At 37.0% G+C, this 72,089-nt stretch overlaps 1 protein-coding gene across 1 annotated transcript; it reads right to left on the bottom strand.

Moving 5' to 3' along the window:
- Positions 1-20,374: 20,374 nt before the first annotated feature.
- LOC149141301 (uncharacterized) lies at positions 20,375-66,480 on the bottom strand. The gene is made up of 2 exons (XM_089451207.1): positions 65,940-66,480; positions 20,375-20,422 (listed from the first exon to the last, which is right to left on the bottom strand). The coding sequence occupies exons 1-2, from the start codon at positions 66,447-66,449 to the stop codon at positions 20,375-20,377; spliced, it is 558 nt and encodes a 185-aa protein (XP_089307333.1). The 5' UTR covers positions 66,450-66,480.
- Positions 66,481-72,089: the final 5,609 nt, after the last annotated feature.

Genomic DNA, 72,089 nt, shown 5'->3' with positions numbered 1-72,089 from the left:
ATTTTTTTTTCCATGTGCTATGAATAACACAATATTTTTGATGTCATACCTAATTGTTGGGCATACACCTTGGGAATGCCTGTTATGGCAAGTGTATCAAATTCAACCTTAGTTTTCACCCTCACTTACAACCTTTGTCTCCATGGGCCAGTGATAACCATAAATTTCTAACACCATAATAGTGGTTGCGCATGCACCTCAAGAATGGCCAATGATGGCCAATTTATCAATGACAACATCCAAAATAAGTGAGTCTTTTCTCAATGCATATTGAAGGTGATGATCAAGAACACTAAGAGAGATTAATGAATCATAACCTTCTCTCTCTCTCTCAAAATCCTTTTGTTAAACCTTTCTTCCAATACATCTTTGTAATAAAAATAATGTCTATTTTTAGGGAATACCCTTTTTCATATCTCCTAATATTGATAAAGTCCCCACCCTACATCCCCACTCCACAATACCTAAAATATAGTTTATTTTCACAATTTTAAAATCCCCTTTATGAATGTGATAAGATATTAGTTAACTAGGTGAATCCCCCTTGACATACTCTACCTCACTCTGGGTTCGAAACTTTGATCTATTACAAGGAAAAACACACACACACACATATATACATATCAAAACTATTTAAGATTTTTTTAAATATTTTTATTGAATATTTAAATAATATTTATTTGTTAATATATTGAACATTTAATTGATATTCATTTGATTTCTACTTGATTCCGCTTATAGGCATGTTTATTTTGGAATCATACTTCCAAAATTTTAATTTAATTGTCGATGTGGCTTAATTTCTTACCTTCTTAAGGTCCGATAAACTATATTGGTCTTAGTGGATATTAATCATCATTATCATCATAGATTTAACCTCCAAGGAATATTCTAGAACATTCTTAAGCAGATCAAAGGTTGAGATTTATCTCAAAATTAGTTAGGCCCTTTATGTCCTTTTAATTAAATTGATTTAAAAAAAAAAAACATTTGACATCTTTTTTGTTAGGTGAAAATTTTATTGCCTTTAGGAACAAGAGTATACAAGAGAATTTGAAAATACTCAAGTTAGTCTCTCACTAGGGAGACTTTACCAAATCCAAAGATTGACTCTTTGCAAGGAGGAGACACTCATTCGAGTACTAGGAGATCCAAAAGTAAACATAGCAAAACAAATACACTATCCAAAACATCTTTGTAGAATAGAGTCTACAACATAAGGAGCAAAAGACATAGGCATGGTCAATAATGAGGCAAAGTGATTTAAGTTAGAACTTGCAACCTCGATGGGCTCCTTAGAGCCTTCAAATGTTTTCCCAGTCGAAGGGGGAATGCCAAGATGTTGTTCGATTCTTTCCATTCTCTGATCCAAGTCCCTCAAATGCCAGTGTAGGTGCTACAAGGAGTAGAGAATATCAATTCAGTGCTCATGTTTGTCTAGGAGAGTGTGGCCCAAAAGGAATTCCATCTACTAATAAAGATCCATTGTTTGCATGTACTAGTTTAAACGGCCTCTCGTGTGGCTTGTGTTTGGAATCCAAGTGGCCCATTTGGAAAGGATCTTCGTGTCAGAGAGGGGTTGTCACTGCATACAAGCTTCTAATTTTGCATGTGTGAGTTGATCCTAGATATGACCTAGCATGAGCTCACAATAGCACGATGGAAAGTCCTCTAGTAGGTGGTGCATACGGGTGTTGCCCCTATGGGCCCACTCCTAGTAGAACATGACACCCCTCCAAACTCGCGGCCTTTGACAAGGAATGAGGGATAAGAATGAGGAGCATAAGTATACTGGAAACAACCACAAACGACAAAGAAAGATAAGAGGACAAGGAAGAAGCCACATCAGGCCACATCAGGTAGGGGCTAAGCCTGGTAAAACCATTGCCTTAGTCACCTTTGAATAGGAAATGGAAAAGGTGCCACATAAGGGAAGGGGGATAAGGATGCAACCACACTAAGAAGACAACCACCCAAAGACAAAAATAGGGAAACTTATAGTTAATGGAAGGTACAACCATGACTTGAAATGGAAAAGGCTAGGCAACGACGAAGAAAGGAGGCACACAATACACAACGAGAGGTACCAAACATGCCATCGCGACAGGAGGTTAGGAAAGACAACCAAAAACAATCATGATAGAGAGAAAAGGGACTAGAGGGGAAGGCCCAAGGATGGAAGAAGATTGTCGGGAGGCTGAAAGAAAGCGACGATGAACTAGCCCTAAAAAAAATGACCTGTACAGACACTTGGACCACAATAGATAAAAGTTACAAAGTAACAATTCATTACTAGCTTTGAGACAACACTGCCATACAGGGATTGAAATAGCTTCATCGATATGATGGAATTCTTTCCTTGCCAACAAAATTTTGGCTATGAAAAGCACAACCTAGTATGACTGGGTATCCCACCATCGAGATTCCATTTGAACCCCGACATTGTCTAGGTTAATTCAACCCTGTAGTTTCCTCTCCGCCAGGACCAATTCTGCTAAAAGGCGAATGATGATCGCCATGATTAAAAGCTTGACACACATCACCTCCACATGCGTGAGGCTCTAATAATTACCCAAAATCAATGTTGAACAACTCGACACTATTACCCAACTCTGCTTGGAATGATAGGGCTTAATGGCCATTTTTCTACCATAGTTCATGAACAATAAAACATTTTTAGGGGTGTGCTGCCATGTCCCCCAATCCATTGGCCAAGTGGGATAACAACAACCCACACCCCCCCCCACATAAGTCACTCAATCTGGGTGTGAGTAGTCCTTCTGCACCAGTTGCCAGCAAGTTTCCTTAAGCAGGGATTCTGGCATAAGGTTCCACGTGGATGATATAGGTGGATATGATTCTAAACACCCATAATTCACTAATAGGTCAGCGATTTTATTACAAACATGCATTGGAATCAACACAAGAATGCCGGAAATGAGAGAAGAGACTTGTTCAAAGAGACATTCCAATCTCTAGCTCGAGGAAACCTTATGCAATTGGTCGTCATTTTGAAGTTTCCTTATCATGCTTACAACAACTTGAAAATACCCTTCTACCAAGATCTTGCTGAGGCCAAGTGACTAAACACACTCCAACCCCATAAAGAGAGCCATTAATTCTGCAACATTGTTTCTAATATTTCCCATTGTTCTAGAGTATAAACAAAAGTAGACCTGCCTAATCTTTGATAGCACCCCCATATCCCTTAGGTCTGGGGTTACCTTTCAAAGTGCCATCAAAATTCAATTTTAGGGAGGTAGGCGGAGGGGGGAGGTAGGAAGACATACTAGAGGGAGGGGTAGTAGAGAGGGAAGGGGAGGACAATTAAGGAGAGGACTTGGGGAACCAGGATTGCAAGGGTCGAGCTTCACTACCAAAAATTTTCCAGTCTTGAGGGTACTAGTTAAGAGTAAGAATAGATTCCTTAATTTGGCAAGTGATATAATTCCAGATAGAGTCCAAATGGATAAAATATCCCTTAAATATTCTTCTATTGTGTTCTTTCCATATACCCAAAAGGAGGAAGCCAAGGCGGAGGGTCCAAATGCAGTTTAGGATTGGATTGGAAAAAACCTAATTTCTCCAACCAACTATAGTTTTGAAATTATGGAGGGATCCCAATCAGTTTGCAAAAAAAACTCAGCGAGTTTATTCCATAAGCTCCCAAGGAAAGTGCAATGATTATACAGGTGCTCTGGATTCTCAAAATGAAGATGGCAAAGAGAACACCTTGAGGGTCCTTGGTAATTGAATTTCTGAATATTCTCCCAACTTAGCGGCTTATGCTAAAGAAGCAACCAAAGAAAGATAGAGATTTTTGGCCATACATTTTTTTTCCGAATCTTTACCCAAACTTCTTCTTTTTGTAGATCTTTACGTCCTGCCTGTAAATGATAGGTTTCTCTAATGGAAAAGGTGTCCTTTGAGTAAATGATACCTAAAGTAGTTTATCCTCATGGTTTGAATAGGGGATACATCTCTTCTACATATTGCCCTAAAAAGCTTTCCATAATTCCCCTTCTAGTCTGGGGTGACAGGTCTCTATAGGGATCCAATGCCACCAATGTGAATTGGGGTCTTCCTCTGCCCAGTAATCTGCGATAGTTGGTCTCCCTTCAGCTATCATATGTTGACTTAATTGTTCTAGTTCTATGTGGTCTCCCAATCTTGGTAGTTGTTGCCATTAGTTAGCCCAGAACAGGGCAAAGCGCCCATTTTTTACCTCCTAGAAGCAATGCTTTTGGATCAGACTCATCGTTTTTTTTCCATTGTCTAAATCGATGATTTGGGTGCCATGATATCAAGTCAAATTAAATTTTTTTGAGAGGTTTGTGGAGCGTACTTACAATTCCATATTCCTTTCCATAGGTCCAATCCCCTTTGGAGCCAACACCACCATAGTTTCACTCCCAATACCGTAGCCATTATTTCTGAATCATGCAATCCCAATTCTTCCTTTAGCTTTTGTCTGCAAAGTTTATCCGATGCTACTAGAAACCATTTCTTTCCAAGCGTGAGCCACCCTAGACGAAGGATCTTTATATCCTACCTAATTCCTTTATAATGGAAGATGGATCCATCATTGTTGAGCATAAATAATCTGGAAACACCTGTAGTACTGATTTGAGAAGAACCAATCTTCTTTCAATATTAAGAGTTTGGAATGTCCAACTGTAACATCCCTTGGTTAATATTTTCCCATTGTAAATAATTGTAAAGAATTAAAAGGCTGAGATAAAGGGACACAAATTCCAAATTGCTTGAAGAAGGAGATTGCTTGGGGGATGGGTTGATTTAAATATCAATCCTGGTTGGCTGAGTGGTTTTAAATGGGTTGATTGTGCCATAAAGTAAATGAAATAGGAAAAGATAGGTCTAGGTGTCCTTTAACTCCAACAATAAGCAAGAAAATGAAAAAAACTTAAAGGCAACATTGGTTGCGTTGTCCTAGGTGGTTGAATGGCATTGAGCTAGGAAGAAGGAAGATAATTAGTCTATTTAATATGGCTCACACTCCCATGTGCATACGCCTACAGATATGCAACAGAGGAAGATGATGACTCTCATTCTCTCATGTGGGGACGAGAGGTATGGAAGAGAACACACAGAGAAGAGTGTTGCGAAAAATTCCTCCAAGGGTAGGGGTGAGAACCCAGAGAGCACAGAGAAGGAAGCGATCAAAGTTTGCAATAATCTAGCTTTAGAGAGATTAATCCAACTAAAGAACCCTCACAAAGGTTTTCTAGATGAAATAATTATAAAGAGCAGTGGCTTGCCTATAGGCTGAAGAACCCACTGGAAGCTTGTGGATTGATGAACCTACTAGATTGGGAAGAGACACTCAGGTGCTTGTGAGGGCTGATGAACCACTAGGAGTTGCCTTGGGGATAAAGATCTGGTGCTTGAATCACTGATGAACCACCTGGACAGGTGATCTCTTTACCCATGAATAACTGATCCACTGATGAACCTTCCTTAATGTGGAGACTTCTCTTGACACTGATTTGAAGCTCTCCATACTATCTTATCCTGGCGTGGATGTTGATTTGTATAAAGAATCAAAAGGGACCAAGTGGAAGCTTGTATAGCTGGTGGATGAAGGGAAATTGACCTTGGAACATCCTGTTTCAAATGTTTATATTGGTTGAAGTTCCCCTCAAAATCACTCCACCCCAAGCAAAGGAATTTGGCTCGGGGGTGACAACAACAAGTAACGTGGTTGTAGTTTGTCTATGGTTGGGTGGAGAATTAGAGTTTCACTCTCAGTTGCCAGATATTTTATAAGATGTGTATACTCTTGTGTCTCTATGTATGAATTCTTCATAATTTTGCTTATTGTGTTGAATCAATGACATGTAAATACTGAGAAATGTTGTGTATTGCATGAATGATGAATGTCATTATCTTATGTATAAGTTTTAAAGGAATGGCTTGTTTCCTATGAGTTTTTGGGCTTGAAATTGGAGTGAGTTGCTGGATTTGGGAAGGATGAGTAATATCTGTTTATGACCAATTATTTGCATTTGAACTATTTGAAATCCCGGGCCACAGTTAGAAAGGTAGCATCAAGGGCCTTTAGAATGGATCGAAATTGTTTGGTTCCTCAACGGCTTGCCAAACTTCATTCCCAATGATGGACCAATATGTTTGGAAAAATTATATAGTGAGCCCATTCGGTCTAGGAGATTTATTACTCAACATTACTTTGACCATAACTTATACTTCAAGGTTATATTTCTAAGCAGGGATTCATTCTGTTACGGTGTTATCATTGCTAGAATGTTTTTGAGAATGTGTTGGATCGCCCTAGATCTATCATTGTTGGTTTAGGTAGAATATATTGGAAGAAACAAGACAACTCCTCTGAGATCTCCTGACGAGTCTCTAGTTTCTGTCCTTTTCGATTATTCAATGAAGATATCATATTATGGTGCTTGTTCTGGAGCATTTAATTGTGGAAGAAGGTTGCATTCCCCCCTCTTTGAGCCATCTAATTTGATATTTATGTTTCCATAAGATATGTTTCCCCTTCCTTTGTTCCTCCAATTCATTTAATGTTGTTGCCTCTTCCTTAATTAAATCCTTGGACTTTCTTGTTCTAATTTACTTCTTTCCTCCGAGATATTCCCATATTTATCCTTATTCTAGCCTTTGACTATGCATTTTATGTGTCTAAGTTTCTTTTGGAGGATGAACATTGCAGACCTTGTCATACCTGCTAGTCCTCCCCACCATTGTTGAATGTTCATTTGGGAGTCTAGGTGCCACATCCAAAATTTCTTAAAGTGAAATGGTCGATTCCCCAACCTTGCTTTCATATCTATGTTGAGGCAAATGGGCTAGTGATATGAGCCATGGCATGGGAGGATTGCGACTTCTAAAAATATCCCAACTCATGATGTCTTTAGAGATTAGAAAATGATCCAACTTGGAAGCACTCTGTTTTCGCCCTCCATGTCAATTATTCCATGTATAAATTCCATTCTTTGTATTTATATCTATGAGATTCTATTAATCTATTTTTTCCTTAAATAGGGAAAATTATGCTTCCAATCGTCTAATTCCACCCCATTTCTCATCCAAATATTTGATGAGGTTAAAATCACCACCGATAATCCAGGGAGAAGGGGTGAAATCTTACAGACACAAGCAATAATATCTAGGAACAAGGGTATATCTTGCAGCATAGTTGGGCCAAGACATTCAATAGATGGAAAGAATCTCCTAAACCAATTAGCTAGAACTGTATGGTGAGATCATATTGATAACCCTGAGACCTTGGTCATTCCAGACGATCGCTAGGCCTCCTGACTATCCTTGCACATCTATTGCAATTGCTTGACACCTTTTTCCCCATTTGATGATTAAATTATTCAGAACGTCACTGGAAATATTTGTTTCTTGGATCATCATTATTGAAATATTTTCTAAATACCATTTATTTTTTAGAAGCCTCTGCTTACCCTTGCAATTTAGGCCTCCCACATTCCAAGAGATTATTTTCATGATTGAGGTTTGTTGGTGCCACGGAAGGCTTATAGAATTACCCTTACTCTCCTAGAATTCACCAAAGTGCCTCCTGACTCATCTAAGAGTTATAGATTACTCTTACATCCACGTCTCTCTTAATCTCGTTGGGGTTTACTTCAATTTTTTGAAGAATGCATTTGGACCCCAAGTGGCCCAATACTTGTAGCCCCTAAATTTGAATTTGAAGTTGCATGGTGGTATTTAAGATAGATGTGTCCCAAGAGACGAACCTAATGTTCTGGGAGGGTAAAATGATCTTGGTATTTCCAGGCTTTGGCTGATTTGGGTAGGTTAAGGGAGTCGAGGTCCATATCCTCAACTTGGTCTAGACCTTGATAGGGCCCTTCCGACATTGTAGGAAGGACTACTGATGATAGAGGCGAGGGTTTAATGAACTTAGGGGGAGTCTAGGCAGAGTCTGGAAGGTTCACATGTAGATTCAACAAAGGAACAAAGTTGGAGGATGGTGGAATAATGGACGAAGAAGGGACCAAGTCCTTCATTTCAACTTCTGACACTGACTAAGCTTGAGGAGAGAATGAATCTTCTAGAGAGGCAAGTTACTCATATTGGTTCATGGTAACACTCTTTGGCTCTGAAGACTTCAACTGCGACTGTTGAGACTTAAGGTTACAACGCTTATGGTCCACCGAAGTGAAGCCATCATTATCCTAGCCTGAGGATGGATTTGGACTTTCTTTTGCAACTAACAAAGGGTAATTTCGGTATAAATGACCATATTCATGGAATCATCGACATCTGAATAGAATATGCTCGTAATCAAGAGTCCACTTCCATAATTTTTCTTGGTAATATATATCTATAGATTCCGAGAGAGGTTCAAATATGTTCATATAAATGCAAATTTTGGAATAACATATGTGCCTTTCTTGCTTGGTTGCTTTAGAAAATTTCACAAAATGTCTGAGGGCATTCCTGATTCCAACAAGCGTTTCTTCATCCCAAAACTCCCTTGGTGGTGAGCACATCCATAACCAAATATGTGTTGTTATGAAGTCCTCCTTATTCAGCACAAAGTGCTTTGTCTAGAATCCTGAATAGAGAGTCTGATTGAATTGAAAGAATACGGTTCATTCTCGAAAACCCTATTTTATAACTCCAGGTTACAAAAAATGATAGTAAAAAAACCTTTATTTCCTAATTTGAGCTTGATTTTGCCTTTAGGTTTCCATTTATTTTGCACCCATTGGGAGAGAGATTTCTCTAATGGCCATATACTTAGAAACTTCCCAATTAGTGCATGGTCCTTACGAATTGTATGTATTTTCCAATTTGATCTGAGCGAACTTCAAATTTAGGATCTATTGCCGCTTTAGGCAAACAACTCCCGGACCATCGTTTACTAGACTGTGTCGAAGCCTGCTACAAGTTTTGAGGTTCTTCATCATATTTTAGCCCCGTAGAGTTGGGGATAGAGGTCGTATGCCAATCTAGATTATTTCCTCCTAAGACAATCCTACTATAGGAGGTAGGCTTGCTCCCTCCACTGGCCTTAACCATAGGAACAACAAAGGGAGAAAAATGAACGTTTCTATAGTTAGGGCTTGAAGAAAATTTAATTAGGGTTTTGTAGACCCATTAACTATCAAATTGTTGCTAGCAAAAAGATAAAATAGTATCTGTAATTTTAATTAAATTTATTAATTTAAAAAATATCATATGAACATGATTTATGGTTTTTGGGGCATGTGGTATTAATAATTTATGATATTGTAACAAAGTCTATTTACATATTAAGAACCTCTATGGTAAAGCGTGGGTGAATATCCATGGTTAAGAATCTCGTTACATGTTTTTTAAATGTATATATGTTTAGCTCATATATTAATTCTTTCTGTAATTAATACTCTTAATAATTTAAAATTAAATTATAATTTAGTTAATTTTTATGATTTGTTTTAACCTTGGCAATCTGATATGTATTATGATAACCATTTAATTTATATACATGTCTAGTATTTATTCATTCAATAACTATTTACAATCAATATGTCATTACGCCGAGATGTGCTCTCCAGCCCATTATGGTAGAGATGTTCTAATGTAATGTTTTGTTTAACATTTTAACTTGGTCAAATTACAACAAACTAAAACTATAAATAAAATAAATTAAAAAACATAAAACTAATAATTAAACCAACCTAGATCCATCTAACTTTGAATCTACCAAGCACCGAGAGCGATCAAATCTTTTTCCACTAAAGAGGATTGTATCTCAAGAGTGATCCTTTTCAACGCTTGGTAGATCCAAATATAAGATGGATCTAAACTGATTTATTTGTGATTTGTTTAATATATATTTAACTTTATTCTTTTTATTCTTCCTAGATATTCAAGTTAGTAGGGTTGAATCCCACTTTAGCTCTCTTATATATGAGAATATGAAATTATATTATATAAGAATAGGTAGGTTCATTTGCTCTATATCGATTATTCCATTATTGGAAGAAAAAAAACGACTTTCACTTTGAGGGGAATGAAATAGTGTCCTGAAAGGTCTTACCAAGCGGGTTGGGATAACCTACACAAATTTTGGTATTTTTAAGATGATGGGAATAATGTAATATTTAATGTATAGGATGGAAAGTAGTAAGCCAATAATTAACTTACTACATAATGCATATGTTTACATGAATTGACCTCCTCAACCTTAACCCACAAACTGTACCATAGTTTGTGAGCAAACTTTTATTGCAACCATTGCATTACATGTAGACACTTGATCGAGAAGGTTTAGGATAAACAAGGAGGGGAGGTCTTTTTCTACTTTGTTGACTTCATGAAAGCTTTTGATACAATACATATAAGAAAATTGTGGAGTAGAATGGAAGAATTGGAAATTCCAAAACAATACAGGGTTATCTTCCATAGATTGTATGACCAAGTCTAGGCCAAAAATTGAACCAAGCAAGGATTTTCAGAATGTTTTGGAAGTGATATTAGGGTCAAACAGGGATGTCCATTATCCCTTACTTTACTTAGGATATGCATTTTCAAATTAGAGGAGTGAACATAAAAGTTTGGTGGTGGGGGGGTTTACTTGACCAATTATGTTATAAAGTTGCTTCCTTATGTTGATGATATTATTTTAATGGAAAAAAACAACTCAAGATTTGAAGGAACACTTAAAATCTCTAGAACTATTTTGTCATGAGGTGGGGATGCAATTGAACACTAGCAAAACTAGGGTCGTGGTTTTTACCTTTGAATAGAAAGAAGGTTCATAAGGAATTAGTTCTTGAAGGCAACACCTTAGAGGTGGTTAACGAATATAAGTACCTTGAACTTGATTTCCACAACAAACTTAGTTGAGAAATATGTAGAGAAAAAATAATACAAGGGGAATAAAGAGCTCTATACTCATTGTAAAATAGATGCAAAAGAGTTGAGCTATGAGACTGGAAGACTAAGAAGACTCTTTTTGGGCTTCTAGTGGTTCTAGTGGTACTATACGGATATGAAGTATGGAGTAGCAACCGTTGGTAAAGAAAGTGGAGACAAATAGAGAGATTACAAAAACATTTAAACACAAATAGCCTCAAGTTTAAATCAACTATTACATATGAGATTGTATTGGTAGAAGCCCAGGCTTTCCCCGTTGAAGCATCGACTATGTTTCGGTTGTTAAGTTACATAAGAATATTATATAACATGGAGACTCATTGCTGGTAAAAGATGGTCGCTGAAGAGAAATTAACAAGAAGGAAGAGCACGTGGATGAAACAAAACATCAAATGGATGAATAAGTATGATATTAGCATAAGTCAATGCCCAAATAACAAAAGGGACATAAAAAAGTATGTGTGAGGAAAATTCAAAGAAGGCACGTGGAAAGGGCCAATTGGGGGGAAAATGATACTATATCAAACATTTAAATCCTACTTATGACCATGGGAGCTTCACTAAAGGAACAATACCATACCACATGCATTCATATTGGGGGATATACATTGAGAAAAAAATGACATAATATATTGAGTATATAATAGGGTGTAAAGGGTTTTTATATTGCTAGCAGGTATAAAAAGTGGAGCTCAAAGTTAATGAAAAAATATGAAGTGGTATAAAAATTGTTAATGAAAAAATGGATACCTACAATATCTAGTGAAAGTAGGGTTTTTTAAATTGGGAAGGTAAATTGGGTTTGTATTAGTAGGGGGTTAAATACTGTGATTTTTAGAGGTATTTTCCAATATGTAGTCAAAATAAGGGTATTGTTTAGTATGCCATGAATGCATGAAGTTCATTGAGTGAAGCCCCCGTACTTATAACCATATGCAAAAGACCTACATAGGAATGGAAATAAAATGGAAAGCAAAAATGTTAATCAACCATATAAGAACTAATTCATAACAACTTAGATTTGAAACTTAAAGATGGATGATACCTAAAGAGGAGTGGGTAGACATAAGGTGTTGTTATTGCACTCAAGAAGTGGTAGAGACATAATGACATTACATCATGAAATGGTCAACTTACAAGGATATCTAGATCAATTATATTGAGGCACTAAAAGTGAAGAAAAGAAGATAATAGGAGATACAGATTTCCTAATCAAGATACATAGTAGAAGATCCAAGATGTAGAAGGGAAATGACACTTAGAAGCAATGTTTTGGGGTGTGTAGGCCTCTCCTTGTTGGCTACCCGTGGGTCCCATAGGCTACTTGGCCTCGTGGATGTGATTAAACTATTTTATTCTATCATATTCCTATTATTTCTTATTAGTGTGAATTAAAGCCGTGATTTTCAAATTGTATGGTATTATGAGTTGCCTGCTTTTAATGATTAATAATGTAGGCATCCAAAAATTTCAACTATCCTACATCACCATGGGATCATAGCTGGGCCATTTCAAACGAAGCCTTTAAGTTGTTGTTATATTTAAATTGCATTTAAATTTTTATTAATTAACTCAATGGTTTATCTAGTGAAGAGTATTTTATTTTATTTGTTTTATGTTTTTTTAGTGTGAATTTAATTATAGAAATTTTAGCAATGATGATGATGATGATGGTTAACATCCGTTAAGACCAAACATTGGTCTATCGGACCTAAAGAAACAAATTATTTATTTTGATTTAAGATTTTATTCCTATGCTCAAAAAGGCTAGGAAGGTCAGTATTGTAACAAAGATTGTGAAACTGAGATCTAATGTGGTTGTACGTGGGGCACTCTAAGAGGAAGTGGTTTTCATCCTCGATGTTCCTATTCTCACATATATGGCAGATCCTTTCCATCCATGGCGTTTTAGGAACTGCCTAACGACCTGTTTCACTATGGAGCTCATGAGAATTCGTTCTAATCTTTGCTATATTAATTTTCTTCTTTGAGCTAGTTAAAATAGAGAGATACTTTTGATCTTCTAGGGTGGGGTTGATGACCTTCTTATAATAACTTAATTTTCTTTTAGCCGCTAAATCTTTCTCACACCACATTTCTTATTTGAACTTAGAAGTAACAATATCTTTAATGTTATCTATGTTTTGCAATGCATCATTCTCGTTGATCTCCAAATAGTTTAACCAGGCCCTTGTGTCTTTATGCCAGCCCCGATTGAGCCTTAGGTGGTTTTGGCTGGAATTTAAAGCTAGCTTAGGAAGTCTATGATCGTCTATGTTATTGAGTTTGTGTTTGTACAACAGAAACCTAATCATAGCTAGGCTCTCAATAGGGGAAATACCTGCTTCTATAAGGAGAATAGGATAGGGTGTATTACTTTTAATTTTCAGGTTATAAGTTATAAAACACTTCTGGATTTGCTCAATCTTTCTCCATGATCCTCTAGAGATGCTACAACCCCAAACCTCACAGCCATATAAGATAACAGGACTGACTAAAGTTTCAAAGAGGAACTTCTTTTTATCCCACATTACAAGGTTTGTTGTTTTACAATTATTTTCAAGAACAAAATAAGCTTTCCACCCCCCATTAATCCTTTTCTCAATGCTCTAGTTCCAGTTGAGCTTGTGATGAATATCAATTCCTAGGTACTTGTAAGAATACACTTCCTCCAAGTTATTATTGTCATACATAAAATTAGCGTAAGTGTCCTTCTTGGATTTGATAATCATAACTTTTGTTTTGTCAGTGTTAACAGTCATACCCATGGTAGAGCAGAAATCCTTAAGAAGCCTGATTTGCTTATCAAGATCAGATGGGCACCTTGCCAAAAGAACAATATCGTCAGCATAGAGAAGAAGGATGATGACTATCCCAGCTAAGATCGTGCCATCACATCCTGCTTCCTCTAAATAGCCTTCGAGCTTATCGATGTAAATGCCAAATAGGGTAGGGGAGAGGGGGAAACCTTGTTTAACTCCGATGTTACACTTAATATCTTTCGACCACCCCTCATTGCTCTTGAGCTTGGCAATTACATTCTCATATAACCTTATAGCGGCAGCTCGTAACTTGAGAGGAACCTTTAGCTCTTCTAATCTATTCCAAAGGTTGTATCTAGGAACCATATCAAAAGCCTTTCTAAAGTCCACAAAGTAACAAAATAAATTGGATTTATCATTACGACATTCCTCCGCAATGATCCTAAGCGTAACGAGGTGGCCTATTGTTGAGTGATGCCTTTTGAAACCTGCTTGGCCTTTAGCCCGCTTACCTTCACTTTCAAGCCATATGCTTAACTTCTTTTCCAAAATACTACCATATAACTTGGCTAAGAGAGGGTTGATCATAATAGTCCGATAATTAGAGGGGTTACTTGTATCCCCACTTTTAAAAATAGGGATAATGAGGTTCTCAGTCCAAGGTTTAGGGAACCCTTGCTTGACTGCTTGATTGAAAAGCTTGTGGATGTGGGGGATGAGGACAGGAGCACTAGTTTTTAAGATTTCCGCCTGGTAACCTTCAATGTCCTTAGATTTTCCATTAGCGAGGCGATTAACCCCAAACTTAATGTCTTCTAAAGAGAAAACTTCTTTCATTGTGAGCAGGGTTTCCAAATTATCCATGACATTTGGAGATTCATAAAGCTTTTTAAGATAGGAATTCCAATCGTGAAGAGAAATTTTATTGTTATCTTTAGTCTTCCTAGTCAGAATCTGCCTCCAAAATTTCTTAGGAGCTACCTTAGAGAGGTGTAAGATTGTGATTTTTAATTAAAATGTCTTTTTTTAATGCATAAATAGATTTAGGGCTTATTTACGTAGATTTAATCAAGGTTGTTAGATAATAGTGATGCTTTCATGCACTTTTTATTGGTGGCCCATGGTATTAAACCTATGGTATTACATGTAATTAAAGTCTTTAACGGCTTGGGGATTTCCCATTGTAATGGGTGAGAGTTGAGCCAAAAGGAAGATTCACTTGACCAAGGTGAGAGTGGTCAACTTGGTTGCATTTAAGCCAAGGATAATAATAGATCTATTATTAAATGGTGTTTTTCATTTTTCTAAGTTAAATTATGTGTATGGTTTATGTGTGGGTTGCTCTATAAATATTTTTCTTCTTGCATCATTTTAATTACACAGATATGCATCCCCTTTATTGAAAATTGACATATTATTATTATTCTTTTAATAGGCGATACATTTTTCATCGTCTCCTCTACATATGGATGGTATTTCATCATGTGAATAAGTATGTCAAGTAACAAATGACGTCATGTTAATTCATGAATTTATAAAACCAGTGTTAGGACCATTAATTCTAAAAGGAGGAAATGATGTTGATTATATCATCCATATTTATTAAATTTGTGGTTTTCCTAGTTATTAATAAAAAAGACTCCAATTGTTCAAACCATAGTTACCAAATTAAGCGTAACGGGTAAAAAAAATTCAAAAATTGCCATAATTCTTTCCATTAGGCTAAATTATCCATGAAGTCTGATTTGTTCTAACGCTTCTATGCACGTTGTGTTTCACCACCGACTACTAGAGAAGTAAACTAATCTGATTTTAGCATATTACCCAATTAACCATACTTCAAAGATGTATCCATCCCATGAGTTGGATCAATAGGGTTGCTTGCCTATCAATCTATTGCTTTTTTCTTCTGGGGACTCCAATTACTTAAGGATATAGTTACCAAGTTCAAATTCGAATTTGATACTATACTACACCGAAACAATTATTCAAAAGTTGTCAGTTCACAAATATAATTTAATTTTTTTACCAAATCCACTTATAATTCAAGCCTTTCCTGAGGAAAGGTACCTATTGCTTTGGTTTTCCCCTCTTTGGTCCAAGGAAAGTAAGAAACTATGCATATAGTTTTCTTAATATTTTCTCATGGTCTAGGCAAGGAGTAACATGTATTAAATCAACATTGATGTCTCCATCGGTATTAAATCCGCTTCGATGTCTCCAACCCATGTGATACTATGTGTAGTCAAATTTACTTTGATATCTCCAACTCGTGTGTTCTCTCTGTTTCTCCATTCAATAGTCAAATTTAAGTCTCCCCAGAAGAAGAGCTAATCCTACTTAAACTTGACTATTGAATTGGGAAACAAGAGATCACTAGTGTTAGAGACAATAAAATTCGGTAACATAGATATCCCATGAAGCAAAGACATCAAAACTAATTTAATAAAGGTCAAAGACATTAAAACTAGATTTAATGAGTTTCTACTTACCTACACCCTGAGAAAAACATTGAAAAAATTATATGCCTCTGGTTTACCTTCCTCATACCAAAAATATGGAAGCAGAGAGTAAAGCAAACCAAAGCAACAGAAATCCTTCCCCTAAAAAAGCTTGAATTAAAAATAGATTTAGTGAGTTTAATTTTTTCCATGTGATATCACATTCAAATATATACCCTATTCAAACTTCAATTAGTATTAAATTAGGGTACAAAATACAACTCCAACTTCCGAAAAAAAAAATGACCACCATAAAAAAAAAACCAAAACACCATTTTGATTATGTGAAAAACTCTGAATCCCAAAAGCTTCCATTGAATTATTTGACCATCAGCAGCAGTAGTTTTAAGTAAACAAAATTTTCACGAGTTCTACTTTTAAAGTGATATGGATTGGAGAAGCACCCATACCCAAGTCTGCACTAAAATTCCAGGAGGGATTCTCCACCATTGATTTATCTTTAATCCCACAGTTAAGGAGCCCTCCATCAAAAGTCCAACAGGAAACAAGGACGGTCGCCCTGTTACTGATTGGACGCTCATCGCTTCTTCTGCGCATATTGGGACGCTATGGATAAATTCAGTGATGTGTATTTCACTGTTATATTTTTGACTTATTTTGATGATATATTCATTGGTTAATTGTAGTTATATATAATTCCAAAAAACACGTCAGGTCTCTTTAAAAACGAATGGAACCAGTCACAACGATGTTCCCCCTTTTGTTTATATTGTAAAATCCAATTGCTCCACGGAGCAGTCGATGGCTGTAGTTCATGCAGGCTGCAAGTCGCGCATTACGAGGTTTGAACTCCATTTGGTTGGTTCTGTGTGTTTGTTTGCTACATTCCATCCAGGAATATATATATATATATATATATATAAACCCACCTTCCTAAGGTTTGAATGGATGGATTTTCTTGGGGGTGTTTTATTAAAGATTTGAATGGAATTTTTTTAGTGTTCTATCTAAAACGATGGTAATGGTTAATTGTTCCAAGCAAAGTTAATTATTTGACCTAGTTGTTATTTGTCAGATTTTAAAATATTTTCAAAATTTGTAATAAAAAAAAAGATAAGAAAATTATTTCGCACTATTCAACTACAGGGTTGTTTTGTTTTTCTTTTAACACAGTGATCACATGTATTGGTGCCATGAACGGTTATTCTATTCAAAAATATTCCCAAAATCTACAATCAAGTTAAACTCCACTGACATTCTTTCTTGCATTTGAAGAAAACACTACCAAGGAGGATCCATTCAAACATTCCATTCAGAAATATTCCCAAAATCTACAATCAAGTTAAACTCAAATGACATTCTTTCTTGCAATTGCAGCAGATAAAAACATTTACCAAAGAGGATCCATTCAAACATCACACATTAAGGTGATATATATGTGTTTCCATGGCTGGAGACAGTTCATGCATGTCCCGAAGCGCGGGAGGTCATCCGATGACCGGACGCGCGCCGTAAAAGGACGTCTAATCGTACCATCGAAGGTTGCGTGTAGTGACGTTAGCGCCCCCCTATTGAGAAAGGGGCCCACAAGCGGGTTTGATCGCCTCCCCTTCCCTTCCTAACCAATCGTACCCTTTTCCTCAATGAATCATGGCCAATTATCAGTACCTCAGGTTCGAAGATCTCCCCCTGCAGTGGCGAAACGAAGAATATTGATTGTTCGATCCTCAGCAAGGCTTCAAGTGTCCGGTTTTAGGGCAGCTAATTCTTCATAGGGCCTGGGTTTGCGATGAGTCAATGCTCGTAAGTCAAAATATCATTTTATTATTATCAAATAAATCAAATATAAAAATAATTAGCTAATCATTCCTTATTATATAGTTATAGATATTTTCAAGATAACATTGTGTAACATGGTCCGTGATGATAGATAAAGTGATCATCATCCAAAAAGTCTAACAAATCACACATATTACACACTGTTATTCCAGAAATATCTACACTATAATTAACCAACTGTAAAATTCTCATCACTCTTATTACATCGTGCTTAATACTTTTCCAAATTTATAATATTACGTGTGGTACGAGCCTATGAAGGAAATAAATTAATAATGACACGTGTCGTGCAACCCTGAAGTCGATAGGACCGACAAAACGGCTGGGTACTCGATAGGAAGGACTTTATTTAATTTATTATATATCGTGCACAGTACGAAAATACCCCTAGATTCTTGACCCAATAATGCTATTCAGATTTTCAAACGACGTATCGAGTCCGTGCAAACCGTTCTATGCAGAGGAAAGATAAGGTACTGACGAAGATGATGCGGACAAATCAACTGATGCCACGTGACACTGCAATTTATCCTTTATTTAAATCCCATTCCAAATTGTTTTACATGATATGACCCTGGTTGGCCTTTTAGGCTGGAGAACATAAATAAATACCTCCATTCAAAAATTTCTAACTTCAAACATTTGGTTTGCTGAATAAAATGTAATTAAGGGAGAGGGTGTAGTATAATTCATAGATAAAGGAGATTTTTTCACTATAATATAGCGTAATTTAATTAGATTTTTTTGCTTTGAAAATTATGGAAGTTTTGGTAATATTTTGATAAAATTTGTTAAGGACTTTTGTAAATCAAAGTTATAGAGTTGTCAAATTTGCTCTGTATCCAACACTCCTGGCTGTCCCGCCTCAGGCCTAAAACAATTTCAAGAAAAAATGAGATTTTTTGTCATATAAAATGTATTTTCGAATGCATAAATGAATTTACCACCCAAAAAAGATGTCTGAAAAAAAAAATGATATTTTTTGTTATTTAAAATGTATTTTCCAATGCATAAACGAATTTACCACCCAAAAAAGATGTCTGAAATATTCCATTTCGTCTATAAAGTAGATTAAGATAAACAAAACTGAGTTTAATAATAATAATTAATTCTTTATTAATATTTAGAATTAAATGCAATGTTATTCAATAATGGATAATGTAACTTTTATTCTTAATCAAAACTTTAACCATTTATTGGGCTTTTATTAATGAGGTTGGCTAATTGTATTTATTGATTTGTCATTTTACTTTATCATGTCACTTTACTTTCTAGTGGAATTTATTTAACAAGGATGATGATCAATTAGTGGGACCCTAATACACACTCCCCCTTACAAAACAACATTGATTTTGGGGGGAATTTTAAGAATGGAAATTTATCTTAAAGTTAAGATCTTGGTGAATTTTATAACGTTTAATATGCAAATTGTAAACTATTTAGTGCAACTTTTTTAAAAATATTCAAATTTCTAATGATTTTACATATGGCCTTTATAAATTTTTGGCGATTTTTAAGGTAAAATAATTTTATACTAAAAAATTTGGGGTAGTAATTTTTAGAAAAAAATGAAATTGACAAATGTTTTTTTGGGAAAAAACAAGAGAAATTAGCGAACCTGTCAATATTAACCCCTAAAATTTTCCTTACTCAATGTTGGACATGAGCAAAATGGTGGAAAATTTTTGTTGGTTTGCATAAGTTGTCTATCTTTCCATTGGATTAAAACTTCCTAGATCGTGCACTAATAAAGATGACACATTTGTCCAAAACTACCTTAGGTTGCAACCAAAGATGGGGGACATGAGGGAGAGTTCCCATAATATGGAGGTGTTAGAGTCAGTATTTGCACACTGCCATCAGTGATCAAAACTCCTCTTTTCATATTCATATTAGGGTCTCACTCAGAATTTTTTGTCATTCCACTTAAGTCCTCATTCAAAAATTCACTCATTCATGGTAGCCCTAGTAAAAAACCTCACTCTCCCTCAAAAGTCAATACTTGCTGGCCCACCTTCATGTCTTACTGAGCATACATCAATCATAAAAGCTCATTTCATCATGTCTTTATGTCGATCAAGTCAACATGGAGTCTGGTCATTCAAGGTCCCATTAGGTCATTAGGTTTCATTGTTCCAAGGTCCAATAAAACACCATTTCACTGCATGATGGCCAGCAAAAGTATGAGAGTGAACACCAATAATATCCATTTTTCATTTAAAGAGGATTTCCAAACATGTAAGCATGGTTTCGAAAGTTGTAATTTTGGTTTCAAAATATGATTTTCATACCAAAGTGTAATTTCATTCAAAAAAGAGATGTAATTTATTTTTATTTTTTATGTAATTTTATGTTCACTATATGTAATAAGTATTGTTCCTAAGCTTCCAACTCAAACTCTATATGCCAACTTCATCAAAGCAAAGTCAAATATAAAGAGTGCCAAACTCCAACATCATCAATCTGCAAAGAAGAAAATCAAAGTGTAAAGGGTAATTAGCAAAGTTTTCAAAGGTGAATTGAAACATTAGAAAGTGGGTTTTAAAATCAAAAAATCAAATTCACTCAAGTATAAGAGCCTTCATAGCATCAAATTCAACTTCATTTGTCTCCTACCATCGATTGAGCAAACCCCAAGAGAGCATTTCTCAAGATCCTGGGCGAAATTGCAAAATTAGAGCAAGCGCTACACACTTGCCAAAGAGAGGGTGCACTTCCTTTTGGCGCTACACACTTCCTTTTGGCATTGCGCACTTCCTTCTGGCGTTACATACTTCCCAAAGAGAGGGTGCACTTCCTTCTAGCGCTACTCACTTGCCCAGAAAAGCCAGAAACTCTTCCAGACTTCACCAAATTGCCTCCAAAGCTTCAACAACGTTGTCTTCAACCTCCAGCAAGTGAGTGATAGATAAATATAGCATTATTCTTCCTCCTATAGTAATCTCTTATGGTATTTTGAGGTTTCATTAAAGATTTGGTGTTTTACTCATTTCAAACCTTGGTATCTCCCTCAAATCACCATTACACTCTCAATTTCCAAATTGCATTCCCCTACACTTTCACACCCTTCCCTCATTACAATTCCCTTTCCCTAAACCCTTTATCCCAATACTCTAAACCATTTATCCCAATACCCTAAGCCCTAGGTGCTACAACTACCTAGGCTTACAACCCCTAACCTGTAAATAATTTCCCCATCCTAAATACCACCATATTATTACTCCCTGTCCCCTCCCCCATTTCGTAAATCCCTAACCCCATCTCCTTCAATTTCCATTTCCCATTCCTTATTCCTAAAAACCACATTCCACCAACATCATACCTCCCTAGGGTTTTGACATTAAAACAGACCATACAGTGAAGGCGAAGAAACAGAGGTGAAGAGACCACACAAAGGGGGGAGAGTACTCAGATTTGAGCCAACAGATATCAAGGAACTCTTGGCATCTCCTATGGCTGTGACATGTTTAAAAAATGTTGGCTGTTATGAATTCTGTGAGAAAATTCAAAAAGTCCAACACCATGCCATGTTGACTAGAATTTTCATATCTAACCTCCATGACAACCAAGTTACTCTAGCTGGTGTCACTTTTACCATATCCACTACCATTATATCAGCTGCCACCAGGATCCCAAATGTTGGGGAGAAATGGTTCAAGCAAAGTGAATTGGAGAAACATTACTATGAGCCTTTCATAAAACCAAGGTACAAGAATGAGAAAAAGAGGTTTTTTCCTTTTTCTTACCTCCTAGACAGATATGCCCCAATGATGAAGATTATCATGAAATACTTTTCATGCGAAGGTAGATTTTCTAGACTTTATTCCTATCACATCCAGCTCTTAATGCATTTCACTAGGGTAAAGATGCTCAACATACCCTACTACCTTTTCTGGAGCATTGATAAGATGGCATTTATTGTCCAGAAAAGAGACTATGAACATCAAATGAAAAGTCTTTTCCATCATTCCCTCATCAAAATCATAGTCCTCTATCATCTCAATGAACTGAACATTGCATGGAGTACCTTCATAGCCAATCCCATATCCACTGATCCATCTATTCAAAATGTTCAAAATGTGCCTTTATCATATTATCCTTACACATCCATTCCTCCATCTTAGCTCATAGATCATGCATCATCATCAGATCAATCTCCTTCACCATCACCTCCATCATCACCATTTCATGAGCACATTGAGTCACCTAGCAGAGATGAGATCGGTGAGCTGTAGCAAACTAAACAGGTTGAGGTCATCAAGCCTAAAAGGGCAACACACACTTATCAGAGAGGCCATAGTAGGTGCTTTCCCCACAGATTGTGGGCGGGGCCTTGCCTTCTACACCAACAAAGCAGGAACACAAAGGCAAAGAAAATATGACAGAGACAAAGATTCGACATGAGGAGGAGGACCTCCATGAGACAGAGAAGGATTTTGATTTGGTTGACTTAGATGAGCATGATGACAATGAGGACACTAACATTGTCATCAAGGAAAAAGATGCACTTATCAGGGAGCTCTAGACCAAAATAGAGAGGTCCAAATATATTATTTCGTATTATGGGAAAGAAAACCAACATCTTCAAGCCAAACATGATGCCATGGAGGTTTAGATCATCAAGGCAAAGAGAAGAAATGAAAGGCAAGGCATTGCTTGATGAGACCTATGGAATATATGGTGAACCTGAACAAGAGCAAGAAACAAAAAGCAGACCTAGGACTAGAGGGCTGAAAAGAGCTCTAGAACTAGAGAGACAAAAGGAGGCTGAACGTGTAAATCATCTCACATGGAATGAGAAGTTTTCCATCATGATTAACGAGAACCGGGAGCATTGGCTTGACAAGGTAAATCAACATTTAGATAAGCTCCTAGACAAGGCCAATCAAAAAAATGACATTCAGAGAAAGATGGAAAAACACTATGCCAAAAGAGAAAGAAATGCAAGGGAAAAGCTTAAGGCAAAAATGCAAAGATTGAAGCCCTAACTCACCAAGAAGAGAAAAAGAAACTTGATATACTTGTAGAGGCTTCACTCCAAGCCTAGCCATACCATCATCAACCACTTCACCAATTTTGAAGCATTTTGGCTCATTTTTGCAATTCCTGTCTTTTTTTATGTGTTCTTGGACAGTGTTATATCAACAACATGGTCAAACGCCACTTTTTTGGGGCACATTTTGAGCAAATGGATACCATCACTAGATGCCAGATTGGAAATACATATAAGAAAACCACTTTGCCAGTCTTAGTTTGCAAAATTAGCAGGCGAAAATGGCAAAAAAAAGAAAAAATCATGTTTCTACCTCAATTTTGGCCTAGGCATTGCACACAGAGCAATCTTGGGAGAATGAATTTTTGAGGGGTCAAATCACCTTCATTTTGAAAACTGGAGGCATATTCATAAAGCGAACTTGAAGGGATTTCCAACAAGCCATCTTGAGCTTGATTTGGACACCTACAACCCAGTCAAAATCAGCTTGCAACAGGGAGGGCGCACTTGACACTGTGAGGTCACACTTGACAGAAAAATGGCGCACTTGACCATTCACTGATATTTTTGAATTTTCACTGTAATTTTGAATTTTATTTCAGAAAATGATGTTTTCACCTATGTAATTAAGGATGGTAAATGTAATAATGATGTGGACAAGTTCCCTAGGGGTAGATTCATTAGGTAAAAGTTATCATCAAGTCAAATGAATCAGTTTCAATGTAATTAGGGGGGAGTCACTTGGACCTCCCTCTACTCTAGGTATCAGTTTAGATTTTTGTGGATCTCTTCCTCAACTCAAGGATTCGACAACTGAGGATGAGAGAAGGTTTTTTTGATGTCTATATCTTCCCTTTCTTCACTCTTTTCAAAGGTGGGGCTCAGTTGGATGTTGTAGTATTGAGCAGAGACACTATTGTATTAGAATTTGGCCAGTTTTAATAGATGACTTGCAACTATTTATTTGGGATACATGTGGTATGAATGTTTAGAATTGTTTCTTCTTCGTTATCATTTATATGATTTTTTTTAAGTTCATAGACCATTTCATGTTTGTTATATTATAATTTTCAAGTTGATAGGCAAAATACATGTTTGCTCATGCTCTGTTTTGGGAAAGTTATCATCATTTGTCCATTTTTTCTTTAGTTTAGGAAGAATACATCTCGTATTCCCTTCCCAACTCCTCATCAGTCTTAAACCATCTCACCAAATCACCTTTTAAGTGTTAAGCCTTCTGCCTATCTTTCCCCTTTGAATGTCTGCAATCACATCTTATTTTCCCTAACCTAGCTTCTTTGACCTAATCCTCATCCATCAACCCCATCAAATCAAATCAAAACAACCCTCTAAACTTTATACCTAGCCTAAAACCCTAATCCATCCAGCCCTCTTGGCTGTGATTCTTTGGAGAGAGCCCTCTCCGTCTTGGTAGGGCTAGCTACCAAGTCAAAATATTGGTCTGTGGTTACCTCAACTGGACTCTTCCTCAGCCTTGGAGTTCTGAAGGAGTGATAACAGGAGGGATGGGGTTGTATCCATTCTTAATCTAGCATTGTTAAAATAAAAAGCTTACATTGACCACAACAAAGTCAGTAGTCACCCTCAATGTTTGGATAATACCCAACCATTGAGCTCTGCTTAGAATTGTGGATCCTATATAGTAATGTATAACTTCATCTATGGTTCCCCCTCTATTACCCTTTTTTATCAAGATTATTTGAGCCTAGACTACCTTCACATGTCGTGCACTAACTATGGGAAAAAAAACCCACTCCTAATGTAATATGCCATTTCTTGCCATTGTAAAGAGATAGGATACTTGTTTACAACACTGTAAAAGATGGAAATTGAAGCATGGCATGTATTTCATAAGCCAATGAAATGCAAACATTTTGATGATGGACAAATGAAAAATCGTAGTTGGGAGGACGGGTTGTAATGGAGAGTTTCTACAAGATAGAAAGATGGGGTTGTGCCCATTCTCAATGTGCCATTGACAAACCTTCCTCCCCTCTAAGCACACTTGGAGCCATTGAAGTCCTCTTTTGCGAGCAAAGGTTGAAATGTCAAATACTAGTTGTGTTCTATGGTGTCTTATTTTGCGAGCAAAGGTTAAAATATCAAACACTAGTTGTGCTCTATGGTGCACACACTATTGGCACTTCCCATTGTGTTGTTTTAATGGCAAACGATGATATGGATCAATTATTGGATAAACCATATGCATAGTAGTGAAAAATAAAGTGCAAGATTGGAGAGAGTGGAAGTAAATTGTTGGAGATGGAAGATGAGGTTATTTCGAGCAATCCATATACTCCAACATGCCAACAGGGGAAGGTTGCGAAGTTTTGAAGGGTGGACCTTGTTCCATCAGGATTCCCATGAATTGCAAACAATGTCTCCTGACCATCTATATGAAATTTCCATCGATTGATATATCTTATTCCATAATTGTGTCACAATATCGTAGTGCAAAAATAAATGATCAATAAATTTTGAACTACGTCTACAAAGAACGTACCAAGTGGGACCTTGAAAGGAGTGACGCTGTAGGATATCCCATGTAGGGGATTTGTTGCGGAGCAGGCACCACATAAACAACTTGGATTTGGGTGGGCTTTTTAACTTCTATAATGGATGCCACCACTAAACAGTGATCTTGGGTTCATGATCAACGAATATAAAGGGATATCATGCTTTAGGAGTGTAATTACCATGTTGAGATATAACCTAGACTAATTCATCCTCCCTGTCCTGTATCTGAATATAAGCTTCCGAGAGTGCATTGATATAATTAGACCATTCTTGATGCCATATAGCCGGGATCGTCAGGTTCATCTCCTAATTTATATTATTTATCTATACATTCCTAAATAAATTTAATCACTGTCTTCCATATAATTTGTGTATATGGAAATTTTGTGATAAATTATGTAGATTACAGAGGGATAAAAATTGTAACTTACCTACTATTACATTATAATGTGAATATCCCCAACTCTAAGTCATACGACAAATATCCTTGGGAGATAAGAATGGGGAAGTTAGACTCACCATTGCCCAAAACCTTCAATTGAGCAAGTGGGGAAAGAATAAACCTTTCTAGCATAAGTTTCAAACATTGTATGACAATGTTCCAAAGCAAAAATATGGTGTAGGTAAGGCATTCCAAATATTTTCATTAGTGTCCAAACAAGCTCCTAATCAATGATTAAAAGGTGGACCACAATAAGAGGAATTTGTGAGAACCTTGCTTGATGTTGGATCCAAATAAATGCATTAATGGTGTAGGGGCATGGCACAAAGAAAGATAGGAGTTGATAGGTTGATTGGAAAAACTTTCTCCAACTATAATTCCAACGACAAAGAGTCAGGGAATTTTCTATGTGTTTATTGAACTTGCTCTCCACTTGCAAGGTATGTTTCCACCAATACCTTTATTGGTTCAAGGTGTTACAATTTATATTGTATGAGGTTCCATCTTGCAATTTTCATCACATTAATGGAGAATTGCCACTAATACTCTTGAGCATTGGATTGACTTGGGGGATACATCTTAATGGATCCCTTTATCTCTTCATGGCATCACACCATTTGATGGAGATATTTGAGAAGGAAAGTCTCACTTCTCCCTTGTTGGATAGTGATTGTGTGTGTTATTTGGTTCCCTCTTCATGGTTACTTATCTTTGGTTGATAGATCTTTGATATGTATTGATGTTTTAAATTTATGGTTGTGAAATTCTCACAAAAAGATAGAAAAGATAGATCAACGACTTCAGAATTAGCCTCTTCGACGGGGCAACCTCCTTTACATTACACAAACGAACAATTCTTGGATGATACAAATGACAAAACCTCCTTTCTATATATAGGAGTCTAAGGGGTCACAATATAATCAAAGCCAACATAAAAATAATAATATAAGGGCACAACAATAATAATAGTGGGCTTCTATGGGGCACAATAATAACAATATGGGGACAATAGGGGCACAAAAATAACACTAAGGGCTACAATGACAATAGTAATAGGAGAATCACTAGTATTATAGGTACCTAACATTCCCCTCTCCTTCAAAAACGTGTTGTCCTCAACGCTTGAGTAGTTCTGGATGCTTCTGTATAAAATTATCATCCTCCCATGTGGAATCTTCAGCGGGTAAGTTCTTCCACTTGATGAGATACTACGAAATTGATCGATTTCGTAGCTGTAGAGTTCTTGTTTCTGTGACTTGTTCAGGTTCCAATATGATTTTTCCTTCCTCATCAAGTTCTGGCAATATTGTTTGAACTGGGAGCTTGTCACCAATAACCTTCTATAAGCATGAAACATGGAAAACTGGGTGCACTCGGGAAGCTGCAGAAAGCTCCAATTTGTATGCCATGGTACCAATATTTTGCAACACTTTGTACGGACCATAATACTTTGGTGATAATTTATTATCCTTCTTAGCTTACTTGAGGGACATTTGTTTATATGGTTGTAGCCATAGAAATACGCAGTCACCTACATCAAAACTTCTTTCACTGCGATGTTGATCTACTTGTTGTTTCATTCTATTTTGTGCCAAAGTTAGGTTATATTTTAAGAGTTGGATAAATTTTTGTTGATTCTCGATGTTGAACCTTATAATTTTCTCTTAAATATGATGTGATGGACGGTGGGTGATATCCATAAAGTGCCATAAATGGGGTCATTTTTATTGTAGTATGGAGGGAAGTGTTATACCACCATTTAGCCAGAGGCAACCATTTGACCCATTATGTTTGTTTATCAGATACAAAGTAACAAAGATATCCTTCCAAACATTTGTTTACTATCTCAGTTTGCCCATCAGATTGAGGATGATAAGATGATCTATGAGCTAACTGAGTACCAAGACAAGAAAATAATTCTATCCAAAAATTTCTACTGAAAATGGGATCTTTGTCACTTATAATAATCTTTGGGTTTCCATGTAGCTTTTGAATTGTTTCCATAAATGCAATAGAAACTGTACTAGCTTTAAATGGATGACATAATGCACAAAAGTGTGCATACTTGGTAAGTCTGTCAACTACCACCATGATGACACTCTTTACTTTGCACTTGGGAAAACCTGTGATAAAATCCATTGAAACCTCCTCCCAACATTGACTTGGGATGGATAAAGGTTGTAATAGACCTGAGGTCTTAATTGTTTCAACTTTATTTTGTTGGCAACCAAACATTCCGCCATAAACTTTTGAATACTAGATTTAAGGCCATCCAAAAAAAAATCCTTCTAAACCCTGCGGTAATTTTTTAAAAATCTCGAGTGCCCTCCTAAGGGAGAGGCGTGCAATTCCATAAGAATCTTCTGTTTGAGATGGGAATTCTAACATAGGTATAAGCGATCTTTGTACCATAACGAATCATTTTTCTAGCTAAATGTATCAGATGTACAAGGATCTTGTTGTATCTTTTGAATGAGTGCCCACACTTCTTCGTCATTCTTCTATTCATCCCTTGCTTCGTTTATCCAATCTAGTTGGATAATAGAAATGGAACAAAGCAATTCTTCCACATCCTCATCCTTTCTTGAGAGCATATGCCGCAACATTTTGCTTCCCTTTTTTGTAGATGATTTCAAAGTCATAACCCAACATCTTTGTGACCCATTTTTGTTGTTCTTTTGAAGATAATCTTTGTTCTAAAAAGTATTTAAGACTACCATGATCCATTTTTACCTTGAAGTGTCTTCCCATTAGGTAGGGTCTCCATTTCTTAAGTGCATGTAGTATTGCCAACATTTCCTTCTCATAAATAGCTTTGTGTAAATACTTTCCTTTGATTGGATGACTTTCAAAAGCAATGGGTCTTTCTTCTTGCATTAAAACAACACCAATTCCATTTCCTGAGGCATCACATTCCACAATAAAGGTTTTTGTGAAGTTCGGCGTAGCTATGACCAGCGCTTGGCACATTTCCTCTTTAAGATGTTCAAAGGCCTTCGTTTCTTCTAGAGCCCATAAAAATGCATCTTTCTTCAATAATGTTGTTAGAGGTGCTGTTATTCTCCCATAATTCTTAACAAACTTGCAATAATACCCTGCCAACCTAAGAAATCCTCGCAGATGCTTAATGGTTGTGGGTAATTTCCATTCCTTAATGGCTTTAATTTTTCTAGGGTCTACCTTAACACCTTCATGAGATACAATATGACCCAGATATTCCACCTCCTATACTCCAAAGAAACATTTGGAGCTTCTTGCATATAGTTGTTTCTCCTCCAATAGTTTGAGCACCCTGTCAACATGTTGAACATGATCCTTCCAAGACTTTCTATAGATTAGTATATCAAAAAATACTAACACAAATTTTCTAAGGAAGGGTTTGAAAATGGAATTCATCAAACCTTGAAATGTAGAAGGTGCAATGGTAAGGCCAAAGGCATCACCAAAAATTCATAATAATCCTCATGAGTTCTAAATGTTATTTTCGGAATATCTTCAGCCTTCATTCTGATTTGATGATATCCTGAATGAATATCCTTGAAGTAAATTGATCCATGCAATTCATCCAATAATTTATCAATGACATGAATGGGAAATTTATCTTTAATAGTGAGCTTGTTGAACTCCCTATAATCCAGACACATGTGCCATGATCCATCCTTCTTGTGCACCAACACTACTGGAGCAGAGATAGAACTTTGACTAGGTTGAATTATACTAGCCTCTAGCATTTATGCAAACATATGTTCAATTTCACTCTTTTGGGCATAGGGATATCTGTAAGGCCTGATGTTTGGAGGAATGCTTCCTGGAATCAAATGAATAGCATGATCATGATCACAAATAGGTGGGAGACCTTTGGGAGTCTCAAATACCTTGGAATGAGTGTCCAAGACCTTTTGGAGATCTGGAGAAATAGATGATTTCGATGTGGGAACCTTTGGTGAACATAATTGTGTAATTACGCCTCGTTGTTCTTTCTTTAGAAGCTTTGTCATTCCATTAAAGCTGATTATCTTTCCTAGTTTCCCTGCGATACCTCTTAATTCCACTTCCTTTCCTTCTAAAGAAACTTTCATGAAAAGTTCTTGAAAATTAAAAGCTATTGTACCCAAGGATTGTAGCCATTGGACTACTAGTACAAAATCAACACCACCCATTGGAATGGAAATCACTTTGGATATTCAATACATATTCTCCCATGGATAGCTTGATATTATGGCACTTTCCAGAGAAATTTATGGTTCCTCCACTTGCAACCATCACTTGACACTCTGGTGCTAGATATAGGAAGCAATTCAATTCCTTGGCTATCTTACAATGAATAAAATTATGGGTATTGCCCAAATCAATCAACACTAATACCTTTTTCTTCGTGATATTTCTTCTATCTTGGTAGTTTGATGAGTGGTAATTTCGGCCAATGCATTACAAGACATGGTCGGATTCATTTCTTCTTTCTCTAGGGTTTGTTCCTAGTGTATATCCTCTTCTTTGACGTTTCTTGTTCCTTTTCTTCCTCCTCTTCACAATCTATGCAAAATAATTTCTTCTCAAAACACTTATGACCTTTAGTGTATTTGCTATCACAACTGTAATAAAACCCTTTTGCTCTTTTTTCTTCCAATTGTTGGGGTGTTAACCTTGTAGGTTGTGGAAGGCTAGGGGAAACAACACTTCCATCCTTATAGTTGTGAGTGGTAGGCTTCCTTGTTGCCATAATTTTGCTTTCCATTTTTCTTGCCAACCTGAATGCCTTCTCCAATGAGTCAGGTTCCCAAAGGCGAACCTCATGGTGGATGTTATCCTTTAAAATTCCTATGAATACATCAATCCTATGCTCCTCTGGAATATCTTTTACCCTTATATTCAATTTTTGGAAGTCCTCAATATGCTCCATCATTGAACCCTTTTGTTTGAGGTTTATCAATTGGCTAAAAAAAGTGTTGCTTTTTGTGTCCTCATAATGTGCTATCATTTCTTCGTAAAAATTACCCAAGTGAAAATTTGTTTATGAGATCAAAGCCATCGATACGATACAAACTGATTTGGTTCCAAATATAAAGTTGCAATGTGTACCTTTTGTGTGTTTTGCACATTATGGAGATCGAAATATTGCTCCATCTGTAATATCCATGTTACGAGATCCTTGCCATCAAACTTACTCATATCGATATTTGGAACATGGCGGGTCTTCAATCCAACATTAGATTCTATGAAATCATGATTAACATTTATTTTGTTCTCATCATGAGTTTCCTTTACTACCCTTTCACCATTAGTAAAAATTTCTTGTAGCAACTTAGTCAAATCTATCTTCAAATTTTCCATGTCGCCTTTTAGTTTTTGTTCTATACCATCCATCTTAGCATCCATTCCATTCAACTTAGCTTCCACGTCATCCATCTTAGCTTCCATGCCATTCATCTTAGCTTACATGCCTTTCTTTAAACCATCAATCTTAGATTATATTACCTTTTGTGAGAGTGAAATTTGTTGCACTTGGTCTCGTAATTTTGATATATCATGTTGCATTTCTTCCTCTTCTTCATGAGTCATGCTAGAGCTTTGTGGTTGCTTACTAAGTGTTTCCATTTTCTTTCTTCGGGGTATCAATTAATGATAATTATTCTTCACTATGCCCTTTGAACTTCAAAATAATTTTTCAACCCAAACTTATGCAAAATTTAAAAATAACTACACACATTTTTTAGCTTTGTAGAACCTCAATATTGAATCTGTTGTATCTCTGTAATTGCTAACCTCCAAGGTCTGAAATTTCTTCCTATGGTAGCTCTCTGAGTCATCTTTCCAATTCCACCAGTCTGATCAAAATTGGATTCTCCAAGAAGGAATTATTCCCAATCTCCCAAGATGACCTAGTTATATAATTTTTTAGTAGAATGAACTTGTATGACGTGCCACGTGTCATTGTTTTGACCTTCGGATCTGAAAAAGATACACATAAAACTACAAACTGTCATATTTCTGTAACTTCTTACGACATTGCAATATGATGCTCAGAGAGAAAGTTATGACAATTTTCCCAAGGTCACCTGTTTGGAATGTAATTCGGGAGTTTGCAAAAACCCTAACTTCCTCATATCATATCTTTGAAAATATAGAGAGACAAGATCTGAAATTCAGACCCGAGGTTCAGAATGATTTTGGCTCAAATGATGTTTTGTTTTAGCTTCTGAAACTTCGTCGAGAAAAATTTATAGCGAAAATTCCACAATGACCTGTTTGGAGCAACGAAACCCTAGAATCCAAAGCTCTGATGCCAAATGTTAAGAAACCAGCTCACAAAAAGATAGAAAATATAGATCAACGACTTCAGAATCATCCTCTTCGAGGGGAAAACCTCCTTTACATTACACAAATAACAATTATTGGATGATACAAATGAAAAAACCTCCTTTCTATATATAGGAGTTTAAGGGGTCACAATAATAACAATATGGGGACAATAGGGGCACAACAATAACACTAAGGGCTACAATGAAAATAGTAATGGGGGAATCACTAGTATTATAGGGACTTGACAAGTTGATAGGTTGATTGGAAAAAATGTCTCCAACTATAATTCCAACGACAAAGAGTCGGGAAATTTTCTATGTGTTTATTGAACTTGCTCTCCACTTGCAAGGTATGTTTCCACCGACATCTTTATTGGTTCAAGGTGTTACAATTTATATTGTATGAGGTTCCATCTTGCGATTTTCATCACATTGATGGAGACTTTCCACTACTACTCTTGAGTATTGGATTGACTTGGGGGATACATCTTAATGGAGCCCTTTATCTCTTCATGGCATCACATCATTTGATGGAGATATTTGAGAGGGAAAGTCTCACTTCTCCTTGGTTGGATAGTGACTGTGTGTGTTATTTGGTTCCCTCTTCATGGTTACTTATCTTTGGTTGATGGAGCTTTGATATGTATTGATGTTTTAAATTTATGGTTGTGAGATGCTCTTTGATACTATGGTATATTATTGGTGGATATTATTCACATAGTTTAACACTCATACATTTCACAATATCCCTTTAATATGAATTTGGTTTACGGTGGAATTTACTAAGAGAATTTATTTTTATTTTCATGGTATAAGGCCTTTGTATAGTATGAGAGACAAGTATATTAATATTTGGATAGCAAAACCCCCTTTTGACACACTAGACATTATCTTTATTGGAGAAAAGCTATGTGAAAACACATTTGTGAAGGCAATTATAATGTTTTATTTGGCCAACCTTAACTTTTTAATGAGACAAAGTTAAGGCTATCACCTTCACTCACATATTAATTCCACCCTAGACAACATGAACCTTATGTTGTCTATGAATGCAATGTAAAAGGCCATGATATGGGATGGATGGCACATAATGAAGGAAAATATATTATATCTACCATGTCATAGTATATAACATTCAATTCATCATTGAATTATTATTACTTTGTTTTTCGACCTAAAGTATTTATAAGTTCTTATTATTATTTTTTTAAATCAAAACATGCATATTATATTTATAAAAATCTACATTGTAGATGCAACAATTACATTAAAAAATGGGTTATTTCATCTATCTGATTCACACACATGACTCCTTGGAATGCCCAGTGGATCAAAAAGCATGATTTCTTTGATATTTAAACCATTATGCCTATATGCATAAACACAACAAAAGACTTACAAATTTTGACAAAATTTACAAAAAACACTAATTGACAAGAGGTGAAATTACATCTCGGAGTCCTTTACACAAATTGATACAAAACATACCATAATCAAGAATTATGAAAAGATATTCCCGGTAATTCAAAGAACCCTAGAGATTTCTAGGAGTTGAATTTTATTTCTTTGCGTTCTTTCCTACCTCTTTCCAAAGGAGGAGAGAAACATGAGTTTTTATTTAACACTTTTGAAAAGGATGGATAGGAAGAGGCATTCACCTTCAACCTTTTTTGTATGTGCAAAATATCCTTCCTTCTTTTTCTCCTTTTTGGCAGATGTGGATTCTTTTTCTACCCCCGAGTACTTCTCTTGAGTTTGTTTAGAGATTGTTTGAAATACCACTTCTAATGACCTTTGAGAGCCTAGCTCTTTATCCTTCTCTGCATGTACATTTCTAACATCTCTATTAGTGTGGCAACCAACTTTCTTATGTGTTTTTTCACAAATTACCTTTTCACCCTCTGCTTTATGTCTCCAAATCCATAAATAAAAGATCCTTGATGGTTCCTAGTGTTTCTATGGGATTGAAATACCTCTTCTGCTTCTGATGCAACATCTTCCTTCTTAACTAAAAATTTTCATTAGTCAGAACATCTTCGAGAGGAGGCATGTCATTTAACCCCTTCGAACTTGTGCATTGCAAGTTGACCAACTGTATCTCTTGGTGCAGTTGATCGAGATTCCCCCTTCTTCATTTTCTTGATTTAGGGCATCAAATTTGTTCCCTACCAAACCTTTATTCTTGTTAGGGGAGAATTATTCACCTTTGGTAGTTGATTTCTTTAGAGAGGGAAAATTTAGCTCTGAATTCATTTCCTTCTTATGTCCTTATGGATGTATTTTATGAGGGGGCACTCTTTCTTATTTTTGGTTGCTGCAATTATTCTCCTTCCTTATTATTTTTCTATATTTCTTTTTCTTTTGGGAATTTTTGAGCAGAATTCCCATACTCATGAAAGTTCCTACATTTAAATGGTACTTGATAATAATACACTTCCTAAAAATGAGTCCAATTTTCTAGCTATAGATTTATTTTTGTCAAGAGTCCCTTATCAAGGTCCACTTCTACACAAATCCTAGCACAAGATTGAATAGCTTCTCATGGTTCTTCCCAATCGATATAGCCACCCATAACATTTCCAATGTTCCTACAGGTGTCTTCATTCCAACAGTGAATAGGAAAATATGAATTCAATCCAAACATGAACAACAAATGGAACATCATTTTCTGGGTTAAATCTACACTTCATCGATCTGTATATAAACCTAGAGCCACCATATGTTCTTATAGTTATACAATAGAGATATATTTACTTTTTTTTTTTAATTATTTTTCTTAAATATTTAAATCTTATTTATCAATTACCTCATTTTCTAATCAATTTGGGGTCTTATTGCATAATCCAAATTCGATAGTGGCCTTTCAGCCTCACCTACAACCTTTCTCTCGATGGGATAGTAATAGCCAGAAATTTCTAATGCCATAACTAGTTGCTAAACATGAAGATATGATTTTATGAAGGGAAAAAAATGAAATATATATTACTAACCAAAATCAAATATGTACGACAAAAATTGACTTCAATTAAATAATGGAAAATGTTGAAAATTATATACAAGTAGAATGAAAGCAAACTAGCTCAACGGTGGTAGCTTATCTTTGAGAAAAGATGTGATGGCTATGCATCTTCCTAAACTGTATTAAAATGAGGCTACGAGGCCTTTTTATCATTAGGAATCAATAAGAAAACCCTAAACATCCAAAAACCTAACCTTAGGAGATGAAGCGCCAATGGGGTAACTTGGAACGTCAACTTCCTGGGGTCACAACTTTGGCATATGATCTCCATTTGGTGTGCATGATATCCCATTGGAAAGGTCTATCCAAAGAGTACATTTTTCTACAATTTACAATATTTGTAATATCGTTAACCTATTTTCCCAAAAAAACGTCGTTTAGGGAATCAAATGGCTCCAAAAGTTTAGGGCTTAAAAACTGCCAAAAATAGAAACTGCTAAAATAGGAAATTATGCTGCAAAATAGGAATTTGTGCTATGAGTTAGGTGAATAGGTGGGTGGCCACCAATATCCACCTATATTAATCCTCCCCCCTTAGGAAGCAATGATCTCCATTGCATTGAGTGCCTTCATTAGATTAGGAAACTTGTGTTGAACCTGGTCCCTGGTGAGCCATTTTCCTTGGTGCAGAAGATAACCTTCTTTAACAACCTGATACAGATGGATCCTCTATTGGTGAGTGCTCTTAATTTGTGTGTCCCTGATCTGATCAATTTTGGACTATTCAATGTAATCTAGGTTGAGCTTTGTCGGTGTCAGCTACTTTGTGATTTGTAATGTGTCCAACAAAGGTGGATTATGATTCAATATAGTCCACATTGAACACTTGGTGTAGGATAACAAAGGGGGGAATAATTAGTTCAAATTCATTGTCTCCCAAAACCTTGGTGATGGTGTAAGGTCCATAATGGAGTGGCTAAATCTTCTGATGGGCCCCTACAAGGCATTCCATCTGCAAATGTAACCAAACCTTGTTTCCCACCCGAAACTTATGTGACACCCGATGCTTATCATGGTGTTGTTTGTAATTAACATTGGATTTTTCCAAGATATCATGGAATTTCTGATCAATGTTTTGAATTTTTCAATAAACTTGGTAGCTTTGTCGGCTTTAGATTGAACATGTGCATATTTGACATGTGTAGTTGCAAAGTGCAGTGCGACATTGATGGGACGTAATGGTTGAAATCCCATGCCCACCTCAAAGGGGATGTGGACATTTGAGCTATGTAGAAATCCATTGTAGTTGTGTTGAATATAAGGGAGAATCCCATCCCATGTGTGTGGATGCTTGGAGTTGTACATGCACAAAATGTGCAAGATCATCTTGTTGACAACCTCTATCTGGCCATCAATTTGGGATTGGAAGGTAGTTGATTTGGTGCGATGGGTGTGCAACAATGACCAAAGGGTCAACCAAAATGTGCTTAGGAACCTGTTATCCTGATATGATATGATGGTCTGTAGAATAACAAAATGTACTCATACATGTTTGAAGAAATACATGTTTGAAGAAAATATTGGAAGTGGCTTTTATTGTGATACTCTTCTTGTAGGCAATTAAAATGACCATCTTGGAAAATATATCAATGACCAAAAACACACAATAATTACCATGCTTGGTAGTAGGAAGGAAAAGCATATAGTCCACTGATATGGATTCCCAAGGCTGGTTAGGAGTAGGTAGAGGGGTGTACAAGCCTTACTTATTAATGGTTGTTTTTGGCAATGGCGTAGGCGGTGCATGACCTGATATAATTTCCAACATATTTTCGAAGTTTCATCCAATAAAGATATTTTTGTATTATTGTCACTATATTCTCCACACTAAAGTTCCCTTCTATTTGACTGTAATGTACCTCCTGATTCAACTTGGCATGTTCACTTGAAAGAACACAAAGGCATCCTAGGTAGCATAACGATGCATCTTGGAGAAGGAAGTATAAAACTTTATTTCCTCTCGTCAACTTCTGGTATGTGGTAGAAAATTTGAGTCATTGTTGTTTGGTTATGGCCAATCAGATGTATCATGCACACAAGAGTTGATACCTAAGGTTAGTGCCACAACTAGGGGTTGACTGAGGAAATATACAACATGATTGATGCTACCCTTATTTTATTTGATGTTCAAATGTAATTATTATAGGTATGTGGACCATTTCTAATGGCATTCATTCTGTAACCTTCCTTGTGTCTACATAAATTGAAAAGGCATGTGATTGGTGTGGATGATATTCTCCTTCCCTAGAATATAATGTTTCCATTACCGGGAGGACTACATGATGGAATACATTTCCTCATCATAGGTGGGGTGTCTCTAGACAATATCAAAGAGTGTTTCTTTATGTTAAGCTACCAAATGTGCTTATTGAATTATTACTTCACCAATAGCATAATCAGAGGCATATGTATCAATCTCAAATGGTTTTTGTAGGTCTGGCAGGGTGAGGACTGGTGCAGAGCAAAGGCAATGTTTCAGCTCATTGAACACCTTTTTTTGTGATTTAAACCATTTTTTTTCTTTTTCTCCACCCTTGGTTACTTGACTTAAGGGCTAACCGATATAGGAGAATCCCCACACAAATATTTGGTAGAAGTTAGAAAGCCTGAAGAAGCTACGAAACTTTGTTAAATTCGTCAAGGTCTGCCAATCCTGAATGAATTGGATCTTGGCCGGATCCACATGCACTCCTTGTTTATCAATAATGTAGCCCAGTTATTGGACCTTGTCCACGTCGAAAGATCATTTTTCCAAGTTAGCACATAACTTGTGATGTCACAGAGTGTGGAGGACATGTTGAATATGTTGCAATTGTTCTTCCCAACTTTTATCGAAGATGAGGATCCAAATATACAATCATGAATGGGTTGGTTAATGGCTACAAGATATCATCCATCATTATCATGAAATTTGCTAGGGAATTTGTCAGACAAAAAGGTCCAACCGTTCAAAAATACCCTCTTTGGACTTGAAAGTAGCCTTCAACACACCAATTGTTTCTATTGGGACTTGGTGGTAGATGGACTTCAAGTCAATCTTACTAAAATAATTTCCTCCCTTGAGTTGGTCAAGAACGTTGTCAATACGTGGAATCAGCTACCAATTCCTGACTGTGATTTTGTTCAGGGCTTGATAATTAATTCAAAGTTGCCACATCCCACCTTTCTTTTACTCAAGTAAAATTGGGATTCCACAATGTGAGGAATTTGGTTGGATGTGCAATTTTTGGGATATCTCTTGAATCTATCTCTTGATTTCCTCATTCTCCATGAGAACATGATAGTCAATTGGCTGATTAGGAAGTGGTGCGTCAGGGGTTAGGTCAATTGAATGCTTGACATGATAGTTCAAAGGTACCTTCGTGGGTGAGGAGAAGGTTTCTATATACTTTTCCATGATCTTATTCACTTGTTGTTGCTGCTTGGAGGAGCCCTGTGTGGAGGCCATGGATGTGGTCACAATATTCCCATGGATTTGAGAGTGAATAAGGAGGAAGACAAATTTCCCAGTCTGTGAGATGATTTACTGCATTGGTTAACAGAGATCAAAGAAATCGCTGTAGGTGGGGCTACCTCTTGTATTTTGTATACTCATCTACCCATATTAATAATAACACTACGAGGTATAGACTGATACACAACATGTCACTTCCACAAATATGGTTGGCCTAACTAAACATCATAAACTTCAAGGGGTGAAACATCACACAATACCTTGTTCATGAAAGGTTTGATGTTGTAGGGAAGGTAACATTGTTAACTAAAGCAAAGATCTCGCCATTGATGGAGCCACCTGATGGTGTATGGATGCAGGTGTGGTGTTGTTGGCAAGCCTAACCACTTAATGACCTTTGCTGAGATAAGTTTTTTTTTCTCCCGCTATCAACAATGAAACATAGTGGAGCACCCTTCACCCACATCTGTGAGTGGAAGAGGCATTCACGTTCCTCTTGATATTCAGGCTCATTTTGCTATACCTTGGCAGTGGAAACGATAGCACTGGGTTCTGCATCAATGAATTTTTTCCCCTTTTCTAGGTATGGTTCAGAGACAAAACTTGCATCTGATTATGAATATTTTAGCTCAGCCACCAACGACTACTTTGTGTGGCATTCATTGATGCTATGAATGGGGATCTTGTGTAACTCACACCTCTTTCTCATGTTCTTCTTTATCTTCCAATTACCATTCTTGGTTTGCAACTTTGATAGGTTTTATTGGGGTGGTCTATCCCTACTCTATCCATTGTTCTGCATTTTAGGGATGTCCTTGCACTGCTTTTGCTGTGAAAGGTTCACAATCCAAACTCTCGCTTCTTGTGTTTAAATATCTACTTAATTTTGACATCATATCAGTATGTTTCACCAAGAAATGAGATGTATAGGAACTCCATTTATGTCTGGATGTACCTGTGCAAACAATCATGGTACTTGAGCACTAGATGTCACTCAAAGTCTTTGATACCTAGCTTAGTGTGTAAGTTATGAAAGATATTTGTGAACTCTAGCATTGATTGCTCTTTCATGTCGTAGTGTGGTCCATCTTATGTTTTGGTCTTCATAAATTCCAACAAGGTAATATTATTCCTTAACAACATCTTTAAAAGAGTCCCAAGTGGGTGCGATTGAAAATAGCGAGGATTTTCCTGTGGTCCTTTTCTCATAATACGTTTACCAGCAATCCTTGACATGGGGAGAGACCTTAAGGAGCAAAGGTAATATTTTCTATGTCAGAAAAATTAATGACTAGAAAATAGCCTTCTAGCAAATTTAACCATTTATCTAGAGCATCCGCATCTATCTAACCTTCAAATATAGGAATATCAAAATTAACTTGTACCTTAAGGTGGGTGGTGCCTCAAAAGTGGCTACTTGATGAAGATGTGTTTCCTATTGGCATTCGTTGAAGGATCTGGAAAAAATTATCCAGCATGTCATTCCTTTGTCGCTCGAGGGCTTCTTCAAGTATCAGTTTAATAGGATCTCTTGCTCCCTTGTCTTTATTTTCTTCCACCATGGGAAGTCGTCAAGGTTAATCAAGATGACGTTGAAAGGAATCAAGAAGTTAGAGTCCCAACTCCTTATACCTTGAACTTGTTGGGGACATGCATAGAAAAATAGAGAAAGAGCATACCACTTTTGTTATGCAACCATCTCACAAAAAGATAGAAAAGATAGATCAACGCCTTAGAATTCAACCTCTTTGAGGGGGCAACCTCTTTTACATTACACAAATGAATGATTCTTTTATGATACAAATGACAAGACCTCCTTTCTATATATAGGAGTCTAAGGGGTCATAATATAATCAGAGCCGACATAACAATAATAATGTAAGGGCACAATAATAACAATAGGGGGATTCTATGGGGCACAATAATAACAATATGGGGACTACATGGGTACAACAATATAATAAGGGGGTTGTACTAATAACAATAAGGGGTTACACTAGTAGTATAGGAGCCTAACATGCCCCTCTCCTTCAAAAAGTGTTGTCCTCAACGCTTGAGTAGTTCTTGATGCTTCTGTATAAAATTCTTGTCCTTCCATGTGGAATCTTTAGTGGGTAAGTTCTTCCACTTGATGAGATACTATGAAATTGATCGATTTCGTAGTTGTTGGGTTCTTATTTCTGTGATTGCTCCAGGTTCCAATATGATTTTTCCTTCCTCTTCAAGTTCTGGTAATATTGTTTGAATTGGGATATTCTGCAACTTTTGAATGAGTGGCCACACTTCTTTTTCCTTCTTCCATTCATCCCTTGCTTCGTTTATCCAATCTGGTTGGATAATAGAAATAACACAAAACAATGCTTCCACATCCTCATCCTTTCTTGAGAGTGCATCTGCAACAAAAATTTTCTTCCCTTTTCTATAGATGATGTCAAAGTCATAAGCCAACATATTTGTGACCCATTTTTTCTGTTCTTCTAAAGATAATATTTGTTCTAAAAAGTATTTAAGATTATCATGATCTATTTTTACCTTGAAGTGTCTTCCCATTGGATAAGGTTGCCATTTCTTAAGTGCATGTAGTATTTCCAACATTTCCTTCTCATAAATAGCTTGCTTGAGATGTAGCCGTAAAAATACCAAATCACCTACATCAATTTTTTTTTCACTGCGATGTTGATCTACTTGTTGTTTCATTTGATTCTGCACCAAAGTGGTGTTATCCTTTAAAAGTTGGAGTGGTGTTATCCTCTGATAACACCACTAATCGAGTTTATGAAGGAACTTTGATACCACTAATTGAGTTTATGAAGGGAATAAAATGAAAGAAAAATTACTAACCAAAAACACAAAGATACAACAGAAATTGACTTCAATTAAATAATGGAAAATGATGCAAATTGTATGCAAGTAGAATGAAATCAAACTAGCTTGAATGATGGTAGCTTATCTTGGAGAAGATATGTGATAGCTACATGCGTTCCTGAATTTTACTACAATTAGGCTCTGAGGCATTTTTATCATGAAGAATCATTAAGAAAACCCTAAACATCCAAAATTCTAACCCTTGGAGATGAAGCACCAAATTCTTATAGGTCTCGATGGGGTAAGTTGGAATGTCAACTTCCTAAGGTTGTAACTTCCGCATATGATCTCCATTTGGCACACATGATAGCCCATTGGAAAGATATAATCTGAGCAGTACAATTCTTAATGTCAAAGGCATTCAACAACTATCGTCAACTTGTTTCCCCAAAAAGCACCGTCCAGGGCCTTAAAACAGGTCTGAAAGTTCAGGACCTAAAAACTGCCATAAATAGAATTATTAAAATAGGAAATTGTGTTGCGAAATAGGAAAGTGTGTTGTAAGAGAGGTGAATAGGTGGGTGGCTACCAATATCCACCTGGATCACATGTATCTTGATAAGGGTCAATTATGGCTATTGCATCATATTTAGCCCCATATTTAATCCTCCCCTACAACCTTTCCCTCCTTGGGCTAGTAATAACCAAAAGTTTCTAATGCCATAACAATTTCAGGTGAGGGCGAAATATGGGATAAATTTGATACACTAGCCATAATCAACCATTCTCAAGGTGCATGTGATCCATGTGGATATTGGTGGCCACCCACCATTTCACCCGACTCACAACACAATTTCCTATTTTGTAGCACAATTTCCTATTTTAGCAGTTTCTATTTTTGGTAGTAATAACCAAAAATTTCTAATGCCATAACAATTGTTGTACATGCACCTCAAGAATGATCAATTATGTCCAATTTATCAACAACAACATCCAAAATAAACAATTATTTTCTCAATGCATATTAGAGGTGATGGCAGGGAATACTAAGTGAGATTAATGAATCATAACCCTCTCTCTCTCTCTAAAAAAAACTCTTAAAATCCTTTTGTTAAACGCCCATTCCAACACATCTTCTAATAAAAATAATCCCTATTTTTAATACTTATCCTTATTTTCATGGAATACCCTTTTTTCATATCTCATATTACTTGTAAAGTTGTGACCCCACATCCCCACCCCACAATACTTGCAATATATTGTGTATTTTCGCAATTGTATAACCTCCTTTATGAATGAATGTGATAAGATATTGGCTAGCCAGGTGAAGTCCCCTTGACACACACTCTCTCTTTCTCTCCATATATATATTACTCAAGGGAAAAACCATAATTTCATTCATTAAGTGAGTGAAAATTACATTCTTTAGATACACTCATGTGTGTGTATATATATAAGAAATCGTTTAATTTTTATTTATTGAATATTTAAATAATATTTATTTGTTATCCATTTAACATTTAATTGATGTCCATTTCATTTCTACGTGATTATGTTGATAAGCATGTCTATTTTGGAATAGGGCTTCCATAATTTTAATTTAATTATCAATAATTATTAGGAGGATGGTAGAGATCTAACTTCATGGAATATTCTAGCCCATAGGGGGGAAATCAATTGGCGATTGTCGTGTTATGAATTATTGTGCAAACCATGAGAATCAAGGTTCAAATCCATAATGAGTCAAGCCAACAAAATAAACTTCATGGAATATTCTTAGTACTAGTGACAAATCAAAAGTTGAGATTTATCTTCGGCCATTTTTGTTAAATTGAATAATTTAAAAAATTTATATATATCATATGAACATGATTTATGGTTTTTGGGGTATGTGGTATTAGTAAGCCATGATTTTGTAACAAATCCTATTTACAAGATAAGAATCTCTATGGTAAAGTAGGGGTGAATATCCAAGGTTAAGAACTATGTTACATGTTTCTAAAATGTATATGCATTTATATAAATGTATATATAAATGCTTTTTATAATTAATAATAATAATAATAATTTAAAGTAAATATATTATTTAGTTATTTTTTATGATTTTTCAAAATCTTGCTAATGTGAGTTGTATTATGATAGTCATTTGAGGGGAGTGAGGGGGCCAAGAGGGGTAGGGTTGCTCTATGTCCTTGAGGAATTTAAATTTATAGAGTATTCATGGGGTTTAGGATGCATGAAAAAAACCAAGCCGAAGTTTATGTCTTATGCCGGGAGATTCAGTTAGCCAAAGAAAAACATGTAACTTCTCTCATTATTTATAGAGACTCCCCCCTTCTTATTCAACATTTTTAAGGGCTCCTCTTTGAGGGACAAAACATTAGAAAGTCTTACGAAAATAATTAGGAAAGAAATGGAAGGGTTTTGTTCAATATCATATTTCCACGTTTTCCATGATCTCAACAACGATGCGGACATAATGTGCTATTGAAGGGTGTAAATTTAGATTGGGAGATGAAAATTAGTAGTCGAATCAGACCCTCTCCTATTTGTTAGATTTAAATGGATTGGCGTTACAAGGTTATAAAGAATTGCATTATCGATCAATTTTATTATGACATGTAAATTCTATTTTTTGACGGGTAAGTTTTGTAAGGTACACACCTTCAAAACCCAATTTTTTGTTGTCTAGTTTGGAGTCTCTCTGGAAAAATTTGTAGTTTTGTTGGATAAGAGGGCTCAAGATTTTTTTTTGAAAATATAACTATGTAATACTTGATGTATTTGATGTGATTTGGGCACTGACTTACATATAAATACAAGATTCTCATTCTAGTTAGATAAAAACAATTCTCATTTATTTATGATTTGTTTAATATATATTTAGCATTATTCTAAACTTTTTATTCTTCCATTATAAATCTGTTCTTTATATTTTGATATAATATGTATTTTTAAATGTTGAAAATAATGTGATATTCAATAAATAAGATGGAAACCCCAATCAATGGGTGACATGAGCGGGTGGGAGTGGGTGATCATTCACCCTAAGAATAATGAGGAATTCAAATTTACTTTGGGATTGGGAGAGGCAACAAACAATGTTATTCAAGCTTATGCTCTCTATCACGGTATAAAACAAGTGGTGCAATTAAAAATTCAAGAGATCATCATGATTGAAGATTATCTTCTCATTTTCTCTAGAATTTTAAATAGAAGACTCCCTAATGATCTCAAGCTAGCTCAGATCATAAAATGGATCCTCAATTTACTTTGTCTCATCCCCATAAATCAATGCTACCATATGTTAAGGGTGAATAATTTAGTTTTTAGACAAAATGGTAGATCTTGGCTCTACTCTCCCCAAAGGAGAATTATTTTATCAAAGTTAGACCCAAAGGGCCCCTCTCCCCCAACAACTCATATGAATTGTCTTAAGCACAATTTTAATATTTCAAAAAACATTAGAATGGAGGGACCTGTTGAAGCCCCGAAAATTGGGTCTACAACAAGGGGGATACCCACCCGGTCCGGACCTTGAAAGCAGCTCCTTTTCCGTTTGGGATGGTGGGTCCGACTAGGGATAATGGGACCAATTTCCCAATTTGTGTGTGTGTGATGAGAATTGATATTTCCTTTTCTAATGATTTCTAAGTAAAATGCTTTTAATCTAAGTCTAATTTAAAACATGCAATTGTATTCTAATAAACAGAAATATCTAATTCTAAAACTAACCCGAGATTTAACTTTTCAGTTATGCGATCTAAAATAATTTCTAACAGCAATTGGTAATAAAGATCATTCAATTGCTACGAGAAAAGAATTCAATAAAAATAAATTGTTTCGTATAAAAAGTTAGCTGAAACAATTGTGAGAAGCATATCATATAATAAGTCATTCATGCATGAAGCATAAACATAATAGTCATCACCATACAAAAGTGCCAAATGATAACTCAAACATTCAAGCCTTCATATATAAATAACTGAACAATAATATCACTTTGAAAAATAAGCAGAAATCATTAAGAGATAAAAGTACCATTGATAACAAGTTCTACTCATGAGCTTCAACAATATAGATTTATCTCTTCCTAATTCAACATCTACTAAGAGTACAAAAGTGCATTTCAGTAGCAGACATTAAACACAGATATCAATAAATCTCGTTCCATTCATTCATCAAAACCTCCTCCGACGGTGCAGAAGTGCATGTTCTGAGGAAACGTTTTTGACAAATTTCAGGACCTCGTTCCATTCATTCATAAAAACCTCCTCCGAGGGTGCAGAAATGCATGTTCTGAGGAAACGTTTTTGACAAATTTAAGGACCCCTCTCTAAATTCATGAGAGGGGTTAAAATACTACTAACTAAATACTAAAAATAGTCTATTATAAAAATATAGGAGGAGGTTTAAATGACCATCCTCATCTAAGGCAAAAATAAATCAAAACTAAAACTAAAAATGAATTTGGAATTTAACCATCTATGTATCTGTTCTCTAAGATCGCAAGCATTCAACATTGGCTTGATGAGCGTTGGTTGGCCGACCTCCGATTTTAGTTTCCCTATGAAAACAGAATCGGCAAGTGCTGGTGCTATCTTTTTGGCAGAGTTCGTAAGGCATTTGAGAGTCATGCATTGACTGTGCAGTTTAACCAAATATTGCCAGTAAGAATCCCAATTCAACTTGGTTAATTTCTTGATGGACTCTGCCCTTTCCTCAGCCTTTTGTATCCAGCTTGCCTACAGTTGTTGTGCCTTTGGGAGAAATCCCGATGCAGTCTCTGATATGAGGTTTTCTCTGTGCAGGTTTTCATCGACACAGTCAATGACATTGTTTGCCACTGTAGTTGCTTCTTCTACTGCCTTTAGCCTTCAGCGCTTTTCCCCACGGTTTTCCTGCCTTACATGCGGCTGAGCGCTGAGGGGCTTTCCTTCTCGAGGGGTTTTTCCTAGCGATGCACGATTAGCGCTAAGCGCATCAAAAACTGCCTCCTTTTCCCGATATGGGCTTCCCAGGTGCTAGTTTCGCCTCTTGTGCGGTTTTGGTAGATGATACATAAACCTTTAATCTTGCGGAGTGAATGACTTAATGAGGTCTTGGCTCCGAGACTTGACTTGCCTGTCAGTTATATCAGCATTGTCCTGTACCCACTTAACCATGTCTCTGTATGGAAGAATCTTAGGTCTTGCCGCTATCCGGTGCAAGAACGAACATGCAAGTTCTGTGATTGATGCCTCAAACAACCCGCGTGAGTCTGCTATTGCTTTAACTTCCATGACTCTGGGGTTTTCTTCTTCAAGCAGACTATACATGCCTTCCCAAGTAGTTATGCTGACATCTCCGTTACAGGTGGTGTCTGTGTATAAGGGCCCCATCTCTTTGTCCTCAGCAACCGAAGCTTTTCCCTTCTTTCACATTACGCTCTGAACATTACTGTGTATATTATTCTGCTTTCCGCTCCGGCAAATTTGCAAACAAGGAAAGAATAATGGTAAAAGATAAGGTGATGGGAAAGCTCTTAATGTCGAAATCATATTAATATATCACCCTACGTGAAACGACCTTTCGATCATATCTAAATCTTATCTCATTAATGACCATCAACTAACCATTAAATTGACATTAATGCCCATAACTTGGTATCGGATTACGAGAAAAAATTTATTGAACAATGAGCCTTGCAGATCTACGATAAAGCGATTTTGCGATTTGCTTCGCAATATTGTAGATCACAATATCACTAAGCCGTTTTGTTAACAATCATTTATCACCTCATGTTTCTGCAAGGTGCGATTTGCGAGATGCCCTATCACATATCGTTGGGTCGGGATATTTTTCCTTAGGTGATACTTTGCGGCATATGAAAGCTGCGATGCGCGATGGATCTTCAAGATGTGCGATCTCGCATCACGTTTTCGCAATTTTGGAAGTTTTCTTATATGATGTCCTCCATTACCCTTTGCGATGCGATGTTTTATTGTTTAAGAGAATGATTTTATTCAGAACTTATCATAAAACTTAAGTTCTTTTGGTTTTGCAGGTGTTTTCCTAAGTTTATGATAGTATGTTTTATTCAAAGGGGAATATAAGTGCAACTTTTTATTTTTTAGAAGGGTCCCCATTTATTTAGTATTAGTAATAAAACTAAATAAAAAGGGGGGTTGTTGCTGGCCACAACAATTGGCAATTCACTTGGAAGAACCAGTTATCTCTGATTATCTTTTGAATTGTCTAAACTTCCAAAACAGAAAAGTTTTCTGGAAAATCAAACTCTATTAAAGAAAAATAAAGTGCATCATGCTTTCAGCCATTAATGGCAGTTTGTTTCTCCTGTGTTAACTCTGATTATTTACTTCCCAAAGCTAGTCATTGTATTTACATCAACCACTACTTGGTTTATAAAGATAAAAACAAAGACTTCTCTGTAGATCAGTTTTAAGTATGCTTATTTGTCGTAGGTAGAGCCTCTACTGCCAGCAGGCATTCATAGCCTCGACAGGGTTACTTGTTACCTAGCAATGATCCTGTATCTTACTTGGAGAATATACAATTTTCAAAGATAAATCCATATCCACACTTATTGCTTTTATTTTCTTTTAACTCTTAAAGAACAATGTCTTGGTTTGGTAGCCAAATTATGACAGTGCCATTCACTTGATTTATAACTTTGCTGAACAAGCTGGCTCGTGATGAGACCCCTTGTCTTTTGATTGCAACAATCTTGAGTCATTGCCTTGTTTTGGTATGCAGTTTTGGCAATGTCAGCAAGTTATAATATCTATGATCATGATAAGTCGGCTTGTGATGAGACCTCTTATTCTTTAAGTTTATAGTGTATTGTTGTATTATTCCTTGAAACTCATAATTCTCTAGGTGGGGAGGAAGTGATTGGTTCCTTAAGAATAGCTCTGGATGACAATTGTAGAGTTTCTGGAAAGAGATTTTCTACAGAGAATCTTTGTTTTGTTATTGATGCTTTTCATTGACTGATATAAAACAAATTCCAACTAAAGGTTGCCTTTTATCAAAATTCGCAAGGCTGAAACTAGTAACATTTTCAGGCTTATAGCATTTGACTGTATCTTTCAATAATAATGATCAATTTTCCAAATCAGTTCTATTTATAAAAGCGAAAAACAAATCTAAAAGAAACACTAGTCTTTTTCGTGAATTCAAACTTAACCATTTACAACTTGTTTTATTATCGAAATAAAGCTATAAACAATAGTTTACAAAAATAGAAGAGGTCATCTCCTATGGAAAATATTTTTTGAGGATCTGCCCATTAACAGGTAAAGATTCTTTTTTCCCTGCTAAATCTTGCAACATGAAAGTGGATGGACCTATGATTTCCACAATTTGGAATGGGCCAAGCCACATTCGTTGGAATTTTGAATGTTTTCCTTTTTCTTCGTGAGCCTTATCCCATTTTAAAACTAAATCTCCAATTTGAAAATCCTTTCTAGATACCATGCTTGAATCAAAGGAAGCCTTACTAATGCTTGATGATGAGCGTGTGTTATTTTAGCCTATTCTCATTGCTCTTCTAGCTTAAGGATCTACAGTTGTCTTAGTTGTAAAGATGAAGTTGGTGTTTCATCAATAAATTGAACTAAGGCCAAAGAAGGAATTGCTAGGTGAGTTGGGAGAAACACTTCTTTCCCATAAACTAGATTAAAGGGAGAGGTGCAAATTGAGCCTTTCTGCGTTATTCGGTCTGCCCAAAGAGAATACATCAAATATTTGTGCCAATTTTTATGATTATGATCAATGGTTCGCTTAATGATTCTGATTAAGTTTTCATTCGTTGATTCGGCCAACCCATTCCCTTGTGGGTAATAATTGGCAGAATATTTAAGCTTAAAACCTCTTTTAAGTGCAAATTCAGTCATAACATTGCCAGAAAAATATGATGCATTATCAAACATTAAAGCAGAGGGTAAACCAAACCTGGTGATTATGAACTGATCTATGAAATCAATGATGTGTTCAACATTAGCTATCTTGAGAGGAACTGCTTCTACCCATTTAGTAAAATAATATGTAGCTGTAAGGATATACCTATGTTGTTTAGAAGAGTGAGGAACGATATCACCTATTATATCCAATCCCCATTGATCAAAGGGTTGATCGATATTGACTGGTTGCAAAGGAAATGATGGTTTCTTTTGTCTCCCAGCAGCAGTTTGACAAATTTGACATTTCCTTACATAGCTATGTGCATCTTTAAATAGTGTAGGCCAATAGTATCCTGCGCGCAAAATTTTATGTGTTGTAGCATCTCCCACATAATGTCCACCTGCTGGTCCATCATGGAGTTCCTGCAACACCTTTTCAGCTTCAGATTTCTCAAGACATCGAAGGAGAACAGAATCATAATTCATCCTAAAAGGTACATCGTTTACGAGTTGATACTGCTTAGCCTTCAATCTTAAAGCTCTTTTCTTTGTATAATCCAAATTTGAAGGAGCATATCTGTTCTTTAGATAAAATATGATATCAGCATATATTGATTCAATATCGTTTAGGCTTACCTCATACATTTGTACTTCTTGATTTGAAGATGGTATTTTGGAAATAAGCGATGCTCTAGCCAACATTTTGCAAAAGCCTTGACCTTTTACAATATTTGCTGGCTTAATCTCAGCGTCGTATTCTTGTAAGGCAGTGACCCAATTTTCTCTCTTTTCACCCACGTCTTTCTATACTAAGAGATTTCTTACCACTAGAAACGATACTATGATTTTTGTATGGGTTTTAAGAAGAAAGGGTCTAAAATGCTTGATCGCTTTGAAAACAACATAAGCTTGTTTCTCAACGTCGGAATAATTTAATTTAGCCCCTTGCAGATTTGAACTAAAAAAGGCAATTGGGGATTCTACCTTGTCTTGATTAGCTTGAGTGAGTATCGCAGCATATGATTTATCAGAAGCAAATGTATACAAAATGAAAGGATCAGAAAAATTTGGAGTCGCTAAGGATGGGGCATTAACAATCGCTTGCTTAATCAGATTGAACGCTTCATATTCCTCTTGGCCCCATTTGAAGAGTGAATTCTTCTTGATCATTGCTTGTAATGGTGACATAATCCTTGAGAAGTCTGGAACAAATCTTTTAACAAAATTAATCTGCCCAAGGAAGGATTGCATGGCTTTCTTGTTATGAGGCAAGGGTATTTCAGAAATCTCCTTAATTCTATCGGGATCTATATGGATTCCAGATTTTGACACTATAAATCCAAGAAGTTTTCCTTCACTTAATGCAAAAAAGGAATTTTTTGGATTAAGTGAAATCCCATACCTTAGGCAACGTTGGAATATTTGCTTTAAGTCTTTAAGGTGATTACCACGTTTTTTAGAATATACAGTTATGTCATCCAAGTAAATCACCACTGATTTGTTTACTAATCCCTTAAATGCAATGTCCATGGCCCTTTGAAATGTGGCACCAACGTTAATCAGACCAAAAGGCATCTTTTGATATGCGTAAGTACCCCATTTGGTTCTGAACGTGGTTTTTAGCTGATCGTTAGGATGTACGAGAACCTGGTTGTAACTGGAGAAACCATCTAAAAAGGACATTAATTCTGATCCTGCAACCGCTTGTAATATTTGTTCCATAGGAGGTAGGGGGAAATTATCCTTTTGGCAGACTTTGTTAAGATTTCGAAATTCAATGCAAATTCTAATATCTCCGTTTTTCTTTCTAACGGGAACCAAGTTGGAAACCCATCTAGAATGTTGAACGGGAAAAATAATCTTGGCTTTCAATAATTTTTTGAGCTCAGATTTAATCTGGCTTTCCAGATTAGGATGGATCTTCCTCAGCTTTTGCTGGACAGGTTTTTCATCATCTATCATTGGGATAGTATGTTGAATGATTGAAGTGTCGTAAGTCTTAAGGTCATCGTAGTTCCAGGAAAAGACACTTTTGTATTGTTTCAGGAGATGAACATAGGCTAATTTTTCTTCAAGGGCTAGGCCAAGACCTAGGTTGATATTTTGTGGCTTGGTATCCATTCCTAGATTTACTAATTCATAGTTCAGAGTTGAACTCTGAAGTTTTGAATTGGTAGATCTCTTAAATCAGTCTTTCAAATCATATAGGTCTTCCAACTTGACTACATATTTTGGTATAGCATTATTAGTGCTTTCTTTTTGTAATTGTTTGTCATGTTGGTCCTCATCAATTATCTGATTAGTGTAAGATCCTTCCGATAAGAAACTTACAATATTAGGATCATCATTGAAAATTCTCCAGTTTGTGACATTATCAAGGATCGAGGGCCTAAAGATCAGTTCGATTGAGAATCTATCTAGGCTATAGTCTTCTGATGGAATGAGCTTGGAAGTTACGTTTGCCAAGAGGTCAGCACTAGCATTTTGGAGTCTGAGAATAGGTGAAATATGAAATGCTATAAAATGTTCAGTCAGATCTTGCACTAAAGATTGATAATGTTTTAAATGACTTGATAGACAATGTATAGTATTTCGTACTTGTTTAATAACAATCTCAAAGTCTCTGAAGACTTGTAGATACTTGATATCTAATCCGATCGCCTTGTACAATCCTTGGACTAAAGCTTCGTATTCTGCAGTGTTGTTTGTGCAATCAAACGCAAGTCTACATGTTAGCATAGTTTTGTTTCCCTCTGGACTAACTAATATACATCCTGCTCCTGCTCCATCGTTAGACTTAGAACCATCAAAAAATAATTTCCAAAATAAAGATTTATTTACAGGACAATTTATAAAATTAACACATTTAGAACTATCTGTTTGAGAAAAATTTTATACTTGAGACAGAACAAAATGTTCTAAGTAAGGTGAAGTATGAGCATTAAAATTTCCTAGGAAAGAGTCAATAGAATAGTTGCCAATTATATTGTTGCCGTATGCTACAGGTTCATTTTCTCCTTCCAATTCCGTTACTATGTTATTTTGGTGTCTTTCTCGCTTAACCTTTATTTGATTTGGTTTACCATTGTAAGGGAGCCACATATGTGACCAGTCGGTTGCAAAGTATCCATGAAGCTTTTCAGACCAACCCCTACTAAGAATTAATCCATAAAATTCGGGAATGTTTGTGACTAGAATATCAATGACTTGACATACCTTTGGATTAGATGAAACCTTATGGTAACTTGATTTTGTTCACCGATTACTTCAACCTGCGATCGGTCCAGCTGAACTATGTGTACTGTGGATTTTTGAGGTTGGAAGTTTAACTTTGCACATATTGTTTTAGGTAAGATATTAGATGAAGCTCCTGAATCTACCAAACAATTATGCAAGTTTTTATTGAAAATTTTGTAAGTAAGAAGGAATGGGGGAGTATGAGATTTTGACCTACCTCCAATTAAAGCAATATCTTTCGGATCAAATTTATTTGCCATATTAGTTGTAGGTCTTCCCATCTCATGGGAATCTTGCAAGATTACAGTGGCAGGAAGAGGTTCAACTGGTATTGCATGTAACTCTTTCAAAGTAGCTTTTATTGATGTTTCAATTTGCTCAATTCATGAAAAGTAATGTTAGCCCTGGTCTTCTTCATGTCTTCAATGATATTATACTCCATCTCATCAGAGACAATCAGTGTTTTATATGGAGGTTGTGAATTGGATTGGACTGGGCTTGTTTGAGTCGCTTTTGGTGATGATTTTTTACCTGCAACTTTATCTTTAGATGCTGAGCTTGCGCTCTTCTGTTTAGGACTAGGTTGTGGAGGATCGAGTTGATTTCTACTTCTGGTACTGACTGGTGATGCCTCTTGATTCTCTTCGTCTGGAAGGATGAAGTCCCACATTCCCTTTACTTCTACAACTTCATCTTCATCGGTAGGTTCCTCATTACAAACTTCCTCTTCTTCTCCTTCAGATTCTGCATTTGTTATAGCATTGGGTGTTGGGTCCCCATAATACTAGTGATTACCCTATTACTATTGTAGTTATACCCCTTATTAATATTGTTGTGCCCCTATTGCACCCATATTGTTATTACTGTGCCCCATAGAATCCTCTATTGTTATTTTTGTGGCTTTATATTATTATTGTTAGGTCGGCTGGATTATATGGTGACTCCTTAGACTCCTATATATAGAAAGGAGGTTTTGTCATTTGAATCATCCAAGAATTTTCATTTATGTAATGTATAGGAGGTTGCCCCCTCGAAGACGCTGAATTCTAAGGCGTTGATCTATCTTTTCTATCTTTTCTTGAGCTGGTTTCATAACATTTGGTATCAGAGCTTTGGATTCTAGGGTTTCGCTGCTCCAAACAAGTCATCGTGGAATTTTCGCTATAACTTTTTTTCTGCGACATTTCAGAAGTTACAAAGAAAACCCATTTGAGAAGAAATCATGCTGAATCTCGGGTACGAATTTCAAAGATTTTCGCGCTATATTTGCGGAGATATGATCTGAGGAAGTTGGTATTTTTGCAGACTCCTGAATTACATTCCAAATAGGTGACCTGGGGAAAATCGTCATAACTTTCTTTCTGAGCATCGGATTGAAATTTCACAAGAAGGTACAGAAAGAGGACGGACTATATTTTTCTTGTATATATTTTTCAGAGTCAAAGGTAGAAATAGTGACACGTGGCACTTCATACAATTTTGCTCTACTGAACTAGTCTACAATCAGGTCACTGCGGGAGATTGTGCATAACTCTTTCTCGGAGAATCCAATTTGGATCAAACTATTGGCATTGGAAAGAGGACACAGAAGGCTACTACAAATTACAATTTCAGAACTGGATGATTCAAAATTACAGAGATACATCAGATTCAATATCAGGCCTCTACAAAGTGAAAAAATGTGTGTAGTTTTTTTTTTAAAATTTTTGCGTAAGCTTGGTTTGAAGGAATTCAAAGGGCATAGTAAAGCATTATTATCGGTAATTGATGCGCCGAGGAAAGAAAATGCAAACACCTAGTAAGCAACCTGAAAGCTCTAGCATGACTTTTGAAGAAGAGGAAGAAATGCAACATGATATAGCAAAATTACGAGACCAAGTGCAACAAGTGTCACTTGAACAAAAAGGAACAGAATCTAAGATGGATGGTTTAAAGAAAGATGTAGAAGCTAATATGGATGGTTTAAAGAAAGGTGTAGAAGCTAAGATGGATGATTTGAAGATAGATTTGAAGACAGACATGGAAGAATTAAAGAAGTTGCTACAAGAAAGGGTCACTAATGGTGAAAGGGTAGTAAAGGAAACTCATGATGAGAACAAAAGAAATGTTAATCATGATTCCATAGAATCTAATGTTGGATCAAAGACCCACCATATTCCAAAAATCGATATGAGGAAGTTTGATGGCAAGGATCCCGCAACATGGATATTACAGATGGAGCAATTCTTCGATCTCAATAATGTGCAAAACACACAAAAGATACGTATGGAAACTTTATATTTGGAACCAAATTAGTTTGTATGGTATCAATGGCTTTGCTCTCATAAACAATTTATCACTTAGGCAATTTTTACGGAAGAATTGATAGCACATTATGAGGATACAAAAAGCAACACTTTTTTTAGCCAATTGATAAGTCTCAAACAAAAGGGTTCAATAATGGAGCACATTGAGGAGTTCCAAAAATTGAACATAAGGGTAAAAGATATTCCAGAGGAGCATAGGATTGATGTGTTCATAGGGTCTTTAAAGGATAATATCCAACATGATGTTCGCCTTTGGGAACCTGATTCATTAGAGAAGGCATTCAGGTTAGCAAGAAAAATGGAAAGCAAAATTATGGCTACCAGGAAGCATACCACTCACAACTATAAAGACGGAAGTGTTGTTGCCCCTAGTCTTCCACAACCTATAAGGTTGACACCACAACAATTGGAAGAAAAAAGAGCAAAAGGGCTTTTTTACAGTTGTGATAGCAAATACACTAAAGGTCATAAGTGTGCTGAGAAGAAATTATTCTACATAGATTGTGAAGAGGAAGAAGAAAAAGAGCAAGAAAGGTCAAAAGAAGAGGATATACTCCAGGAACAAATCCTAGATGAAGAAAAAATAAATCCGACCATATCTTGTAATGCATTGGCGGGAATTACCACTCCTTAAACCATCAAGATAGAAGGACAAATCAAGAAGAAAAAGGTAATAGTGATGATTGATTCAGGAAGCACCCGCAATTTTATTCATTGTAAGGTAGCAAAAGAATTGAATTGCTTCCTATATCCAGCACCAGAGTGTCAAGTGATGATTGCAAATGGAGGAACAATAAATTGCTCTGGAAAGTGCCATAATATCAAGCTATCCATGGGAGAATATGTATTGACTAGCCCAATGCTTTCCATTCCAATGGGAGGTGCTGATGTTGTACTAGGAGTCCAATGGCTACAATCCTTGGGTACAATAGCTTTTAATTTTCAAGAACTTTTCATCAAATTTTCTACGGAAGGAAAGGAAGTTGAATTAAGGGGTATTGCAGGGAAACCAGGAAAGATAATCAACTCTAATGGTATGACAAAGCTTCTAAAAAAGGAGCAAAGAGGTGTAATTGCACAATTATGTTCGCTAGATGTTTCCACATCGGAATCATCTATTTCTCCAGATCTCCAAAAAGTCCTGGACAATCATTCCAAGGTATTTGAGACTCCAAAAGGTCTCCCACCTATGCGTGATCATGATCATGCTATTCATCTGATTCCAGGAAGTGTTCCTCCAAACATCAAGCCGTACAGATATCCCTATGTCCAAAAGAGTGAAATTGAACGTATGGTTGCAGAAATGCTAGAGGCTGGTATAATTCAACCGAGTCAAAATTCTTTCTCTGCTCCAGTAGTATTGGTGCACAAGAAGGATGGATCATGGCACATGTGTCCGGATTATAGGGAGCTCAACAAGCTCACTATTAAAGATAAGTTCCCCATTCCTGTCATTGATGAATTACTGGATGAATTGCATGGATCAATTTACTTCACCAAGTTGGATATTTGTTCAGGATATCATCAAATCAGAATGAAGATTGAAGACATTCCGAAAACAACATTTAGAACTCATGAGGGTCATTATGAATTTTTGGTCATGCCTTTTGGCCTTACCAATGCACCTTCAACATTTCAAGGTTTGATGAATTCAATTTTCAAACCATTCCTTAGAAAATTTGTGTTAGTATTCTTTGATGATATACTAATCTACAACAAGTCTTGGAAGGATCATGTTGAACATGTTGATAGGGTGCTACAACTATTGGAGGAGAAACAATTATATGCAAAAAGATCCAAATGTTTCTTTGGAGTCTAGGAGGTGGAATATCTGGGTCATATTGTATCTCATGAAGGAGTTAAGGTAGACCCTAGCAAAATTAAATCCATTAAGGAATGGAAAATCCCCACATCCATAAAGCATCTGCGAGGATTTCTCGGGTTGATAAGTTATTATCGCAAGTTTGTTAAGAATTATGGGAGAATAGCAGCACCTCTAACAACAGTATTGAAGAAAGATGCATTTTCATGGACTCTGGAAGCAATAAAGGCCTTTGAACATCTTAAAGAGACAATGTGCCAAGCACCGGTCTTAGCTACACTGGACTTCACAAAAACCTTTATTATGGAATGTGATGCTTCAGGAAATGGAATTGGTGCTGTTCTAATGCAAGATGAAAGACCCATTGCTTTTGAAAGTTGTCCAATCAAGGGAAAGTTTTTAAGCAAAGCTATTTATGAGAAGGAAATGTTGGCAATACTCCATGCACTTAAGAAATGGCGACCCTACCTAATGGGAAGACACTTCAAGGTAAAAACGGATCATGATAGCCTTAAATACCTTTTAGAACAAAGATTATCCTCTGAAGAGCAACAAAAGTGGGTCACAAAGATGTTGGGTTATGACTTTGAAATCATCTACAAAAAAGGGAAGCGAAATGTGGTGGCAGATGCACTCTCAAGAAAGGATGAGGGTGTGGAAGCATTGTTGTGCGCCATTTCTATTATCCAACCAGATTGGATAAATGAAGCAAGAGAGGAGTGGATGAATGACGAAGAAGTGTGGGCACTTATTCAAAAGTTACAACAAGATTCCAGTACGTCTGATACATTTAGCTGGAAAAATGATTCGTTATGGTACAAAGATCGCTTATACCTCTGTAAGAATTCCCAGCTAAAACAAAAGAGTCTTATGGAATTGCACACTTCTCCCTTAGGAGGGCACTCAGGATTTTTAAAAACTTACCACAGGGTTAAGAAGGAATTTTTTTGGGATGGCCTTAAATAAGATATTCAAAAGTTTGTGGCGGAATGTTTGGTTTGCCAACAAAATAAAGTTGAAACAATTAAGACATTGGGTCTATTACAACCTTTATCCATTCCAAGCCAACGTTGGGAGGAGGTTTCAATGGATTTTATCATAGGTTTACCCAAGTCTGAGGGAAAGAGTGTCATCATGGTGGTAGTAGACAGACTTACCAAGTATGTACACTTTTGTGCATTATCACATCCATTTAAAGCCAGTACAGTTTCTACTGCATTTATGGAAACAATTCAAAAGCTACATGGAAACCCAAAGATTATTGTAAGTGACAGAGATCCCATTTTCACTAGAAATTTTTGGACAGAATTATTTTCTTGTCTTGGTATTCAATTAGCTCATAGCTCGTCTTATCATCCTCAATTTGATGGGCAAACTGATATAGTAAACAAATGTTTGGAAGGATATCTTCGTTGCTTTGTATCTGATAAACAGACACAATGGGTCAAATGGTTGCCTCTGGCTTAATGGTGGTATAACACTTCCTTCCATACAACAACAAAAATGACCCCATTTATGGCACTTTATGGGTATCAACCACCATCCATCACATCATATTTAAGAGAAAACTCTAAGGTTCAGGCAGTGGAACATCACATTGAACATCAACAACAAGTCCTCCAACTCTTAAAGGATAACCTCGTGTTGGCACAGAATAGAATGAAACAACAGGCATATCAACATCGCAGTGAAAGAAGTTTTGATGTAGGTGATTGGGTATTCCTACGGCTAGAACCATATAAGCAAATGTCCCTCAAGCAAGCTAAGAAGGATAATAAATTATCACCAAAGTATTATGGTCCGTACAAGGTGTTGCAAAAGATTGGTACTATGGCATACAAATTGGAGCTTCCTGCAGCTTCTCGATTGCATCTAGTTTTCCATGTTTCATGTTTAAAGAAGGTTATAGGTGACAAGCTCCCAGTTCAAACAATATTTCCAGAACTTGACGAGGAAGGAAAAATTATATTGGAACCGGAAGCAGTCACAGAAACAAGAACTCGACAGCTACGAAATTGATCAATTTTAGAGTATCTTATCAAGTGGAAGAACTTATCTGCTGAAGATTCCACATGGGAGGATGAGAATTTTATGCAGAAGTATCCAGAACTACTCAAGCGTTGAGGACAACACTTTTTTGAAGGAGAGGGGCATGTTGGGTCCCCATAATACTAGTGATTACCCCATTACTATTGTAGTTATACCCCTTATTAATATTGTTGTGCCCCTATTGCCCCCATATTGTTATTACTGTGCCCCATAGAATCCCTCTATTGTTATTTTTGTGGCTTTATATTATTATTGTTAGGTCGGCTGGATTATATGATGACTCCTTAGACTCCTATATATAGAAAGGAGGTTTTGTCATTTGAATCATCCAAGAATTGTTCATTTATGTAATGTATAGGAGGTTGCCCCCTCGAAGAGGCTGAATTCTAAGGTGTTGATCTATCTTTTCTATCTTTCCTTGAGCTGGTTTCATAACATTGGGAGGCTTTGAATCAGTTGAAGGATTTTTTCTATAAGGCTTGTAGGGATTTTTAGAAGAAGTCTCTGCTACTTGTCTCTTAATGTCAACCATTTCATTAGACATGGTTTTTAGGACTTTCTGCAATACTTCTAAATCAAATGGGTCTTTTGATTGTTTTTCTTTAGGATCATCTCTAAAAGTAACCTTCTTAGATTTTCTTTCATCGACGACGTTTTTCTTTTCTAAAGCTAAGATACGTTTTTCTACTGCTATCGCTTCCTTCATGTTTTCAGCTAATGTTGTCTTGGTAGCCCTATCAACGAAGATCGCTATGTTTGATGGTAAAGTAGATATGTACCATTCACTTCGAACTTCTTTGCTAGGCTTGGAAGCGGTCGGAATTTTATTCAAAAGCTTGTTGAAACGTGAGTTAAAATCTTTGATAGGTTCTCTCGACTCAGTCTTTAGATTTGATAGATCATTGATCAGTGTTGTTGTAGATCTATCATCACCGAACTTAGTCAAGAATTTCTCTTGGAAAATGTCCCAACTAGTGATGGATCCTGATGGTAATGAAAAATACCAGGATCCGGCTGCTCCTTGTAAAGTGTAAGGGAAGAGCCAGACAACAACATCTTCATTAGTAACCCCATTTAGATTTATAGATAACATAAAGTTGTTTATGTGTTCTTCTGCTAGCATGCCCGCTTCAGGATTAAACTTAGGCAACCATTTTTCAGGATGGGCCAGTATTTGACTCAAGGGCACAGGCATTAAGACTGCCCTTGAGTTATTTCATCGAGTTTGGGCCATTGCTGAACTACTAACAGAGGAAAGTGCAGAGGATGTTCCTTGTGGAAGGGATGAGGATATTACAGTCCCAGATAATTGAGAAGCAGATGTTGAAGTTCTAGTACTCTAGTGGACAATAATTTGAAGTGGAGGGGTGGATGGTTGACTTCGCAGTGGAGAAGTTGAAATGGATGATGATGATGATGAGAGTCTCACTATCAGACCCTTTAGGTGACTTCCTTGCTCTTTTCCTTTTAGGTAGAGGTAATTCAGTTGGTTCAATACCAAACTTTTCACTCTGCAATCTGGTAAGAGGATGAGAAGGATTGTATTGCGAAGTCACACTACCTTGAGATATTTCAAACTTTTGCGGTGATATGGAAAATCCTTGAAGTTTATGAATCAAAGACTCAACTTCAGGAGGTTCAACAGTAGATTTCTCTGAAATGTTTGGGTTTATGGTAGTGGTTGTTGTTTTATCGACTTCTCGTTCAAGATTTAAAGATTTGAAATGCGATGGAGAAGTCAGGGGAGATGTTGAGGGCGATTTACTCTCAGAATGGTATTTAGATTTGGATTTACTAGCCATTCACAGTTCGGGGCCCTCCTTCTAGCACCAAATATGTTGAAGCCCCGAAAATCAGGTCTACAACAAGGGGGATACCCACCGGTCCGGACCTTGAAAGTAGCTTCTTTTCCATTTGGGATGGTGGGTCTGACTGGGGATAATGGGACCAGTTTCCCAATCTCTGTGTGTGTGATGAGAATTGATATTTCCTTTTCTAATGATTTCTAAGTAAAATTCTTTTAATCTAAGTCTAATTTAAAACATGCAATTGTATTCTAATGAACAGAAATATCTAATTCTAAAACTAACCCAGGATTTAACTTTTCAGTTCGATCTAAAATAATTTATCACAACAATTGCTAATAAAGATCATTCAATTGCTACGAGAAAAGAATTCAATAAAAATAAATTGTTTCGTATAAAAAGTTAGTTGAAACAATTATGAGAAGCATATCGCATAATAAGTCATTCATACATTAAGCATAAACAGAATAGTCATCACCGTACAAAAGTGCCAAATGATAACTCAAATATTCAAGCCTTCATATATAAATAACTGAACAATAATATCACTTTGACAAATAAGCAGAAATCATTAAGAGATAAAAGTACCATTGATAACAAGTTCTACTCATGAGCTTTAGCAATATAGATTTATCTCTTCCTAATTCAACATCTACTAAGAGTACAAAAGTGCATTTCAGTAGCAGACATTAAACACAGATATCAATAAATCTCATTCTATTCATTCATCAAAACCTCCTCCGAGGGTGCAGAAATGCATGTTCTAAGGAAACGTTTTTGACAAATTTCAGGACCCCTCTCTAAATACATGAGAGGGGTTAACATACTACTAAATAAATACTAAAAATGGTCTATTACAAAATTATAGGAGGAGGTTTAAATGACCGTCCTCATCTAAGGCAAAAATAAATCAAAACTAAAACTAAAACTGAATCTGGAATTTAACTATCTATGTATCTATTCTCTGAGATCGCAAGCATTCAACATTGGCTTGAGGAGCATTGGTTTGCCGACCTCCGATTTTAGTTGCCCTGCCAAAACAGAATCGGCAAGTGATGGCGCTATCTTTTCGGCAAAGTTCATAAGGCATTTGAAAGTCACGCATTGACTGTGCGGTTTAACCAAGTACTGCCAGTAAGAATCTCAATTCAACTTGGTTAACTTCTTGATGGACTCGGCCCTTTCCTCAGCCTTTTGTCTCCAGCTTGTCTGCAGTTTCTATGCCTTTGGGAGAAATCCCGGGGCGGTCTCTGATATGAGGTTTGCTTTGTGCAGGTTTTCATTGACACAATCAATGACGTTTTTTGCCGTTGTAGCTGCTTCTTCTGCTGCCTTTAGCCTTCAACACTTTTCCCCATGGCTTTCCTGGCTTACATGTTACTGAGCACTCAGGGGCTTTCCTTCTCGAGGGGTTTTGCCTAGCGATGCACGATTAGCGCTAAGTGCATCGGATACTGCCTCCTTTTCCCGATCCTGGCTTCCCAGGTGCTAGTTTTGCCTCTTGCGCGGTTTTGGTAGATGGCACATAAACATTTAGTCTTGCGGAGTGAATGAATTAATAAGGTCTTGGCTCCAAGACTTGAATTGCCTGTCTATTATATCAGCATTGTCCAGTACCCACTTAACCATGTTTGTGTATGGAAGAATCTTAGGTCTTTCCACTATCAAGTGCAAGAACGAACATGCAAGTTCTGTGATTGATGCCTCAAATGACCTACGTGAGTCTGTTGTTGCTTTAACTTCCATGACTCTGGGGTTTTCTTCTTCGAGAAAACTGTACATGCCTTCCCAAGTAGTTATGATGGCATCTATGTTACAGGTGGTGTCTGTGTATAGGGGCGTCATCTCTTTGTCCTCAGCAACCGGAGCTTTTCCCTTCTTTCCCATTATGCTCTGAACATTGCTGCATATATTATTATTCTTTCCTCTCCTACAAATTTACAAGCAAGGAAAGAATAATGGTAAAATATAAGGTGACGGGAAAGCTCTTAATGTCGAAATCATATTAAATATATCACCCTACATGAAACGACCTTTCGATCAGATCTAAATCTTATCTCATTAATGACCATCAACTAACCATTAAATTGACATTAATTCCCATAACTTGGTATCGGATTACGAGAAAAACTTTATTGAAAGATGACCCTGCAGATCTACTATAAAGCGATTTTGTGATTTTCTTCGCAATATCGTAGATTGCAATATCGCCAATCCATTTTGTTAACAATCATTTATCACCTCATGTTTCTGCGAGATGCGATTTGCGAGATGCCCTATCGCATATCGTTGGGTCGGGATATTTTTCCTTAGGTGATACTTTGCGGCATATGAAAGCTGCGATGTGTGATGGATCTTCAAGGTGTGCGATCTCGCATCGCGTTTTCACAATTTCGGAAGTTTTCTTATATGATGTCCTCCATTACCCTTTGCGATGCGATGTTGTATTGTTTAAGAGAACGATTTTATTCGGAACTTATCATAAAACTTAATTTCTTTGGGTTTTGCAGGTGTTTTCCTAAGTTTATGATAGTGTGTTTTATTCAAAGGGGAATATAAGTGCTACTTTTTATTTTTTAGAAGGGTCCCCATTTATTTAGTATTAGTAATAAAACTAAATAAAAAGGGGGGATTTTGCTGGCCACAATAGGACCCCTCCCTGGAATCCACAATTCTCTCCATAAGGTGTAGATGCACCTCCTCTTGCATGCATCATCTCCAAAAATATTCAGCCTGAGGTACAGGCAGAAAACATGATCCAGGGGAAGTGGAAGTTATTGTGATTTCAATTACCCATCCTTAGTTATGATGGGCAAGCAAGCAATGCCAGTAATGACTTTAGGGTCAACTCCGATTAGGGGGAAACTCTTGAATAAATAATGGAAGTGGGATGGTACACTTCGGTATAGGAATTCCTATTCATGACTTTTGGTACAGGGAAGGGGATTGATGACTTTGATGGCTTTGAGCACACGCCAAAAGATGAATTTATCACTTGGAAGAAGAATATGGACTATAAAGCCATCCTCCAAAATCACCTTCCTCCAAGCTATGCGGTTGTGGAAATATTCTCAATGAAATTCATGGTCTATGGAATTTCATTGTATGTGGTATTCATCTAAGATTGATCGTTATAAAGGTAATCCTCTCCCTCTCATCCACCTGACTCTTCTTTTCTTTGCTCGTTTGTCTCTTTTCTTTTCCCTCATGTCCTCTTACATTTTGAGGTTGTTAATTATGGTTATTTTTTCCTCCCGGTATGTTTGGGATATCAATTTAACATCCTATGTTTCCCTAGGTTTTTTTCTCTGCTTCTATTTGGGTCCTCTACACATCAAGTACTTCTCTTTGATTATGTTAGAAAATTATATATTACAGAGCAATGGAACACATAGAATATTGCATAAATATAAACACAGAAAACGCATAAAACCAGAGAGACACAGATATACGTGGTTCATCCAGTTTGGGCTACGTCCACCCCGAACAGCCAGTCCTTCCTTTCTATTATCCAGCAAAATGAAGAGACACAACCTACAGCAGATCCACTGTAATATCCTCTGTTTTCTCTCACAGTGTCACCTATTTGTTTCTCGCTTGGAGAATACACATCTATTACACAACGTCAATACAATGCCCTCATACAAAGTGAGGGGTTGCCTTCTGTTAGCGCTTGAATTTGGCTTCAGGCTGAAAAAGACAAAATCCAAGGCAACATCAAACCACTTAGCCTCGTAGCTAGCCCTACGGGGCAGGAGAGGGCTCTCTCCGGGTCTATCTCGGCAAAAGGTCTTCAAAGGGCGGAGACGACCAATAAAGAACACTGATTTTAGGCTAGTAAACTGATTGAGAAGGTTTGATTTCAGATTTTTAGGGTTTTGGTGGAAAACAGGGGGAAAGCAATTTTGGGTGCGGGAATGGGACACAGCTTCTGCAGAGGTCTTTTTGGGGCAAGGTAGGAGATTGTCTTGATGCCTTTGATTTAAGTGAATGGATAGGAATGACCGGTGAGGAGCTAAAGAGAGCAAGAAACCATTGAGAGTTCTCTTTACAAAGAGGAAAACATAGATATTAAGCAAACTTAAAGGCAGAGCATATAAATTATGAATTCTACCTTAACACTTCATTTACTTAATGTGCAGAAAAGAAAAGTGGGAAAATTATACACATAACACACTTACAAGTACATGAGAGAAGCACACCATCAACACAATAACCACAGGAATCCCAAAAAGTGCTGCAAAACCCTGGTCTTTCCTTTGCCAAAATTGCAGAGATACAAAGTGTAATACAATAGAAGCTTATCCCTCAAGAGTCCAACCATGAAAATGACTAAGAAAATACATAATATAGGCAAGCTAACACCTTTCCTTGCCTCTAGGGGTCGATCTCATCCTTCTAGGAGTTGTTTCAACCAATTCTAAACTGAGCACTAAAATCTAGGTAGTCAAAACCACTTGCCTCTATAAGCTAGGAAACCAATTCATTCATTAAATTTTTGACTTTTTATGAATGAATCTTCTAGAAGAGATAAATAAGTGCCATGAAATCATTAAATTACATCAATTACATCAAGGAGGATGAAAAATCACTCCAAAAAGTCAAAACTAGTCAAATCTGCGTTTTGCTGAGCTGTAGGTGAAAATCTGGCAAACTTCCCTGATGCGTAGCGCCCCAATCCTCAACGCGTAGCGCGCCTTTGAGCCAGATTTTGAGGCACTTCCCAGCATCCAAATGAGGCAAAAGTAGGCTTGTTGGAAAGTTCTGGATGTCTACTTTCCAGCCCAAGTGGAATTTCTCAATTTGGTGGTCATTTGCCCCTCCAAAATTGCAATCTCCCAAGACTGCTCCCTGTGTGTCCAAAAAGTGGCAGAAAGTCATTTTTTGCATGTTTTTTGACCTTCTGAGGGCTCAAAACCTGATGAAATGTCTTGGTAATTGCTGAGAAAGTGTAATTTGTCATGAAAAATCCAAAAATGTTGAGTTTTTGAGAAATGGACTTGCCCATCTTCAGGGTAGCGCGCGGCGCGCTACGCGTTGAGGGCAAAAACCTGTTTTTTGACCAAAAAATTCAAAAATGACCAAAATTGCTCCAAATTCTCTGAAATTTGAGCTGGAGGTGTATCATTGAGCACCATGCTCCCTCAAGGTGGCTTCAGCCAAAATTTGAAGTGGATCGGGCCTTTTCCTCCGTTTTAGTGCCTTGGCCAAGTGTGCTTTGAGTACCTTCATTTTTGCTTTGCACACATGCATGCGGGCCCAATAATGATTCTTCATGTGGCGGAGCATGTCTTTATCCCTGTTTACCTTCAGCTCCAACTTTTGAAATGGACTGTTGTTTGGGTCGTAGTAAAAACCATTTACTGAACCATCACTACGAGAAAAACACACATAGTAAAATCCTGCAATGGTCAAACCACAATCTGTCCCAACATTGACAAAGAACTTCTCTTTCCATCTCATGAAAATATAGGGATAATTACTCAGGTCCACTGACCTGCCTCCATCTAGTTCCACTTGATTAAGAAGTGGAGCAAAGCCTTGAAACTTTGACCAATGTCTCACGTCTATCTCTTTTGTTGCCTCCCACTTTCCAGTTAAAAATGTATAGTTCTTGTTATCAACAATTTCACCCTCCCAAAATGTCACAACAGATGTCTCTGCCGAAGGCACATTATGAGCTTCCATGCTGCCACATAGATACCCATGTTCCAGATCACAACCTTGAAGACTTACATTCACCTTCCAAGCTTCATCCTTTTGTGAATTCGATACATTCTGTGTACCAGCAAATGCTTGACCCACACTCAACAGCATACAAGGAGGAGGAAGTGCATGTCCAGGAATTGTACTTGTATTTTTCTTGAGTTAAGAGAGAATTTGAGAGCTTGCTGGCAAGTCACTGAGTGAAAAACCCAACGCGTATCGTGCCTTGCCCAATGTGTAGCACCCCTCTGATGCGTAGCGCACTTGTAATTTTGCACTGAGAAATGTGGCCTGATGCGTAGCGCGCTCCTGATGCGTAGCGCTCTTGGTTCAACGCGTAGCGCGACTTTCAGATGACTTTTGGAGGCCTTCCCGGTGTCAGAATCGGGCACAGGATAGCTTGTTGGAAATGTATTTGAGTCTACTTTGAAACCCAACTGGAATTTTTCAATTTGGAGTTAATTTTCCCTATCAAAAATCAAATCTGCCAAGACTGTTCAAAATGTGCCAAATGAGGCTTCCTCAAGGCAGAGTGCTGTTGTAGTCAACGTTTGAATGCCTTCCTCAACTCCAAATTGAGCTCATGATAGCTCATTGGAAAGATATTTGTGTCTAGTTATCATTTGACTCATCAAGAAAGTCATTTGGCCAACCAAGCTAGGAGAAAACCTGATTTTCCCAAGGTCACTTCAGAGGTGCATTCGATTCTCCTGAGGCAACGGTATTTTTGACATTTCTCTAAAACCACGACACCTGTGTAAAAGGTGAAGGAGGTTTTTCTTCTTTGGCATGTTTTGGACAAAAACCTCTCTCAGTTTTCCAAAATTCATCTTTGATTGCTCTGAAACATCTTTTAAGTGAACCTTATCCCGATGTTGGAACTTTGTCGAAATGAAGCGAAATGAAGGGGATAGGAGGCTTCTAAATTCTTGAGGAAATTTTGGGGAGTAGGGAGGGATGTTAGGAAGTAGGGGAAAGTGGAATCTCAGAGATTGAGTGAGGGGAAGGGGTCCAAAAGGGTAAAACACAGGCCCAACCTAGAAAATTGCCAGGTTGTAGCAAGAAACTAGGGTTTGTGCGAAAATGAGGAATTTGGTGGATCTCAGTGATGGGAAGCATTTGATAAGGTACATGAAGGATAGGGGAAGGTGTATTAACATCTGGATATAAGTTTTGCTGATGATTTGGCCGTCCAAGAGAAATTGCCTTCAAAACCCTAGGAGAGGGAAATGACCTTACCTAGGCTCAACTGAAGCATGAACAAGATGTAAAATGACTCATTAGATATTGACATGATAATGAATACCTTATGAATGATGATAGACTCAGCTGAATAGTGACATAGATTGGCATTTGGGAAATTTTGAAAAGAGTGAAAGCAAACCCTAGAACTAATGCCTAGTGACCAAATTTTGCTTGAAGACTCACTGAAATGACAAAATTTGACCTTGACACTTCAAAATCACTTTGTAAGAGCATATTTGATCACTGGAGGAAGGTTGGAAAGACTGACACTAACACCTTCTAGGGAAAAAAACCCTAAACTAAACATAAGTTCTACCGTCAGATCATCTGCCTAATGAAAGGCCCAAATTGACTAGAAATTACTATATTTTTACAAGGCAATTTTACATCTGTTTTTAGCTTCGGGGGTGCTACCCCTAAAACCCCCACCGGGGGACGGCTGGCCCTCGGACCCTCCAGTTGGGGGGGATTAGCTGATCTGAAAATCACCCTATGAGTGACATCAGTTGAAGATTTATTAAACAAAAGGTATTGCAGACTCATGTGTTGGTTTGTGTTCTGTGTTATTTAAGCAACGGATCGATCAGATTGCCAATACACAGACATTAAAATGGAAATATAGCAGAGAAATACAGTAAGCAAACACAAAGAAACAAAATTTTTTAATAAGGAGTTCACCCTATTCTCCGGGGCTACATCTCCGGTCCAGCTTTCACTGGTGGCCTTATTTTATTGTGCCTTTAAGCAAAGAAATTACAATACAAGGACTCAATATGAGTTCTCCTAAAGTAGATTTGCTTGGCAGGGTGGTTCTTGGATTCCCTAAGCCACTTGAGTACACAAACTTCTTCTTCCTACTAGCTCTATGACCTTCTGGTCTATAGTGGAAAGAGCCAAATGTGGTGCTTAGTCCGGACAGATCCTCTATGGGATGGCTTGAATCTCTCAAGCTCTCTGGTGCTCAATGTTGCCTTTGGTTAGCTTGGCCCTCTGTCTTCTTCTGCTTTGCTTTACTACCTTCTTCTCTGGTTTCTGTCTCTCTGTGTTCAGTCCTCCCCTCGGGGTTCACTGTTCCACTTCTCTGTCTTTCGACTTCGACTAACTCGACTGTGTATTTTGTCTCTGTTCATGGCTTTTAGCCATTCGTTCTAATGCTTGTTTGGTTCCTCTTCCACCTCTATCGATTCACCTTCTGCAGCTGCGCTTGGAGTTCCCTGTTCGGCGTCATCATCAGTGCTCAGGGAGTGGCCACATGTCCTCCTCTAAATAGTGCCAGCCTACTTCGTCGATTTATTTCTTCAGTTACGTCGTGTATGCATTCTTCCTCCACCGTGGCAGTCAAACGGATTCAAAATCTTTATAAAACGTGGCGTATTCCTTTGTCGATTCCGTTTCCTCCATCGAGCGCAATATCAGCCGTCTGATCTGGGGCCTCTAGATCCGATGCCATATGCACATTTCGCGCAGTTGACTTGCTTGATCGATGGCACGCAATCAACGATGGTTTTCTCTCACCTCTGCTTGCCACGCATTGATCGTTGAGTGGAATCGCTTCGCTCTTGTCCAAAACCACTTATCGTTTTAGGGCACCCCGATCAATACCGCCGGTTTCCAAAGCGTGGGTCCCGCCTTTGTACTTTTAGCGCTTTTACCTTTTCTGCCCGCGGTTCTTCGGTTTCCCCATGCGTCCAAGTGCTCGGCCTTTTCCATTATGGCCCTGTTCACCCAGTGATGCGTGATTAGCGCTAATCGCGCATCAAAATCCACCTCCTTTTCCCAATCCAGGGCTCCCAGGGGCTACTTTCACCTCCTGCGCAGTCTCCATGGGCCTCGATCAGCGTGCTTTGACCGAGGTCCTCATCGTTCCACACTAGCTACCATTGCCACTGGTTCAAGGGTGGTTTTGATCGCTATTTTGTATTCTTTAGCGATTTGTCCTGACCTGATACAGTAATGGTTCTTTGACAGTCTTTTATGGATCCAATTCGGATCACAACCTTCCCATTGAGAAAGCTTTTGGACCACCAAAAGTTGGTTTTCAAGCATCGACTAAGTGAGGGTATTGCTTTCTGACTTGTCCAATCTCAATCCACTTTGCACTACTCGGCTTCAAACCTTTGAGCCCAATTCTGAGGTACTCAACATCTCCCCTGTGCACCGTCCTCACCTTCCTTTCCAGCACTGTATTTTCCGGCAACTCATTAAGATACTCAGGTAGCAGGTCATCAATAGAAGGCAATTGACTCTGCTCTTCAGGGTCCTCAACCATTGAAGGTTCAAACAATCTCAAGCAATCTACATTTACGACTGAGTAAATGTGCATGTAAGCTGGTAGATCAAGGCGAAAAGCATTTTCACCAATCTTCTCAAGTATCCTAAAAGGTCCATACCTAATAGGCTTTAGCTTTTTACCTTCAGCTTGCATCCTGTCCTTGTTGATATACAGCCATACTTGGTCTCCAACTTGAAAATTATGCTCCATCACAGGCTTATCATGCCTAGCCTTATACTTGGCCTGGTTCTTTTCCAGCTATTCCTATAGTGCCTGATGGATCTCCTAGATCTATTCAGTGAACCTAGTTGCCTTGTTCACATCATTGTGTCCATCAACCATAGTATCTTTACCAAAGATAAAATCCAAAGAAGACCTTGGTGTGAAACCAAAACAGGTCTCAAAAGGAGATCTCTGTGTAGAAGAGTGTTTGGCTCTGTTGTAAGCATGTTGCGCATAACACAAGTGTTCATCCCAAAGCTTAGGATGTTTGCTGCAATATCCTCTAAGTAGCTAGATCACTGTCTTGTTTACTACTTCTGTCTGGCCATCTGTTTGTGGATGAAAAGTTGTGCTTTTCTTCAGTTTGGTGTCCATCAGTTCCCACATACTAGACCAAAACTTCCCCAAAAATCGGGTGTCTCGATCAGATACAATGGAAGTGGGTAATCCAAAATGAACCCATACATGTTCAAAGAACAATTTTGCAGTCTGTTCAGCTGTAATCTGTTTACTACAAGGTATCAAAATACACATTTTGCTAAACCTATCCACAACAACATATAGATAATCATGACCTTTCCTAGACATAGGTAGGCCTCCAACAAAATCCATGGAAAAACTTTCCCAAGGGTGAGAAGGAACTGGCAATGGAGTGTACAAGCCTAGTTTTCTATTGTTGGGCTTGCTTTAGCACACATGGCACACCCTCTTACATATCTAGAAACTGTCTCATTCATTTTCGGCCAATAGCAGAATCTTTGCAGTTGTGCAACTGTTTTACTTACCCCAAAGTGACTTGATATCAGAGAAGTGTGTGCTTCCATAATTATCTTTATCCTCTCAGTTTGTGGAATGCAAAGTTTCCCACAATGGTATAAGAGTTGGTACTTCACATGATAGTCCAATTCTTCTACTCTTTTGCCTTGACTCAAAGTTGCATATACATCTTTAAAGTCCATATCCTGAGCATATTGTTCTATGTAGCTTTCATGTAGCACAGAATTATGATTAAGTATGGTAGACGCATTTATAATGGGTCTAGATAACATGTATGCAACCTTGTTATGTATGCCCTTTTTATATCTGATGACTAAATGAAATTGTTGTAGAAACCCCATCCATATGTAATGTATTGATTGCTACAACTTAGTTTGGGAGTGTAGATATTGAACTGGTTGATGATCAGTATGTATTACTGTCTCTTTTCCTATTAAGTAATGTTTCCACTTTTTCACACTCTGAACTAATGCATACAATTCTTTATCATATGTAGGATAGTTAGCTACTGCAGGATTAAAAGTCTCAGAATGATAACATATGGGTTTACCGTGTTGTGTCAACACTGCTCCCATGGCATATTCACTGGCATCAGATTGGATCTCAAATGGTCTTTTTAGATCTGGTAGTGCTAGTACAGGTGTTGTACTAATCTTTTCTTTCAAGGTGTCGAAGGCTTTATGATGTTTGCCTCCCCACTGAAACACCTTATTCAATCCTGTTAAATCATGTAAGGGAGCTGCAATTGAGGAAAAGTTAGAAATGAACTTCCTCCAATATCGTGTTGCTCCTAAGAAGCTTCTCACTTCTATAGCAAACCTGGGTTCAGGCCAGTTCACAGTGACTACCACTTTAGAGGGATCTATTTCAATTCACCTCCCCCTACTATATGACCCAAGTAGTTTAGAGATGTTTTGCCAAATTCACATTTTGAGAGTTTAACATAAAGTTTTTCTCTTTTCAAAACATCGAATGTCTGCTTAACATGCTTTAAATGTTCTTTTTTATAAATTTGTGGAAAAATTAGAATGTCATCCAGATACACAATAACAAAATCATCAAGAAAAGGTCTGAGTACATCATTCATTAATCTCATGAAAGTAGCAGGAGCATCGGTCAAGCCAAAAGGCATAACCAGCCATTCATACAATCCCTGCTTTGTTTTGAAAGTAGTCTTCCATGCATCTTGCTCTGCAACTCTGACCTGATGGTATCCACTATTCAAATCCACCTTG

This window comes from Pinus tabuliformis, chromosome X, assembly GCF_031772625.1.
Source record: "Pinus tabuliformis cultivar Carrire ecotype Pingquan chromosome X, CPIR1, whole genome shotgun sequence".
In the NCBI taxonomy this organism is placed as follows: Eukaryota; Viridiplantae; Streptophyta; class Pinopsida; order Pinales; family Pinaceae; genus Pinus; species Pinus tabuliformis.
Note: the sequence above shows the minus strand (reverse complement) of the source record. Positions and strands in the feature narration are given on the sequence as shown.

Excerpts from the sequence above, each read along its gene's own strand:
- LOC149141301 (XM_089451207.1), bottom strand. The coding sequence starts at position 66,449 with ATGCTGTTGAGTGTGGGTCAAGCATTTGCTGGTACACAGAATGTATCG. Across the intron at positions 20,423-65,939 it reads TTCAAAAGTTGGAGCTGAAG|ATTGATGATGTTGGAGTTTG; the intron begins GTAAACAGGGAT and ends TCTTCTTTGCAG.